Source organism: Saccostrea cucullata, unplaced genomic scaffold, assembly GCF_032062105.1.
Source record: "Saccostrea cucullata isolate Sc308-1 unplaced genomic scaffold, CSIRO_AGI_Scuc_v1 ctg634, whole genome shotgun sequence".
Taxonomy (NCBI): domain Eukaryota; kingdom Metazoa; phylum Mollusca; class Bivalvia; order Ostreida; family Ostreidae; genus Saccostrea; species Saccostrea cuccullata.
In genome coordinates this window covers 6,874-78,962 of record NW_026932503.1, presented here as the reverse complement: position 1 = coordinate 78,962, position 72,089 = coordinate 6,874, and the positions used below count along the sequence as shown (strand labels likewise).

The 72,089-nt window shown below is 33.7% G+C and overlaps 5 protein-coding genes and 1 pseudogene across 5 annotated transcripts in view; 5 read left to right on the top strand and 1 right to left on the bottom strand.

The window, feature by feature from the left end:
* The window catches only part of LOC134235296 (peptidyl-prolyl cis-trans isomerase B-like), an 8,025-nt gene extending 2,564 nt beyond the window's left edge, over positions 1–5,461 (top strand). The window contains exons 2-4 of the mRNA XM_062717417.1: positions 1,942–2,206; positions 2,437–2,559; positions 3,274–5,461. Of these exons, the coding sequence (XP_062573401.1) occupies positions 1,942–2,206; positions 2,437–2,559; positions 3,274–3,512 (627 nt within the window). The 3' untranslated portion in view covers positions 3,513–5,461. The remainder of the gene's footprint in view (positions 1–1,941; positions 2,207–2,436; positions 2,560–3,273) is intronic.
* Positions 5,462–12,221: 6,760 nt separating this feature from the next.
* LOC134235284 (multimerin-1-like) lies at positions 12,222–14,680 on the top strand (annotated as a pseudogene).
* Positions 14,681–15,443: 763 nt separating this feature from the next.
* Positions 15,444–16,683, top strand: LOC134235283 (complement C1q tumor necrosis factor-related protein 2-like). Its single transcript, XM_062717407.1, has 2 exons — positions 15,444–15,678; positions 16,224–16,683. Exons 1-2 carry the CDS (start codon positions 15,444–15,446, stop codon positions 16,658–16,660), a joined length of 672 nt encoding a protein of 223 aa, XP_062573391.1. The 3' UTR covers positions 16,661–16,683.
* A 6,495-nt stretch (positions 16,684–23,178) lies between these two features.
* LOC134235308 (multimerin-2-like) lies at positions 23,179–24,520 on the top strand. Its single transcript, XM_062717439.1, has 2 exons — positions 23,179–23,759; positions 24,051–24,520. Exons 1-2 carry the CDS (start codon positions 23,276–23,278, stop codon positions 24,485–24,487), a joined length of 921 nt encoding a protein of 306 aa, XP_062573423.1. The 5' UTR covers positions 23,179–23,275; the 3' UTR covers positions 24,488–24,520.
* Positions 24,521–26,379: 1,859 nt separating this feature from the next.
* LOC134235282 (uncharacterized) lies at positions 26,380–27,861 on the top strand. The gene is made up of 3 exons (XM_062717406.1): positions 26,380–26,705; positions 26,848–26,915; positions 27,434–27,861. Exons 1-3 carry the CDS (start codon positions 26,380–26,382, stop codon positions 27,859–27,861), a joined length of 822 nt encoding a protein of 273 aa, XP_062573390.1.
* A 38,736-nt stretch (positions 27,862–66,597) lies between these two features.
* Positions 66,598–67,295, bottom strand: LOC134235281 (protein naked cuticle homolog 2-like; the record flags this gene model as incomplete). Its single annotated transcript, XM_062717404.1, has 1 exon — positions 66,598–67,295. A coding segment is annotated over one exon (698 nt), but the record flags the coding sequence as incomplete, so codon positions are not given.
* Between the last annotated feature and the right edge of the window lie 4,794 nt (positions 67,296–72,089).

Genomic DNA, 72,089 nt, shown 5'->3' with positions numbered 1-72,089 from the left:
AATGGCACAATATTTCTTTATCCAGGCTATCAAATACTTTCTCAAAATCAATGAAGACTACAAGAGTTGCGACTCTAATTCTTCTAATTGTTCTAATATGATATGCAGTGTTGTGATATGGTCACCATATGATCTGTTTTTTCTAAACCCTGCTTGGTTGTCACTTAGCTAGGTTGACATCCACTGCTGCTCTTAGTCCATGTACTATGACTAAAGTTCCTAGAACAGATAGAAGCACAATCTATACCTCTTATATTTCATATTTTTGGCAGTTTTGCAAGGTAGCCTTTTTTCTCAGTCTGTTGGTACTTCCTCTTTCTTCCATATCTTTTCTGAGCGGTCATACATCATATGGATCACACTAATTTTGTCTCTTCTGCAAGAATGTTTAGTCCTGGAGCCTTTTATTTTTGAAAAATGATATTGCCTTCTTGATTTCTGATTGTGAAGGCCACTGAAGGATGTTCATAGTTAAGTATATCTAGAAAATTTTTTGCAGGTGGTATATACATGTATTTGATTTTTTGGTGGAAGAAATGGTTCCACCAACAGCTTGGCTGTTGATGCACAAGTTTGCAAACATTTCCCCATATCATTTGTATTACCATTAGGCTTTCATTAATTTCTTCATAAGCTGGTACGTGATATTGTCTCTTACTTTGGCATTGAAATCTCCCATCAGGGAAGTTTCTTCCATGGGTTGGGACTGCATTTTCTGAGTACTATCTAGCATTTCATATTCAAGTCCTTTTTTGTCTCTTTTGCTAAAATATAGGGACATATCACTAACGGATGTTAAGATGTATGCTTTAAATCAAGCAGTGATAATTCTGTCATCTCTTGGCTCCTATAGATATAATGATAGAAGTTACCTCTGGGTCATCTTTGACATCAGTATTGCCTACCCCTTCTAAATGTGGTGCAATGTTCCTATGTATAGTTGGAAATATATAATTAACTCTCCAGACCTCAGTCTTGTTTCTCTACCATCTTTTCATTTTTGCTTCTGTGATGCCAGGTTTGTCGATTTTGGAATTCTGCATTTCACTGGCAATGGTGTGTGCTATGATTTACGCTAATTCCATGTTCTGATGTTAGTTATTGATTAAGGTGTAAGAGGTTTCTGTCCTCTAGCTTCCTCTTTGGTTACTCTCCTTTGCCTGGAGGAAGCATCTTTGTATCCCAATTCTGAGATGGCTGTTGTATTGTCTAGTTTTTCTGTAATCCAAATGTATTATCTGAAAGGGGGAGTTAATCTTTATAGTTTATACCAAAGGTTCTAGGAACCTTTGTGAAAGCTCCTGGATTGCAGAAATTCTCCATTCAGGCCACTAAGCAGAAGAACTAATTATTGCTCTTCTATGCTTTTTGTAATTGTGGCTTGATTGCTATACTTTAGGTAAACTGGGACAAATTTCTGCTCAAAAATTGTTTCTGCATACATTGTTTAGATTAATATAATGCCAAAAAAGCACTTCTACTTGACAAAATAAAAGAAAAATCTTTATAAAATTTTTCCCCCCCCCTTTTTTTTGCAAATATATACACTTATATAGGTGTGAAAATTGGAGTTTACCTTTTTTTTGTTTAGAACAGGGCTTTCCCCCCCCCCGTCTATTAGCTACAGTAGGGAATAGTCCCCCCCCCTATTAAACAATTTGCTTCAAAATACTAAATCATATGCAAAACAATATAAATGACAATGTCTGAATTGAAGCAAATTTGAAAAAAAAAATGCTGAAGTAGTGAAGGACAACATCAGAGGGTAGATGAGCATTGTGGTCCATGGGCCTCTTGTTTTAAATAAAAAAATCCTTCATGTTTTGGGCCACATTGGCTTTCAGTACATGTTATAAGCATACATTTTCTTTGAAAAATATCTGGAGATTTATTATTTTTACTCTAAGAGTCAATCTCTCAACTGTTATACAATTATTTCAGGGAAAGATTCGATGTTTTGATACCATAACTCAGATGGTCTACTTTGACATTGCTATTGGTCCAATGAACAGTCAGCCCTGGAACCCCCAGCAGCCTCAGGTTAGGACTCCCCCTGTCCAGAACACGAGTCGGATTGTCATCGGTCTGTTTGGAGACACTGTTCCAGTCACGACCAAAAATTTTGCCGCATTAGCCACGGGAGAATATGGATTTGGTTATGAAGGCAGCAAATTCCATAGGGTCGTCAAAGACTTTATCATTCAAGGTAGAAACACTTTAAGGGCCTCTATGTACAAGTAATGTATGCTATTTTTCAAAATGTTAATTGCCAAATAAAGAATTAATACAGGAAAATTTTTACAAGGAAGTTAAAGTAGTTTTGCAAAAAAAGTGCCAGTTAGTAGCTAGTTGAAATGAAAAATGATTTGATGATTTGAAATATAATCCCCCAGCATTAATATAGATAAATAACGTATCATTTTATATAAATTGTAGGAGGAGATTTTGAAAATGGTGATGGAACAGGAGGAAAAAGTATTTACGTTGGAGACAGCTTTTTGGATGAGAACTTTGACATAAAACACTATGGTCCTGGCTTTGTTAGCATGGCTAATGCAGGTAAGACATGCATTCTAGCTAGCTCTCATGTTCTACATTATTTCTCCTCACTTGTCAAATGGATCATCATGACTAATATTTGTCTACCATTTGACAGCACAGGAAATAAGTGAATTGTAATTCAATATTGTACATTGGGAGGGAAATTTGTCATCTAGCTAAATCTCATTTGTCTTGATGGTAGCAGTGTCTGATGTGTTGTATGGCATAAGGAAAAAATAAACCAAATTGGATCTTAATTCTGTGAAATTTTTTGATTACAATTAATGTGCTTTAATTCTTTAGAGCCTCTTTGTATATTACTATAAACATTAATTAAATCAATGACAGAGGTCTTTTCATATTTTGAAGTTTTCTTAAGGTTGGTTGATACTCTCATAAGGGAGATAACTCTTAATGGGATAAATGTCATCAAATTTCTTGATAAATATTCCTTCATAAATTTGTCATATTAAACTGTCTTTTTGACTAATTTTGTTCTTCCATTTGCTGCACAGAAAGTATTTGAATTTTACTTTTTAAAATGCATTTCTTTTGGACAAGCATATTTGTGTTAAAGCAACATTTTATATGAGTGAACAAAATTGTTAAATGATCCATGCTTGACAAAGACACTGTCTTGATGCCACAAAAGAATTTTCTTTGTTTTAAAGAGCAATTGTGTAAAAGCACATGATATAATGATATTTAATACTCTCATATTTTTTCATACAGGTCCAAACACCAATAAATCCCAGTTCTTCATCCAGATGGCCAACCATGCAAATGCTACTCACTTAGATGGTCTACATGTCGTGTTCGGAAAAGTTCTTGATGGAATGGACACTGTGCGAAAAATCAATGAGCTACCAGTGGACCAGAATTCCAGACCATACCAAGATGTTACCATTGTCAAAAGTGGAATCTTGCATCAAGAATATGAGGTCTTTACAGAAATGATACCCAGTAGATAAACTATTTTTTACTGCGAGTCATTCAGGACATTTTGAAATATCTGTTGGTGAACTTGTTTAATATATGTACACTGTAGATAAATGTTTGCTCACATTGATCTGGGGGAGAGGCTCGGTAGTCTAAACACGAGATATTTGAGATATTCTGTTTTCTAAACTTGAGATATTTGAGATAATCATATTTACAGGTACTTTGTTTTCCAGGTGTGTGTCTCCAAATGTTTTTCTCATTTATTACTATAAAAGAGGAAATATAAATATATATCATTTATATTATAATAAGAAGAGTGACATTTTATTATTAAAAAAAAAATATTGGGATTTACTGTCCCCTGGAGGTATAAATTTCCTAATTAGAAGACAAATCATGTTAACTCAAATTGTTGTCACTTTTTGACTTAAATCATATTGTGTAGAATGTTTTGTGTGGTTCCTTTTGTACAGAATTATTTAAATAGTGTTGCTTAATTGAATATTGTTGGCTTGATAAATTAAGAACAGTGACTATATGAAAAGCAGTGCTGAAACATTTGCAAATATATACATGTACTTTGACCAGAAAATGTAGATGTACAAAGTATCTTTATTCTTTTTCTAGAATCTTCTTTTAAAGTTAAACAAAGGTAACATATTAATTTCAAGATGATTATGAGAGATAAGCATATTTCTAGATTATTTTGGGATGTAGCTAAATTGCCATTTTATTACAAAAGTGTTTTTGCTATCCAGGTGTAAAAGAGAGAGAGGTCTTGATATGCAAATTTTTGAAAATCGCCTTTATATGCAAATAAGAAAAACAAAAAAAAAAACATGCTAGACAAATCTGTTTTGTCAAAGTTGTATCTTCTCTCAATTAATTTACTGCCTTTTTGTGTCATCTCCATGCAAATAATGTCAAAAAATTTTGTATGACCTAGCCAAAGCAGTTTGGCAAGATGTGTTACACATGTGAAGATACTTTCTTCTTTAAAGAGTTGTACATTGAAATGCAATCTACGCAAAAAAAAAAAAAATAATAAGCCCTAGTTTAAATGGGTGCCTCAAAGGTTTTTTTTTTACTTCCTGCTGAAGATCAGGATTATGAAACAGCTAGTAGAGACACTTAATTTAATATTCATGTTGACTGCAACATATATTTTTCAATGTGGCATTTTACATGGAATGTATTTATAAGGTGTGTTGTTGTAAATCTTGTTATTATTTGGGAATTTTTTTATGTCTCAAAGTTTTAATCATCTACACTGTTATGCCAAATTGATTTTGGTTTCAGGTTAAATATCATTAAAATGAAATATTTTTTAATAATAATTTATTGATAACTTGTTTGTTTTCCTAATATTACTAATTAGATTTTACACTTAAACATTTTTTTTTACCCCAAAAGAAAATATCCTGCCTAAGTATTATTCAGTTATATATGCTACTACATAAAGAAAGAGCATATATCAAGAAATTATAATTTTATTACATGGACTTGCTTTTGATTTGTAAATATATGCAACATTTTTATATAGAGTGCTGTGATTATAAAATACAGCTTTCAACTGCAAAAATGTGCCAAACATAAGGACTTGCATTTTGAACCTTAAGGAAAATTACCTGAGCTTTTTTATATGGTCTTGTAAATACCAGTTGCTTCATGACTGAATATGGAAAGTTTTAAGATTTATGAGGATAAGTTGGATTAATTGACACTGAAAGCATTTTTCAATTCATTGCATTTAATTATCATTCTTTAAGAAAGCGTTTAAGTAAAACTTGAGATGATTTGCACTCAATTGACATACAGTTTACGTATATACTATGAGCAAAATCATGTTAAACCATTGTATTATCTACTTGCCCTCTGATTTAAATCACATTTATTTGTAGTTGATTTTTAATCATGTAAGTTCATTACTTCATTTTTATAATGAATTTCATCCCTATTAAAAGAAAAATCTTTAAAATTGGAATATTTGTCCTTTTTTTTCTCATACACGGGATAAAATGAGCGAATAATCAGTTTTATGAAGAATTGCATAATATTCTGATTTCTGTCATTTTTCACTATATATATATATAGATTGATTTTGATACCCTTTTTTTTCCTTACACGCAAACTAACAGTTTTGATACCTGTACGAATTAATGTACATGTAGTTCTTTGAATTTTTTCTGCAGGATTTAACATAATCTATGATATTTTTTAAACTCAAATTTAAAATAACCCCATCAAGAAATACAGCTAATCTTGCTTGCAAATAACGGGCGGAATAATGGGATAAAAATGACAATATATGCGACTGTGTATATTTATTATCAAGTGTGACCTTAGATGTCATCACTTTCAGAACAATAAAAAATAAAACAATTGAAAGTTCTCGATAATTTATTCAATGTACTACACTGTATTATCTAAATTAATTCTTCAAACATATGACAAGTCACAAAACGATTTAACATTAAACCACAAAGGTATAAAATATCAACTAAAATGTCTTTTTTTTCTGATTGATAGTTAAGGAAACGTTAATTATTTTTAAATATATACGGTGTCCGATGCAGGCATTTCAGTTTATCTGCCTATTTAAATAGTTTACGCTCACTAACTGGAAAATAATATTTCATTACATATACATCAAAATTTGTCACTTTTAATTTCTCAGAATGTAAGCAGGTAAGGATTTGATTTAGAGCTTTGATGTTGAAAATATCTGTTAAGTGTCACTCTATTGGAGCACGCCCCTTAATAACATAAATCGGTACATTACCTAAAAATAACCCTGTTCCGAACCTTAAAGAAACACCAACTGGTCACTTTGTCGCTCTACAGTAACATATTAACCTATTCTTTCAAAAACGTTGATGCAACTTCATGCTTCTGTGTTTGCAGTCACAAAATTTTACCTTTAACAGTCCAATAATAATCTTGTCCAATCATTCGGCACACATCGGTTGAGTCATACTTCATCTAACTTCCTTTGATGAAGGCAATGTAATCATCCGAGGATTGCCAAATCCTAGTCCAGTAATGAAGTTTGAGGATAACGAACAGTAGTCAAGTTCAACTTTCTGTAATTGCAACAATACACATGGGTGCAAAGCAACCACGAACATCTAAAAACATCAGGGATAGAATTAGATACCATGGAGGAGTAGCCATCCCCTGTAGACTGATGTGATCACACTCTCCTGCTGTCCCTTTTCTGCATGATTAGGCAAACATAAAAATCCGTAGAAAATTTTTAAGTGTCAAGTAATTGCTTAAAGCTTTATACATGTGTAAAAAATCAGTCAAAAGATTGTACTTGCTGACAAGGTCTTTGTATCGACAATAGAATTTGCAGAATGTTGACTTTATATTTTTGTATCATCAACTTATTTGTCAAAAGCTTACCCCGCACTATAAATTGTTCGAACATACATCGTGCTCTTACAGGAGACGAGCTCCACGTACAGGTGATAATGTATATACAAGTAGCACAAGAAAAGTATTTTTCAAATTTAAACATCGATTATAAAACATGTATAAAAATATGATATCTTATTTCGAGTTTTGAGAGATATATCGAATCAACGTAGGAATAAAAACTGTCAACAAATGAAAGGTCGTCAATATAGTTTTAATGTTTACATTAAAGGTCACATCAAGAGACCTCTTTTCGTATTGAAAAATTTAAATAAATTCTGCTTAAAAGATTGAGCGAGCTCATAAAATAATACCCCAGCCCTGGGCTTCAGTGTCCATTCAAATTTTCTGATCAAGAACCTGCCAAAAATAACTTGGTTAAATATAAAATAAATAAATGACATCCTCTGGTCATTGGTAATATTTATAATCTTTCAGTGAAATAGACAGGTAACGTTTCTTCATTAGAAAATTATAGATCTCTGTGAATTTTACTTTTTATACCAGTCACCTTTCTAGAATGACTGCTCCAAAAACCACATAGATACTGTCAATCAGAAACTCGAGCATCATTTTGCTGTCAACTTCAAAGTACTTTGACAAATGACATTTTTTTAAGTAAATGAGTTCCATTTTTATGGAAAAAGCAGCTGTCAATGATATCAAAAGCTTGGACTTAGATATATCGTGGGGAATGGCTGTGTATGAAGTTGAAAAAAAGTTATGGTAAAATCTTGTGATTTCAAATTTTCCAAAAGTTCCTTGGAAATTTTAAGTAATTTTGTATGATGGAGAAAACGCAATTATATATAATTTTACTAGATGCGCAGAAATAAAACTTGAAAAAGAGTTATATGTATAGAATATTTCATATTCCATACATTTATCTAAAACAATAATTTCTTTAATTGTTTTCGTGCGATAATTGTTTTAATTTCTGCACGCATATTTTGCTATAGTGACAAGCCATTTGATATGGTGATATGGTAATCCTTATCTCCGATGATAATATAATTAACATTATTATTAATGTCATATTATAAAACCACCATTTTCGATGGTAATAGTGTTAATTTTAGTGCTTTAATGGATCCATGGTATTAAAAAAAATTGTCATTCGTCTTCGAAACTGACGTAGTTTTGGTTGACAGGTTAATAACACGGATGATAACTATTATGGCTTTTTAAAAAGAGAATATAAAAAAAATTGACGTAAAATTCACAAAGTAAAAGAACAATTGCACAGATAAACATTACAATTAGATTTAGGCAGCTTTAAGTGTTTGTTTTTTTTTTTGTTTTTGTTTTTTTTTTTTTTTTTTTTTTTTTTTTTTGTTTTTTTTTTGTTTTTTTTTTTAGGTTTTCTTGCTCGCATATTGTTTGCAAAATCATGCAAAGAGAGTCTTGATTAACATAGAAAATATTTTGGAGATATCATTTTGAGAATTGAAGACAAGAACAATGCAAAGGACAAGATAAAGACAGAAGATTGAAACCTTTTAAAATAAAGCTAGAAAAGAAAGGCAAAACTTGCATTAATTAATTAATAGTGTTTAACGCCAAGTCGGCAATAATATTTCAGCCATATTTCGGCGACAAAGCTTGGAATGAAGAGTTTCACAATTTAAATAAATGCTATTATGTGCTCTTAAATACTGAAACTGATGAACAATTCGGTTCATGTGAAACTGAAGCAAAATTTGTAAACCACATTTTGGAGCCAAAATGTTATTCTGATAAGGATATGGCTAATAGCCGTTACTAGAGGACGCTTAAGTGTAAAACCCGGAAAAACCCTTCGGGACCCATGAATTCAAACAAATTGGTAATTAATAAAAATATGCAATTTATTACGTATTTAGATCACATAAATTCCTTTATATACATAAATACACTTACTCTGACATTCAAATGAGCGAAATGAAGGTTTGTCTCGGAAGTAGAGTCTACAAACTGCCATTTTAACACAAGAATATAACAGTGAATGAAATTAACCATGAAATATAAGAGAATAAAGAAAGATAAATTCTAAATGTTTGGCTAAAACATGAAGAAGTCTACAAGGAAAAGAGTCTTGTTGAAAGACGATTTGGTTCATGTTTCTTTGTCAAGTTCAACTGAAAAGAGCTTGATATTGGCGAAAGGACAAGAGAATTTTACTATACCATATAACGAAAAATTACTACATTTACCTTATAAAATAACATAAATACGAGGGAGTCATTAAAATATTCTTCTCGAGAACCTGTAGAATAGAAAAGATCAAACTTATGTGAAAACCTTCTGAGGTTTCTGATAAAAATATTCAAATCATGGCCTCTGGAGATTGGGAGGGGCCATAATATGGAATTTAAGTTTTACAGTGCAACATATAGGAAAAAACCTTATAATCTTCTTCTGGAGAAACACTGGTCCAAAAAATCTGAAACCTATGTAAAAGCTTTCTGAGGAACTCAGATTCTAAAATACCATGTATTCAAAAATGAGCCCGTGTGGTAGGATGGGGCTGCAATAAGGAATCAATGTAAAACAAGGGGTATCTGATATAGAACAGAAGGTCCAAGATGACACAGGTAAGCGTCGTGGGCCGAATGTCTCTTGTTTATATATAGCAGTTTTTGAAACCTGGATACATTTCCTAGTGGAGTTCAGAGTCAGCGATATTTAATTGGTATTTTGTTAAAATATATAGAACGAGAAAAAAAATTGATCTACTTGATTTCTGGAACTAAAAGACACCAAACGATTTCCTCTTTATCACATTTTTATAAATGAATCACAGCACTATCAGGAATACTACCATTATGTTACACAATGCTTATCATTTTCATCAGAAATAGAACGCTAACTTTTGATTACTGACTTAGATTCGGTATGGTTTTTAGAATATTATTTCTAGTGTTACTGGTTAAAACATCGTCGGCAAAATCATGCAAGGAAAGACTTTGTCACATGGAAAATCTTCTGGACAGCCTCGTATTCAATCTTGTGATTACAAATTGTCCAAAAGTTCCTTGGAATTTTTAAGTAATATCGTATGATGGGGAAAACGCAATTTTTTTTTTTTTTTTTTATACTTTTACTACATGCGCAGAAATAAAACTTCAAAATATTCCATATTCCTTACATTTATCTAAAGCAACAATTTCTTTAATTGTTTTCGCGCGATAATTGTTTTAATTTCTGCACACACACGTATATATTTCTAAAGTGACAAGACATTAGATATGGTGATATGGTAATCCTTATCGCCAATGATGATATAAATAATGTATCTGTCATATTATAAAACCACCAATTTCGATGGTAATAGTGTTAATTTCAGTTCTTTAATGGCTCCATGGTATTAAAAAAGAGTTATCATCGTTTTCGAGATTGACGTAGTTTTACTTGGCAGGTTATTAACACGGATGATAACAATAATGGCTTTTCATAAGAAAGAGAATAGAGCATTCAACTGATGTAAAATTCACAAAGTAAAAGTACTACACAGACATAAATTACCATCAGATTTAGACAGATTTGGATTGATTTTTAGAGTGTGTTTTTTTTTTCTTGTTCAAATATTGTTTGCAAAATCGTGAAGGAAAGACTTGATAACATAGAAAATATTTTAGATATATCATTTTGAGAACTGAAGACAAAATCGGAGCAAAGGAAAAAGTAAAAACAGTAGACAGAAACCTTTTGAAAAACAAATCGAAAAGAAAAGCAAAGCTTGGATTGACTGATTATTGTTTAACGCCGAGTCAGCAATTTGCAGCTATATTTCGGCGACAAAGTTTGGAATGAAGAGTTAAACAATCTAAATAATGCTGTTTTACTCTGACATTCAAACGGGCAAAATGAAGGTTTGAGTCTAGGAAGTACGGTCCACAAGCTGACATTTTAATGTAAGAATAACAGGGAATGAAAATAACCATGAAATATATGAAAAGAAAGAAAGACAAAATCTTATTGTTTGACCAAAACGTTAAGATGTCTACAAAGACAACAGTCTTGTTGAAAGACAATTTGGTTCAGGTTTCTTTGTCAAATTCAGCTGAAAAGAGCTAAATATTGGCGAAAGAACAAGAGAATTTTACTAATACCACATGACAAAAAAAACTTACTAAAGTGACCATATAAAAAAGATATAAATATGACAGTCATTAAAAATCTTCTTCTCACAGTCATTAAAAATCTTCTTCTCGAGAACCTCAAAGATTAGAAAAGGAAAAAACTTATGTGAAAGCTTTTTGGAGATAGTGAATTCGAAGATTCTAATAAAAATGTTCAAATCATGGCCCCAAGATAGGATGGAGCCACAATAGGAAATTAGAGGTTTACATTGAAACATATAGGGAAAACCATAACATCTTCTTCTGAAGAAAAAGTGGGTCAGGAAATCTGAAACTTAAGTGGAAGCTTTCTGAGGTAGAGTACTGAGTATATTCTTAGATATTTAAGAATTGACCCAGTGTGGTAAGTAGAGCCTGCAATAGGCAATCAACGTATAGCCAGGGATAATCTTACGTAGAACAGCAGGGCCAGGGTGACTCAGGTGAGCATCATGGATCATTTGGCATCTTCTTTATATGGCCGCAGTTTTTAATGCTCCCTAGTCAAAGTATGAAGATGTGTTCTTATTCTATCTGACTCAACAAAGATCGTAAGGAAATTCAGAGTTAAGATTTTAAATTGTATTTCGTAAAAATATATGTAACGAATTTTTAAAACGATTTCTGTCCCTTAAAGGAAGAGAACGGTTTCCTATTTATCTTACCTTTATACATGACGCACAACCACCAAATTTAGAATACTAGTATTTCTCTCACTTATAAACTTAGGAGAAATTAAATGGTTTTGAAAAAATACAGTATTGTCACTTTCATACATTTTTCGTAGAAAATCGTTCATCAGTACCATCCTTTTCCATTGAGTGGCATTAGGTAAAAGTAAATAAATTCTCTGCATAAAGTCATGACGTTAAAAAATAATCTTTTAATATTTGAGGAATGGTTGTAGGTTATTTATGTTCTTGAATGCTACTTTTTAAAACAAAGGATGAAAATTCATCAAGGATTTCGCACTCATACTGTATACTAGTAACAAGTGCATTGCATTATCAAGAATACTAAAGTTACTAGTATGTTACACAATACTTATCAGTTTTCAGAGGAAATAGAACGCTGTCTTCACTTTTGATAACTAATCAGAGATTCGGAATGATTTTTAGAATATTATTCCTTGTGTTTTTGGTTAAATCATCGTCGGCAAAATCATGCGAGGAAAGACTTGATCACATTGAAAATCTTCTGGACAGCCTCGTATTGAGAATGGAAGACAAGAACGAAGCAGAGGACCAAGCGGGAAGCAGACCTTTTAAAATGCAGATGGAAAAAGAAAACCAGGACTTAAAAAGAAGAATCTTACAGCTAGAAGAAAAGCTACATAACTCTAACATACAAATGGACAATGTTAAGGCAACGAACCGGGAACTAAATGCGAGAATATCAGCTTTGGAAAACAACCAGAAAAAATATGAGAAGAAGAAGAAAGGTATAAATACTATGTTTGGAGGGAGTATCAAGAAGTCTACGAGTCCAACAGTTTTATTGAAAGAGAATTCCGATGAATTCGCTTTGTCAAGTTCCATCACAAAAGGCCAAATATTCCCTGAAGCACAACAAAATTTTACCATGACTGAGACCAAAAATCAACCAACCATTCTCAATTCAAATCCATTCCAGAACAAGACATTTAAGGAGAAACGTCTTTTGACAGGTGAGCATTGCACAAAAAAGATCTTCTACGCATTACTTTGATACTAGCAGTAAGCATATACACTGAACGAAACTTCTAAGTGTTCACCTAACATTTTTGAAGTTTTAGAGAACAAATGCAAACAATAAATAATTTCTTTTATTCTTGATTAATGATGCATATTTAATTTGAATGTTGCATACATTTCATGTAAGTATCTCGACAGAATTTTTAGCAAATTGTCAAGGAAACGAAGTACCCTCAAAATGAAAATTCACACAAACAAGCTCTATGGAGTAAGACCACCACTCGCTCTAATTATTACAAGACTGTAATTACAGTTGAATAGCATGAACCCCTGAATAGGAGATTGACCCATCTGCTGCCACACCTACTGTCTAGATCCTTCCAAACCATTGAAATTGCGTGGAAAAAGGGGGGGGGTGACATTTCTTATAAAATCCCAATTGTGTTGAACGGGATTCATGTAGATCCGGGATTTGAGAGTGCAGCATCACACAGATGCCTTTTGGTCAATATCCTAGGGTGTTTAGCACGTAAGTGACCTCTTGAAGGATAATTCAGACTGCTTGAGCTGAAAATAGACTATCACTAGCATCGATTTCTTATGATTTTCGTACGATTGAAATTGTTATTTTTCATGTTTCTAAGATTGTTTCACAACAATTTATTACTCTTTTAACATGGTGTGACGCGAAAATTTGGCCTCGGACGAAAATCAAGGTCACTTCCGGTTTGGTTAAATTTTGTCAAAAACTTTCAAATTGTGATAAATTGGTGATGAAAAATGACGTGAAGCCTATAGAAAAATGTGTTGAAATGGGTTTTAATACTGGTTGTTAATTTTTAAAAGTAATATCAGGTACAATTAAGCACTAAAATAAAAGTGAGTAAAACGTGGTGCAAAGATTGTCCAGATATCAACATTCCAACAGCTCTACCTTACATCTCAAAGGTCTTTTTGCCAATGTTTTATGTTTTTTAGTAAAACCATTTTTCAAAATTTGATAATGATCACAAAAAGACACTAATTACATAAAACACGTGCCGCAAAGTACTCTTTTATTATTTTTAAGCTTAGTCACGGAACACTGGTTTTCATCGGGTATATTTGATTTTCTTTCAATAATTGTTGAGAACACTCATTTGCTGTAATAATTTGAAAATATCACATCATTCTATACAGTGGTTTTTAAATAAATTTATTTATTATAGTGAACACTTAGAAGTTTTGTTGAGTGTATATATATATATCCAATAAAATGAGTTATCCTACTTCTGGAAATTCCAAGTGTCTAATTTTTTTGTACTCTTTATAGATAAATGTTTGTGGGTTTCTGAAAACAATCACCGTTTTTTATCTTCAACAATTAATACACTTCTGACTTTATAATAATTTACAGACTCGTGTGTCTGCTTTAAAATGTTGAATTTGATCTACATTGAATGCATCATGACCCATACTTAAACATGTTAAAGACTCGAAGAAAGCTAAATTTTGGATTAATTTCAGGTGTACACACAACAAAGCCTCCATTTGCAGATGGTGTAGCATTTTCCTCCTTTGTGTCTACTTATGAGACAGAAATCTCAAAAGACCACACCATTAAATTCGACAGCATAGTGACAAACATAGGCAACCATTATAATCCACATTCCGGAACATTCACTGCTCCGCATCATGGTGTGTATGTGTTTACCTGGAATCTTTACTGTCATGCGGGGCGGCTATATTTATTCGCAGGTTGTAATCAACTCAAATGCTGTTGCAGCCATGTTTACATCCGACGAGGGAGCAACAAATATAAGAACCACAACAGGAGTGGTGGTGGTAGAGGTCAATCAGGGAGACGTGGTGTTTGTTCGAACTCATCCTACTGGCAACCATGTCGGAAATCTCTATAGTCATTCCGATTGGAGGTCGTCTTTTAATGGATGGAAGATATATTAAATTTAAGTTAAAACTAAAAAAAAAAACATGACAATTAAAAATAAATCACGAAATAACAGTTGTTATTAACTTGAATTTAGGAAATCATACAAGAATTAGAAATGTAGAAATCCCATTTCTTAATCACTAGGACTCATTTTTTTCATTTTTGAAAATTGTTTTCTGGAAGCTATTGAGGTAGTTCAACGCAAGTTTAACTTAAAAAACTTACAAAGAGTTGGTCTCTCAGTTATGGTTATCCATACTTTGCTTCTTCAAGTAAACCAGTCCCCAAGATTATGAAACAGACATCGAATTAAGTCTAATTTTCAATCGGCTGTGAGATGTTTATTTGAATCAATCTCTAAAGCATTTGAGAAGCAATGTTGCATTATCAGGAATATTTATGTCATACAATGCTTATCATTTTCAGAAGAAATAGAACACTGTCAAACTTTGATAACTCATTGCAACGGATTCGGAATGATTTTATGAATATTATTTCTAGTGTTTCTGGTTAAATATCGTCGGCAAAATCATGCCAGGAAAGACTTGATCACGTGGAAAATGTTCTGAACAGTCTCATATTGAGAATGGAAGACAAGAACGAAGCAGAAGACAAAGCAGGAAGAAGACTTTTTCAAACGCAGATTACGAAAAAAACCAATACTTAAAAAGAAGAGTTTTACAGCTAGAAGCAAATTTACACAACACTAACAAACAAATGGACATTATCAAGGCTACTGTCTCGAAATTACTATCAACAAACGGGCAACTTAATGAGAGAATAACAATTTTGGAAAATAACTATGAGATATCTGAAAAGAAGAAAGATATAAACACAATGTTCGGCAGAAGTATCAAGAAATCTACGAGCCCAATAGTTTTGTTGAAGGAAAATCCCAATGTAACCTCTTCGTCAAGTTTTGACACAAAGAGCCAAATATATTTGAAATCACAACAGAATTGTATGATGTATGAGACCAAACACAATCCAAACAATCTCCTGTCCTCTCACAAGTCAAATCCATTCCAGAACAAGACAAATAATTCATTAATGGAGAAACGTCTTTTGACAGGTGAGAAAATTGTACAACCAGATAATCCTAGCATTACTTTGGTAATTAGCAAACATATATCAAATAGAATGTGTTATCCATACCATTTACCTTCAGTATCTTAAAATTAACCTCTTTATCATGTGGTTATTTTAATTTACGCATGCTTTTGATGCTACATATATGACTTGACAATTTTCGACAGAGTGACCATAGGTGCCATTACACACATTAGATCCGTTCCATATTCTTCACAAAAGGTATGGAAACGAATTACTGCCGTTGCATAGGGCAGCTGTCGGGTATGATCGGTCGACAAGGGATGCTTACTTCTCCTAGACCAATATGATCGTACCTCTGGAATTTCCAGAATTTGCCCTTATTGCACAATAGTTTGTAGTTTTCTGGGAACACTCATTGTACGTTATCTTTATCAATTTTATTAATACACGTTTCCTCTATATCTGTGTTCATGCTATAAAATGAAAGATTTGATGTACATTCAGTGTGTCATGATTCTGACTTTAAGAGAAAAAAAAGATAGCTACATTTATGATAAATTCCAGGCGTACACACAACAAAGCCTCCATTTGCGGATGGTGTAGCATTTTCTGTGTATGTGTCTAAAGAGGATACAGATATAGCAAAGGACCAATCGATTAAATTCGACAGCATAGTGTCAAATATAGGCAACCATTATAATCCACTTTCCGGAATATTCATCGCCCCACAGCATGGAATATATGTATTTAAATGGAACCTTTACTGTCACACAAATGGCTTGATTTATTCCCAGATTGTCCATAATTCTAATGTTGTTGGAGCCACGCTGACAACAGGTCAGGGATCAACAAATGTAAGAACAACAACAGGAGTGGTGGTGGTAGAGGTCAATCAGGGAGACGTTGTGTTTGTCCGCACTCATCCTACTCAAGGTCATATTGGGAATCTCTGTAGCAGCCACGACTTGAGGTCATCGTTTACTGGGTGGAAGATATATTAAAGTTGAAACTTGATAAAAAAGAAACATGGAAACTAAAAATAAAATATAAAATTAACAGTTGTTATTAAAACTTGCGTCCAGGAAATCATAGATTTAAATTAATGTCCTATTTCTTAATAATCAGGATTCTTTTTTTATCTGTTAAATTGTTTTCCAGAAGGAAGTTCAACTAAAGTACATCTAAAGGAACACGAAGTCAGATGAAATATGTGGAGATATCGAACAATATTCGAGCTCAAAAGTCAATTAAACAATAGGAGTGGAGCAAAACCGGACCTGCGAAACATAAAATTGTGGGATCAGATGCCATGGATGAGTGAGCATCCCCTGCTGATCGGTCACACCCGCCGTGCACTCCTTATCATGATTGGGAAATAACAGCGATAAATTCGTGTACAACTCGATCAGTGTGTAAATAATGGCATATCAATCAGTATGAAAAAGTCTGTCCGCATTTGACTTGAAGTTAAACTGTATTTGGTAACAAAGTATTTGTATCGACCATAGAACGTACTCAATAACTTACCTCATTTTAGACATTGTTCAAACGTAGAACATGCTCTTCCGTATCGAATCAACTCAGAAATAAGGGAATTTGACAGTTGAAAAGTGTGATCATAAAGCTTTGTTGTTCAATAACCAACACCGTCTTTTTCAGATAAAAGATCCAAATATTAAATAAAAATTCACATTCTGTGATATTTTTTATATTTCAAGCTCACCAAGATATTGTGTCGACATAAGAATGGAAATAACTACCGGTATTGTTGATTGGATCCATGATCACAACAGGTCAGGGATCAACAAATGTAAGAACAACAACAGGAGTGGTGGTGGTAGAGGTCAATCAGGAAGACGTGGTATTTGTCCGTACTCATCCTACAGAATTTCACAGTGGAAATATCTATAGCGGCTCCAGTTGGAGGTCGTCATTCAATGGATGGAAGATATATTTAAATTAAAAATTCATTGAAAACGTTGAATTTAAAGAAAAAGTCATGATATGGATGATTTGTTTTAAACTTAAAATTCGAAATTCATGAAAATTTTTTAATTTGTTCTGTTTGAATTTGATGAATAACAGCAAATAATCCTATCAAAGCAATACGCGTGATAGAAGAAAGAATTTAAGATAAACACTGAAGGCAGATATTTTTAAAGTGACTTTTTCTTTTCACAGTAAGAATTCCAAAGATTTTATCAATATTAATGAATTGTAGAAACGGAACATTCACAGAACCCTGAAGCACTAAATAGGGTGGGGGTGGGGGGTGTCAGTTGCTTAGGAAGAGTGAGTATATCTTTCCGATGGGTCATACCCGCCCCTATCACAATGAGGCACCTTTTCTTATTTTAAAACACTGGTCATTGGTGTGTTTTATAATTCCAATTGAAAAGCATCAGCTATATATAGTGATGGTGGTGTCCGTCTGTCTTTCGATATACATGTATACGTTTTTGCGTTACGCTCTTACCCTACTGAATGAAATTCTGTTACACCAGAATTTCACCGAATCTTGTTACATAATGTCATTATGTATGAACTTCCTATCTTTCACTTTTTAATCTGAGACTTATTTCGGGTTTTCCATAGCAAACATGGACACTCTGAATCTTTCTATAATATTGAGCTGTACCCATCTTATCCGCAACTACTCCTATACCACTGAACAAAATTTATTCAATACTTTTACTGATTCTTTATTATATACTGACATTGTGACCTCCTATTTAACTCTTTCATCTGACACTTATTTCCTGTCTCCTATGGACTTTGTAATTAAAATCATTTGGGAGGCTAGGTAGTAAGGGTTATCATTTTGTGAGCTCAGTGCTCATAGTACCTCTAGTTTATTTTTATGCCCACGTAATCGAAGATTCGGGGGTATATAATTTTTGCCGTCCTTCTGTCTGTCTGTTTGTCTGATAATCTGTTTGTTCGTTTGTTAGCAAAAATCGAAGAAGACCTTACCCATAACTTTTGATTGATTAATGCTATGGCTTTCATATTTTGCATGTATATTCCTTGTGGCTAGACCTTATTTTGGTACCATGAAATTTTACCTTTTGATCTTGGAGTCTGAGTCACTTTAACAAAATTTTACCCAACTGTAACCTTGGACATTTTTTTGAACAGTTGGTGCCTGGGCTTTTACACTTAACATATGTAATCCTTGTGACAAGATTTTTTTTTCTAAGAGGCCCACATCTATAAAAATTCAAAATAAAGAAACTTTAGGACCTTATTATATTCAACTAAACTTGATATTTCAATAATTAAAAATATACACGTGGACTATAGTTACAATATAGACCATGATGTTATAAAAAGTCTTTGTTACATAAATAACAAGATGTAGTGTTGAATAATTTAAGAAAAAATCCACTCAGGGAGAAAATAATCTTCATGGCACCTGATCCCACCTCTGATGTTTCGGGGGTCCGTGTTTGCTCTGCTCCTATTTTGTATTATTTTCATGGACTTTGATTTTGAATACTGTTCGTTATATCCATATACTTCTCCAAAATATTCAATACCCTCTCGGTATTATTGATTTTGTATTTTTATTCTTGGATATGTTCCTTAAGTATGATGGAAACTCATCCAGAAATTGACACGGTATGGAATACAGAGGAGCAAAAACAAGGATATAATTTGTCATATGATGAGGAAAATCAATGCAATTGTATACAATTTTTCTACATGCCAGTAACAAAACCAGAAAAAGTCTTATGTCCAGAATATTTAATTTTCCATATATTTATCTAATGCAACAACCCCTTTAATTGTTTTCGTGGTGTTATTGTTTTAATTTCTACACGCAAATATATTGCAATAGTGACAAGACACTTTGTTTTAGAGGGAAGGTTATCAGATAAGTTATGGTCTTTTTTAAGAAAGAAAAGAAAACATGCAATTGATGTAAAATTCACAAGATAAAAGAACTCTACTACACATAAATACATTACAATTAGATTTAGACAGATTTGGAGGGATTTTTAAGATGTTAATTATTTTTAATTTTCTGGTTCAAACAATGTTTGCAAATACATTAAGGTAGAGACTTAATAAATTAGAATATCTTTTTGAGGATGAAGGACAAGAATCAGAACCATATGACAAATCTTTTGAAATACATGTAGCTTGAAAAAAAGCAAAGCTTGGATTGATTGATTATTAATGTTTAAGGTATTGCCAAAGGCCAAGGTATCTAAAAGTTAATTTTTACAATACATGTAGCTCCAAAACTATGTAAATTAAAAGTAAATACTTCTTTAATAAAAGTACCGTTTATAAATATTATTAATTAACAGACAGAAAGTATCAGTTGAATACAAATATATTTTTTAAAACCTTAATTAACGCCACTTCGGAAATATATCATTCATATGTCGGCGAGATACTTGGAAAGAAGAGTTTTGCAAGTTGAGGGAAGTATGTTTTACTCTGACATTCAAATGGGTAAAATGAAAGTTAGAATTTTGGAAGAAGAGTCCATAAAAGGTTCTTTTAATACAACAAGAGGCCCATGGGTCTTATAGGTCACCTGAGTATCATGTAACAACTTTCCAACAATTGAATTTGATTCGAGTTTTAAACCAGGGGGCATGAAATTTACAATTTTGAAAGAGACACCATTGCTTATCATAGCTATACACAAAGCATGCTTAATTTGGATACTTAATATCCAGAGGTAGATCAGAGTAACAAAGAGAAAATGTATTTCCACTTTATAACCACTTGTGCACCCCATCCCAAAGGAACCACTGACCCTGGGGCCACATATTTCATTTCATCATGAATTGTTATCATAAATTTTATTTCACCATAAATTGTTGATTAATACCAAAGTGCAGATTTCAAAGCATTAATTTATTTTCAGACTATGTAACACCCCCCTTCTCCAAGTAGCTCTGACCTAGGGGCCCGGAAATTAACCATTTTGGAAGAGGCAGCTTTCTTCATCATAAATATGTACCAGGGTCATTGGCATAATACCAGGAGTAAAGGAAAAGATTTTCAAAGAATTCATGCATTTTCACTATATAAACATTAGAGCCCCGCCCTAACACAAGTAGACCTGACCCAGGGGGCCTGAAATCCGCAAATTTCAAAGAGGCATCCTTCCTCATCATAACTATGTACATACATGTAGTTTATTGTTTAATACCCAGACACAGGCACTTTATTTAAAAATAGGGTTTTTCAAAGAATTTATGCATTTTTACTATATAATCAACAGAACCCCATCTTAACACCAGAACCCCTGACCCCGGGGTCATGAAATTCACAATTCTGGAAGAGGCACTCTTGGTCATTATAACTATGTTGTTGGTTTGTTTGTTTTATACCAATGAGCAGAGAAGATTTCCAAAGAAATAATTCATTTTCACTATATAATCTATATAGCCCCGCCCTAACAGTATAACCCCTGACCCTGGGGCCATGAAATTCACACTTTTTGACGAGGCAACCTTATTCAACATAACTATGCACTTGGTTAGTTTATTCAATGTCCAGGAGCAAAGGAGAAGAATATCAAAGAATTTATGCATTTTCACTATATACTGGTAATCAATTAGTGCCCCATCCTAACACCAGAAGCCTTGACCCTGGGGCCACGAAATTGACAATTTTGGAAGAAGTAGCCTTATTCAACTAAACTATGTGCTTGGGTAGTTTATTTAATGTCCAGGAGCTGAGAAGAAGATTTTCAAAGAAATAATTCATTTTCACCATATAATCTATATGTACCCCCGCCCTAGCACTAGAGCCCCTGACTCTGGGACCATGAAATTCACAATTTTGGAAGAGGCAGTCATATTCAACTTAATAATCACTTGGTCAGTTTATTTAATGCCCAGGAGCAGAATAGAATAATTTCAAAGAAATAATGCATTTTCACTATATATCATATATTTTGCCCCGACCTAGCACTAGAACTGATCCTGGGGCAATAAATTTCACAAGTTTGGTAGAAGACTCTATGCTGATTACAATCATACAAACAGTTTGACTGCATATTTAGGAGTAAAGAAGAAGATTTTTCAAAGATTGCACTATTTTTAGTGGTTCTGGCCCCACCCCTTAGACCCTAGGAGGACAAGGACCATGAAATTCACAATTTTTGTTTCCCATCACCCATATATATGCTTTGTGCCAAAATTGATTGAATTTAGTACAGCGGTTGCAGAGAAGAAGCTGAAAATGATCAAATGTTAACGCACGACGAACACCAACGGACAAAAACGGATAACAATAGGTCGACTGAGTTTACTCAGGCGACCTAAAAATAGCAGCCAATAAAATAACCATGAAATATATGAGAAGAAAGATAAAAACGCAATGTTTTGTAAAAACCTTAAAAAGTCTCAAAGACAACAATCTTATTGAAAGACAACTTGTTCACGTTCCTTTGTCAAGTTCACTTGAAGAGAGCTAAATATTGGCGCAAGAATAAGAGAGAATTTTACTTTACCATAACGAAAAAATTCCTAGTACATGTACTACCGGGGTATCTGAATAAAAAAACAAAAAACAAAAATAGGCGGGGTCATTCAAAATCTTCTTTTCAAGAACCCCTTGACTAGAAAATGTAAACCTTATGTAAAAGCTTTCTGAGGTAGTGAAGATTCTAATAAAAAATATTCAAATGATCGCCTCTAGGATTAGGGTGGGGCTACAAAAAGGAATTATTATTAGATTGAAACATATAAAAAAAAACCTTAAAATTATGCTTTGAAGAAATACTGGACCAGAAAAGCTGACACATGTGTGGAAACTTTCTGAGGTAGTAGAGATTCTAAAAGTTTCAAAAAATGACCCCGTGTGGTAGAACTGCTGAAATAAGGAATCAAAGTATTACAGCGGGGGCTCTTAAGACATAGAACAGCAGGGCCAAGATGACTCAGGTGAACGTCGTGGCCCATAGATCTCTAACAGTTTTTGTGCTGCCTTCTTAAGGGACTTCAGAGTCAGAGATATTTTACTGGTATTTCGTAAAAATATATGCAACGAGAAACGATTTTTTAAAACGTTGATCAACTTGATTTTTGTCACAAAAGACAAAGAACGATAAATTTTATCTAATCTTTATAAATAACACACATTTTTTCTACTCAAAATTACTCTCTCTTGGTCCGAACTCGAAGTTTCATTTTAATTTCAAATATACAGTAGTGTCAATTTGATAGATTTTACGTAGAAATATAATCCAGTCATACCATCCATTTGATTTATAGTCTATTCCTTTTATTATTTTTTCAACAATTCAGCAGAAGTAAATGGATGAAATGAATTAAAGATTTTTTACTATTCTTTCAATGCTTGAGAAATGGTTGTAGGTCATTTTCATGCTTGATTGTTACTTTTTAAAACAACAGATATATGAAACGTTTCGCACTTACACTGTATATCAAGTGCATTGCATTATCAGGAATACTACCTTTGTGTTACAGAAGAAATACAACACTATATAACTTTTGATAACTGATTTCTAAGACAGATTCGAAATGATTTTAAGAATATCATTCCTGGTGTTTCTGGTTAAAATATCGTCGGCAAAATCATGCAAGGAAAGACTTCATCAGGTGGAAAATCTTCTGGAAAGCCTCATGTTGAGAATGGAAGACAAGAACGGAGCTAAAGACAAAGCAGGAAGCAGAATAGAGAGACTTTTTGAAGCGCGATTTAAAAAAGAAAATCAAGACTTAAAAAGAAAAGTTCTACAACTAGAAGAAAATCTACATAACTCTAACGCACAAATGGACAATGTGAAGACTATAATATTGGAACTACTGTCTACGAACCGGGAACTAAATGCGAGAATAACAGCTTTGGAAAACAGTCATGACAGATATGAGAAGAAGAAGAATATAAATACTATGTTTGGCGGGAGTATAAAGAAATCTACGAGTGCAACAGCTTTATCGAAAGAGAATTCCGATGAATTCTCTTCGTCAAGTTCCATAACGAAGGGCCAAATATTCCTCGAAGCACAACAAAATTTTACCATGACTGAGACCAAAAATCAACCAACCATTCTCAAGTCAAATCCATTTCAGAACAAGACATTTAAGGAGAAACGTCTTTTGACGGGTAAGAATTGCACAAAAAAATCTTCTACGCATTACTTCGATACCAGTAGTAAGCAAGTATATCCAACAAAATAAGTTATCATACTTCTGGAAATTCCAAGGGTCTAAGTTTTTTGTACAAACTGTTTATAGCCACGTTTTGTTTGTGGGTTTCTAAAAAAATATCATTGTTTGTTATCTTCAACATTTTCATTAATACACTTCAGACTGGTGTGTTTGATTTTATATGTTGTATTTGATCTACATTAAATGCATCATGAACAAGTTAAGCTAAATTTTGGATTAATTTCAGGTGTACACACAACAAAGCCTCCATTTGCAGATGGTGTAGCATTTTCTGCCTTTGTTTCTGCATTGGAAACAGATATTTCAAAAGACCACACCATTAAATTCGATAGCATAGTGACAAACATCGGCAACCATTATAATCCACATTCCGGAATATTCACTGCTCCGCAGCATGGTGCATATGTATTTACTTGGAACATTTACTGCAACCATGATAACTATATTTATTCCCAGGTTGTTGTCAACTCTAATGCTGTTGCAGCCATATATACATCCGGCAAAGGAGCAACAAATGTGAGAACTACAACAGGAGTGGTGGTGGTAGAGGTCAATCAGGGAGACGTGGTGTTTGTCCGAACTCATCCTACTCAAGCGCATAGTGGAAATCTCTATAGTGGTTCCAGTTGGAGATCGTCTTTCAATGGATGGAAGATATACTAAATTAAAAATTTCTTGAAAACCTGGGATTTGAAATTAAAAAAGTCATTTAACATGTAAAATGAAGGATTTGTTTTAAAATTATAATTTGGAAATTTTTAAAAAAGGAACACAATTTGGTCAAATAAATAGTAGATACTACAACAATCAAATTAAAAAAGCGCATAGTGGAAATCTCTATAGTGGTTCCAGTTGGAGATCGTCTTTCAATGTTGAAAACCTGGGATTTGAAATTAAAAAAGTCATTTAACATGTAAAATGAAGGATTTGTTTTAAAATTATAATTTGGAAATTTTTAAAAAAGGAACACAATTTGGTCTGTTTTTATTTGATAAATAGTAGATAACATACCTATCACAGCAATACGAGTGATGAGAGAAAGAAGATAAACACAGAAAGCAGATAATTTTAATGTGAACATTCCTTTTCTCAGTTACAATTCCCAAAATTTTATCAACATTAATGAATCGTTGAAAAGGAACATTCACGGAACCCTGAAATACTAAATACGTAGGGGTCAATTGCATAAGAAGAGTGAGTGTACTATCTTTCCGATGAGTCATACTCGCCCCGATCACCCTGTATGATTGATCAGGTGAAAGAAATTATCTGTAGTACAAATGTAATGCAATTCTCTGTCTTGGCGCCGATTCGTTACCCTTGGACGTCCACTTCTAGGGCGATAGTTTACACTTCCCACTGTCAGCATCCGATGTCTAAGACGAAATATGGTTGACTGGGAAACGTTAATTCATTCAACGACAGAAATTTGATCTTCCCCTTGCAAGAGTAACCCTATTGCTTCACACCACCAGCGAGGTATTGTAGCAGGTTAACACAAATAAAGTGCGAAACTTTAACTTTTGCACATAAACGTCAAATATTCAAAAATGATCAACAATAATTACAAAGTGTACTTTTACTACTTTTAAAATGTTCATTGAAAAGCAGGTGCCCCCCACACTTTTGGCTAGAGTAAAGTGATATTATCGTAATGTAGTAATTGTATGAAGGAAATTTGATACTGAGAGGCCTGTGTTCAAAAAAGCCCCCCCCCCCCCTCCAAGAAATAGGATAGGAAATAGGATGTTCGAATTTGGGAAAATTTTCTTTTCTTTTTTTTTTTTTTTTTTTTTTTTTGCTTGTCAAGTTCTTTCAGGTAAGTAATTTTTCTCTGGCTGCCCCTTTCAAAAACGATGCTACGTTACTGAATAGAGTACCAAAAAGTATCATATGCGTTTCTTTATCCTTTCAGTATATTTCTTAGTGGAGTTCAGAGTCAGTAATATTTCTTTAAAATACATGTAACGAGAAACGAGTTTAAATTATTTTATCTACTTTACTTCTATCACTAAAAGTCAGAAAACGATTTTCTAGTTATTCTTATCTTTATACATATAAATGACTCAAAATCTTCCAACACAAAATAACTATCACTTTTACGCGAAAATTTCCTTTTAAACTAAAAAAAATGGTTTATCTAATACAAGTATACAGCTGTAGTGTCACTTTCAAAAATTTTCGTCGAATTATAACTATCGGTTAAATTTATTGTCTATACCAATGACTGTTTTTCTCAACGATTTCGAAAAAGGAAAAGAATTTAATGCGTAAAGAAAATTTTCATCATTCTTTTAATTTTTGAGAAATGTTTGTAAGTCATTTCTATACTTGAATGCTACATTTTCAAAAGAAGGATAAAAATATATTAAAGATTCTCGCACTTATACTGTATTATAAATACATTATCAGGAACAATACCTTCGTATTATACAATGCTTATCATTTTGAGAAGAAATAGAACACTTACTTTTGATAACTGGCTTTGACAGATTCGAAATGATTTTAAGAATATCATTCCTGGTGTTTCTGGTTAAAATATCGTCGGCAAAATCATGCGAGGAAGACTTGATCACCTGGAAAATCTTCTGGACAGCCTCGTACTGAGAATGGAAGAAAAGAACGAAGCAGAAGACAAAGCGGGAAGCAGACTTTTTCAAACGCTAATGGAAAAAGAAAACCAAGACTTAAAAAGAAGAGTGTTGCAACTAGAAGAAAAGCTACAAAACTCAAATGTGCAAATGGACAATGTCAAAATTACAGTCTCGAAATTACTCTCTACAAACCAGCAACTAATGGCGAGAATATCAGTTTTGGAAAATAACAATGAGATGTCTAAAAAGAAAGATATAAACATTACATTTGGCAGAAGTATCAAGAAGTCTACGAGCCCAATAGATTTAAGTAAGGAAAATTTCAACGAAATCTCTTCGTCAAGTTCTTTCACAGAGGGCCAAACAATCTTGAATGGACAACAAATTTTTTACGATATCTGAAACCAAAAACCAACCAACTACTTTCAGCTCCTATAAGTCAAATGAATTCGTGAACAAGACACATAAATCATCAAAGGAGAAACGTCTTTTGACAGGTGAGGACAGGTGTTGGATTGATCTCAAATAAGCATTTAAAATCAGCTAGGTGATGAACACATAAGCCTGAAATATCTTTAGTGCATTCTGTACGCTGACTTACAGCCATTAAAGCACTTAATTATTTACCTTCACAAAGTAGAATAATAGTACTCTCTCTCTCTCTCTCTCTCTCTCTCTCTCTCTCTCTCTGCAATAGCAATGTTGTGGAAAATACTTGAATTTATTTATCTATCTATCTATCTGTCTACTAGTATCTCTATACTTTTGACTTTTCGCTTCAATCAGTTGAACATAGATGTTTAATTTAAGTTCAACCGAATGAGTGATTGATTCAGAACTGGTTCAGTTTACATGAATTGAGACATCGTTCTCTGAGCGAAAAGATCCTTTTCAGATTCAGTACAAGAAGCATTCACAAAGAAGTTTGCATTGAATGCTGTATTAGACCCTTATTATTTGCATCACAACTCTAGATACACGTTTCCAGAAAACGTTTTTCTCTAACATCTTTCAGATGTCTCCACGCCAACGCCTCCATTCGCAGTCGGTATAGCATTCTCTGCTTATGTGTCTAGATTCGAGACCGATATAGCGAAAGATTACACGATCAAATTCGACAGCATAGTGACAAATGTTGGCAATCATTATAATCCATATTCTGGAATATTCATTGCTCCTCAACACGGTGTTTATGTGTTTACATGGAACCTTTACGGTGGCTATATATGTTCTGAGATGATTGTCAACTCAAACCCTGTTGCAGCCATGCTGTCAGAAGGCAAGGGTGCTTCAAATGTTAGAAGTACAACAGGAGTGGTGGTGGTGAAGATCAACCACGGTGACGTGGTGTTTGTCCGCACTCATCCTACTGAAAATCATATAGGGAATCTCTTTAGCTATTCTAGTTGGAGGTCATCGTTTAATGGATGGAAGATAAACTAATGTAAAACAGATTTGTTTAAAATTTTAAGTGACAAAATAAAACACTGATTTGTTTTTTTTATAACTTGTAACTTAAGATTCGAGATAGAATAGTAACAGTCCTTTATGGATTTTGATGAAAGTCCTTCAAAATATTACGAGAGAAAGGAGGAAGTTGATTAAATATAGAGGATACTCTTGCTCAACTGAGAGGCCTGGATGGTTATTTCAATGCATGCCATGACTCTCAAACACATGAAAAGTGGTTAAAAGTTACAAATATTTAAAAAAAATTTAAAAAGAAAATTGAACTATAACATGAGAAAACAAATTCAAGTAGTCTTTTTATGACAAATCTATCTGTAGCTCATTATAGAATTGGTGAATGGAACATCAGCAAATAGAGCCGGCATTTACTCGTAAAAGGACATTGTTTTTTTTTTTCATAATCGTCATAGTACGATCTTAAAGATGAACACTTCTCATAAATAGGCACCGTCAGACGGGTATATAAGTAAGGGATAAATAACGAGATGGTGTTGAATAGTTTAGAGAAAACATTCTCTCCGAGGGCCGAAGGCCCGAGGAGGGGATGTTTTCTCTAAACTATTCAACACTATCGAGTTATTTATTTTACTTAAAAAATTCCCTACTTTGGGCCCCAAAGAAACATTCACTCATTCAAATATCCAACTTGCTGTAATACAATAGGATGTATTCCATTCAAATATCCAACTTTGACACAAAACAATGGCCTGATCGAACACCCCTTTTATTCATGGACTAGTGAGCAAGAAACTACATGGTGCTGATTTCATTTTTAACTCTTTTCATTGTACTGAACAGTCATGAAATCAGACAAAGAATATTTCTAAATCCAGTGTAAATTAGAGAGGTTCAAATAGTGTTTTGGATACTTTTGACCTGAAAACTGAAGAAAACTACAGGATTTTTTATAAAAGAATAAGATTTTGTCATTACATATCATAAGATGATGGTTTGTTGAGGAAAAGCGTTGGATTCTTATGGAGTTCCATTCGGGCAATACTTGTAATAGTGCTTAAACAGATAAAGAGATTGGCGGTGTTATGCTGAACCTGCTGCAAAAATTCAATCTGCAATCATTTTGATTGCAGATCTTGATATTGAATTTTTCGAAAAATAGATAAGCTGTCAATTATTTAAGTTCTTATGGGAAGTACGCTGGAAAAGAATGTAACAGAAATGAATATCGGATAATCTGAAGGGATTTACTGATAACGGACCCTGAAATAATATTGAGGAATTGTTATTTCTGTGAGCATTGGAAGTGCATTTGAAACACAGTAAATGTGGAGTTATTACAGTAATTCCGTATGCACTGGAAATTAATTCTAACAGTGTGGCAAATTTGGAGTAATTATTTTATTTTTCATATGCATTGGAAATACATTTTAAAATTGTTTTTATCTCTTTTGTTCATTGTTTTATGTTTTCTGCACCTCAGTTGGGTATTGAAATATCCAACCGATAGACAGTTGGATATTTTGAATATCCAACTGCCTGTCGGTCGGATATTTTGAATATCCAACTGATGGCCAGTTGGATCTATAAATATCCAACTAGTGCTGGTTGAATCGGTAAAATACACGTAGACTAATAACAATGGGTGACGTCATAGAAGTTTTTTTAAACCGTTCGATTTCATTACACTCGATTGCACTCTCGAAACTCGTGGCCGACATGTAGTACTCATTTCATGGTCTTAGATTTTTTGCGTTTATTCCTTGTTTTTATGTGCATTCTTTGTTTGAAAATAATGTGTTGACCTGTATTTTTCATGATACGTTTGTCCTGTTAGATGTGTAAAGTTAGCTACTAGTAACTGGCTACTAGTAGCTGGCTACTACAAGTGGTAAAGTTAGCTACTAGTAGCTGGCTACGAGAAGCAAGAAAAGTTGGCTACTAGTAACTGGCTACTAGTAGCTGGCTACGACAAGTGGAAAAGTTATCTAATAGTAGCTGGCTACGACAAGCAAGTAAAGTTGGCCACTAGTAACTAGCTAGTAACTGACTTGAACATTCCAGTACCTTTTGTGTTAAATTATACTAATTGGGGAGAAATGATTTGGCACTAAAGTTACCAAGATATCGTTATTAATAAACTCAGCTACTAGTACCTTTTGTTTAAAATTATGCAATTTTGGGAGACAAATCTTGATATTCCGGAAGTAGCTGCATTTTTACACCGCTGATATCCACTGATATTGTTGATAAAAACAATCTATAAGCTTTTCCACATGATCTGGCAATAAAGTTACCAAGATATCGTAATTAATAAACTCAGCTACTAGTACCTTTTGTTTAAAATTATGCAATTTTGGGACACAAATCTTGATATCCCGGAAGTACCTGCATTTCTAACCTCTGATATCCACTGATATTGTTGATAAAAACAATTTTTGAGCTTTTCCACATGCTCTGGCACTAAAGTTACCAAGATATCGTTATTAATAAACTCAGCTACTAGTACCTTTTGTTTAGAAATATGCAATTTCGGGAGACAAATCTTTGATATTCCGAAAGTAGCTGCATTTCTACAACGCTGATACCCACTGATATTGTTGACAAAAACAATTTTTGAGCTTTTCCACATGCTCTGGCACTAAAGTTACCAAGATATCGTTAGTAATAAACTCAGCTACTAGTACCTTTTGTTTAAAATTATGCAATTTTGAGACACAAATCTTGATATTATAGAAGTAGCTGCATTTTTACACCGCTGATATCCACTGATATTGTTGATAAAAACAATCTATAAGCTTTTCCACATGATCTGGCACTAAAGTTACCAAGATATCGTAATTAATAAACTCAGCTACCAGTACCTTTTGTTTAAAATTATGCAATTTTGGGACACAAATCTTGATATCCCGGAAGTAGCTGCATTTCTAACCTCTGATATCCACTGATATTGTTAAAAAAAATTTTTTTTGAGCTTTTCCACATGATCTGGCACTAAAGTTACCAAGATATCGTTAGTAATAAACTCAGCTACTAGTACCTTTTGTTTAAAATTATGCAATTTTGAGACACAAATCTTGATATTATAGAAGTAGCTGCATTTTTACACCGCTGATATCCACTGATATTGTTGATAAAATTAATCTACATGTATAAGCTTTTCCACATGATCTGGCAATAAAGTTACCAAGATATCGTAATTAATAAACTCAGCTACCAGTACCTTTTGTTTAAAATTATGCAATTTTGGGACACAAATCTTGATATTCCGAAAGTAGCTGCATTTCTACAACGCTGATATCCACTGATATTGTTGACAAAAACAATTTTTGAGCTTTTCCACATGCTCTGGCACTAAAGTTACCAAGATATCGTTAGTAATAAACTCAGCTACTAAGTACCTTTTGTTTAAAATTATGCAATTTTGGAGACAAATCTTGATATTCCGGAAGTAGCTGGATATTAAAATCGCTGATATCCACTGATATTGTTGATAAAAACAATCTTTGAGCTTTTCCACATGATCTAACACTAAAGTTACCAAGATATCGTTATTGATAAACTGAGCTACTAGTACCGTTGTTAAAAATTATGCAATTTTGGGGACAAATCTTGATATTCCGGAAGTAGCTGGATATTAAAATCGCTGATAACCACTGATATTGTTGATAAAAACAATCTTTGAGCTTTTCCACATGATCTAACACTAAAGTTACCAAGATATCGTTATTAATAAACTCAGCTACTAGTACCGTTGTTAAAAATTATGCAATTTTGGGACACAAATCTTGATATTATAGAAGTAGCTGCATTTTTACACCGCTGATATCCACTGATATTGTTGATAAAAACAATTTTTGAGCTTTTCCACATGCTCTGGCACTAAAGTTACTAAGATATCGTGAGTAATAAACTCAGCTACTAGTACCTTTTGTTTAAAATTATGCAATTTTGGGACACAAATCTTGATATACCGGAAGTAGCTGGATATTTAAATCGCTGATATTTACTGATATTGTTGATAAAAACAATCTATAAGCTTTTTCACAGGATCTGGCACTAAAGGTACCAAGATATCGTTATTAATAAACTTGGCTACTAGTACCTTTTGTTTAAAATTTTGCAATTTTGGGACACAAATCTTGATATTCCGGAAGTAGCTGCATTTCTACAACGCTGATATCCACTGATATTGTTGATAAAAACAATTTTTGATCTTTTCCACATGATCTGGCACTAAAGTTACCAAGATATCATTATTAATAAACTCAGCTACTAGTACCTTTTGTTTAAAATTATGCAATTTTGGGACACAAATCTTGATATTATAGAAGTAGCTGCATTTTTACTCCGCTGATATCAACTGATATTGTTGATAAAAACAATCTTTGAGCTTTTCCACATGATCTGGCACTAAAGTTACCAAGATATCGTTATTAATAAACTCAGCTACTAGTACCTTTTTTTTAAAAAATTATGCAATTTTGGGACACAAATCTTGATATACCGGAAGTAGCTTGATATTTAAATCGCTGATATTCACTGATATTGTTGATAAAAACAATCTATAAGCTTTTTCACAGGATCTGGCACTAAAGTTACCAAGATATCGTTATTAATAAACTCAGCTACTAGTATCGTTGTTAGAAAATATGCAATTTTGGGAGACAAATCTTGATATTATAGAAGTAGCTGCATTTTTACACCGCTGATATCCACTGATATTGTTGATAAAAACAATCTTTGAGCTTTTCCACATGATCTGGCACTAAAGTTACCAAGATATCGTTATTAATAAACTTGGCTACTAGTACCTTTTGTTTAAAATTTTGCAATTTTGGGACACAAATCTTGATATTCCGGAAGTAGCTGCATTTCTACACCGCTGATATCCACTGATATTGTTGATAAAAACAATCTTTGAGCTTTTCCACATGATCTGGCACTAAAGTTACTAAGATATCGTTATTAATAAACTCAGCTACTAGTACCTTTTGTTTAAAAGTATGCAATTTTGGGAGACAAGTCTTGATATTCCGGAAGTAGATGCATTTTTACACCGCTGATATCCACTGATATTGTTGATAAAATCAATCTTTGAGCTTTTCCATATGATCTGACACTAGAGTTACCAAGATATCGTTATTAATAAACTCAGCTACTAGTACCTTTTGTTTAAAATTATGCAATTTGGGGACACACATTTTTATATACCGGAAGTAGCTGGATATTAAGATCGCTGATATTCACTGATATTGTTGATAAAAACAATTTTTGAGCTTTTCCACATGATCTGGCACTAAAGTTACCAAGATATCGTTATTAATAAACTCATCAACTGGTACCTATTGTGTAAAATTATGCAATTTTGGGAGACAAATCTTGATATTCCGGAAATAGTTGGATATTTAAAGCGCTGATATCTACTGATATTGTTGATAAAAACAATTTTTGAGCTTTTTCACATGATCTGGCACTAAAGTTACCATGATATCGTTATTAATAAACTGAGCTACTAGTACCGTTGTTAAAAATTATGTAATTTTTGGAGACAAATCTTGCTATTATAGAAGTAGCTGCATTTTTACACCGCTGACATCCACTGATATTGTTGATAAAAATAATCTCTGTGTATTTTAACATGATCTGGTGCTGATGATACCAATATATCATTAGCAATTAACTCAGCTTCTAGTACCTTTTGTTTAAAATTATGAAATTTTTGGATACAAATACAAGGAAAAAACATCATATTTGTAAAAAAATTGCCAGTTCCCGTGGTGGGGGTGGGGGCTTCACCCCGACTCCAGCAGGGGCCTTGCCCTAGACCCACTGGGGGCGTCGGTGTACCCCTGACCCCCTGCCTTCTACCCCCCTCCCCTTACAAAATTCCTGGATCTTCCACTGATATCAAACCTATACACAACTTATACTTTTACTGCCTTTCTTCGATTCATTAAATAAAGAAAAGAAAAATTACATCCCATGGATCACGGAATGCGTGGACATTTCAAAATTCTCAGAAGTCTCCAAAAAAGCCATTCACTACCATCAGCTCATACATTCTGAGACAGGAACGAGTGACAACTCTGCATTGGTCAATGGAGAAAGCATGATGTCGTGCTGCTATGTACCGTAAAGTATTATTTTCAACCCGAATTTCCTTCGTTCGTACAAATTGTCTATGGATCGAGCTCGCTAGGCGATCGAGTGGCGATTAGCGTCAGAGGCCTGGATTCACTCACTATAAGTATAGATATCAGCTATGTCAGAATCCAGTTACTTCAATAATAATTAGCTGACTCTGAAAGTGTTAGGGCGAGCACAGATACTTGGAACTATTGTTTTATTCAGATCTAGTTCGTCTAACCGCATATAGGATTTGGTGCTTCGAAACTAGAGACGGCACCTAATGCTGTTAAGTCGCGCACAGAATTGGAGCTGATTTTGTAACGTCAAAATATACTTTTCTGACGTTATTGCTGCTGCATATGTCGTTTAAGCGTAAATGTCAAAACTTCACGGCGTAACAAATCAGAACAGACATTCAATTTTTGCTGCTGTTATCTTTAAAATGCCTTTTTTATGTTTCTTTAAATACAAAATTTTATTTATTTGCATATTTTAAAATAATATTCTATCTGTTCAAAGTTTTCCCAGTACATAAAGAATACGGTTCATATTGGTGTTATACGCCCGGTTAAATTCCATAATACGCAAATCTGTGTCGTAGTTAAGAAAAACGACTAGACTTCAAAATCGCTCATTAATCACTTCTACTTCCCCCTACTAATGTTATTGTGATTTAAATTCAAGACACGTGGTTTATGTTGATCTATTCAAAGGTTATATCGTAGAACCGCTTTTATAAATAAAATTGGCAGTTAACATGATATTGATACAATGAAGCGCATTGAAGTGGTAAAATTTTCATGTGTCAGTCGAGCACGTGCTTACTCTGTGTTTATGTAGACCGTCAATTTCATTGGATGTTATATTTACGAAAAACCTGTTCTACAGGTACTAGATTGAATCATTTGACTGATTTTTCATTTCTTTAGAACATAACCTACTTATTCAGCCAATCAAATGCATCCATTTCTCGCGAAGAATCGATTCTTCATGGTGAAGAATTCTTCTATTTCTGAAATATTTAACGGGGTTTGATTGGTTCACTGACAGTAACATGGGTGTGTCTTCATTGGTTTTTTTTAGCCCACAAAACAGAAACTATTCAATGCCACGTGCTGTTTACAATGACATTTTAAACTTTCTAGGCCTTGCTACACTTTTTTTCCACTGTAATCTTTTGTAGCCTTCCTGAATATTTTTTTTTTCAAATTTCGGTACATACAGAAAATACAAATATCGTCATGTATATCAGAGATGAACCTTGTCTTTGAAGACAGATTTAAGTCACAATTTTCATCAAAATTTTATTTGACCCTAGATAGCGATACCCACTCCTGCTGACCAGGGCCTTGTCATTTTAACACACTTTTTTTTTCAAATATATAGATTCTTGTTACAAGGATATTCATTAGTTCAATACTTTAATATCTTCCCCATACCATTTCCCCAGTAAATCACACAGTACCACAGTAGCATCGTTTTTGAACGTTTTTCAATACCAATTTCTTGCAGTTCCATCCTCCCTACATTACCTTCATATTCATATACTGTAGTAAAAGGTGGGTGATCAGCCTTTCAATGAACATTTTCGATAGTAAAAGTTATGTCTGGCAAAAAGCCCCCCCCCCCCCCCCGTTGCTACATGCATGAATCAAACTATTTCATATAATCCCTGAATGGGTTGGAGTCCTTTCTGAAACCGCGTGTGTTCGATAGTGATTACGTGATCGATATGTACAACGAGCGGTCAAGTTGAGCCTTATATATGACACAACCGTGGGAGGAGTTTATTTTTAGTCTATCCATTTGATTGGCTGAGGTTCTGTTCTAAGTCAGTAAGATCATTTGAAGAGAAATCTTCGTCATGAAGAATGGGCTCCGCTTCGCTCCGCCCATTCTTCATGACGAAGATTTCTCTTCATATGATCTTACAATTACAAAGAAATGGGCGTGTCTAAAGATAGTTCAAAACGTTTCATCCAAACAGAAAATTTTACCACTTCAATGCGCTTCATTGTATGTACAAATTCGTTGCAATGCGTGTTTTACATAAGCGGGAACTCTATACATAGCTCTTTCTTATTCTGAAATTCCTCATTTCAGTACGTGTAACTCATGTTGCTTGTCGCGGAAAGTGTTGTGTACTAAAACATTACGACGAATATTTCTTTCTTGTTTCTAAAGAAATTGGCGTGTCGTTATGTTATAATTCACGTTCAAAACATGACTCAGAACGTTTCGTCCAAAAGGGAAATTTTCCAACTTCGATGTGCATCATTGTAACAATATATCTTATACTTTTCGGGGAAAATTAGAGCTCACTAGTTGCCAATTCGCTGGTTAATTATGTGTATTATCATCTACACTGACAAACCTTTGTTTGCATTATGTGGCTATTGTTATAAATGCGCACAGAGGATCTTACCATGATCAAATGACTAATTTTTGAATGAATAGCAACGTTTACACCAAATACATGTCTACATTTTTCTTCGAACACGTGCAATGAAGAGAATTGAAGTTGTAAAATTTTCCATTTGGACGAAACGTTCTGAGTCATGATTTAAACGTTATGTATAACATAACAACACGCCCATTTCTTTAGAAACGAGAAAGGAATATTCGTCGCAATGTTTTAGGACTCTACACTTTCCGCGACAAGCAACATGAGTTACACTTAAATGAAGATATTTGAATAAGAAAGAGCTATGTATAGAGTACCCGCTTATGTAAAACTTGCATTGCAACGCATTTGTACATTGATTGATTGTATATTGTTTAACGTCCCTCTTGAGATTTTTTCACTTATATGGAGACGTCACCGTATGCCGGTGAAGGGCTTCAAAGGTAGGGTTTCAATAAGGCTAATTTTTGGCCCATGATGAATTTCAAATTAATTCCTTTAGTTATGTCTAGAAATGTTTCCTCTCTCATATTTTATAATTTATTTGCAAAACCAACCTATACTAGTCACGTGACCAAGGGATATCTAAAGGGTCCCTCTAAAAGCGTCTTAGAGGGTTATGAAGATTTATTACTTGTAGAAGACTATTCATTGTGAAAAACTAAAGAAAGATTAACCATATATCATCAGGGAACATGGAACAGGGCTGAAGTAACACAAAAAGTTAACTAATTTAATATTTTTTGGAAAAAGAACTTCTGTAATTGTAGCCATAGGAATTCAATTGAAATTGTGTACGTTTTCTTATTAGACATCTTTGCTTCCTAAAATAACATAAAAAGGGTATGAAAAACAATCAGTTATAAATTAAAAAAAACTTTCAATATTAAGATATATCATATAATGAGACAAATCATTTAAAATATAACTGTGCTTGCGACCCATACATATTCTTACAAGCATAAAGTAGAAAAAAGACCTCTACGCATTATAAGTAAGTACATCGATTTAATAGTATTTCATATTTAGTATTACAAAGGAAGTGTAAAAAATCTCTTATCAATAAATTGTATTCAATACTAAAAAAATTTTGTTGCAATAAAAAAAGAACTGATTCTGTAAGTGTACACTGAACACAGTCATTAAAAATAATTTATATGTACTAATTTTATTTTATTTATAGATAATGGATGCAAAATCTGAGATGTGTCTTTTATCAAAATTCATTTTATATACATTCGTTTGAATTCTAAAGATATATACTTTGATTCCATGTCTGTACCCATTTTTGTGTGAAATGTATCTTAATTTTTTTTTCAAAATGTTTTTGTAATCGCATGTACATGTGCCCCTTTGAACTTGCACAAATCACTTTTGATCAAGGTGTAAAGTATTAATTCTTATGTTCATCCGTAAAAAAGATATGAACAGGACATGTTTGCACAGACAGATGGACGAGGTGATTCCTATACATACCCCCAAACTTTGTTTGTTGCGAGTATAATGATCACTTGTTATATGGGCAATAGATTTAGGACAGATCAAGCTGCATCATCAACATCTTGTAAAATTCAAGTTAATAATTAAGTTGAAAGGGGCTGGTTACTAAACGGAAAAAAATGTATATTTAATCTGTGAAACAGCAACATACCCAAATAAAGAAACTTTGACCTTGATTTGCATTAAATAATTAATATTGTTTACTGTGAAACAATAAGTCTGACCTTGGTCTTTATAAATTGAAACTACCGTCTCTAGTGTCAAAGTTTTTGGTTTTCCTCACAAATAGACACACAGACATGTTATAATATAATCAATTATTTTTCTTTCATGTTTGATTTCATCGTATGATTTTAATACAGGTATAAAAGGAGAAGCCAGTACTAAATAGTAAAACCCCACTCTGTTTGACTCTCATGAATCAATCTCACTATAACATGGCATACCTAAACGAAGAGTGTACTAAAATTCAAGAATCTGCAATGAGTATTCGCTGAGAAAACCGTGATAGAAATTGGTACATACAGACACACAGACAAACAGAAAGTTGACGTTGTATTCATACAAAAATAATTGTCACCTTTTGACCTGCAAAAAAGCCCCAATCATCTACTATGAGTAGTTACCGAAAATATGCGAAGAAAATTTGTTACAGACAGACACACAGACAGCTTGACAGAAACACAAGTGTGAAAAAGTATACCCCAGAGCTAGGGTCGAATTCCTAGTAATCTATTTGATTGACTGGACAGTGTTATAAATGTGTATGATTCACTTTAAGTGTTTGAATAAAATTAACCACAACTCAACAGATTGCAAAATTTGCAAAGTCATTAGTATTTAAGTGTGTGTTGCATTGCGAACCACAACCATATTTCAGTATAATCTTTCTGCACATATAAGTAATTAATTATCAAATTACGGTTTGGTTCAGAATGCAACACGTGGTGTACTAGAAGGTCAAACATCATAACCCTCCAACATTTTCCCATATACTCAATGTTAAAGCGGTTGAGGGTACCATACTTTGATCATTTGTTCCAATATTATCCTAACCTTTTTCTCCCAAAATAAATACATAGCACAAAATTAGACATGTTGAAAATAATGAAAGTAAGTTTAAAATTGTTGGCAATCTAATTTCATTTTTCACAAAAAATAAGGGCCAAAAAACAGCCTTGTTGAAACCTCTCCTTTAGACCTATACTCGGCACTCAGGGCCATTGAGCAGTGAGGGTTCTTTATCGTGCCAGCGTCTACCGTGACACGGGACCTATTTTTTAAGGTCATATCCGAAAGACCCGTGACTTTCACTTCTGATGCCGAGCGCTTGGCGAAGGAACAGTCGCTACCTATTTTTACGTCTTAGGTTTGACGCGGCGTCGGGAACGAAAATCGAACCCGGGCCTCCCGATCACGAAGCGAACGCTCTACCACTGTACATAATTATGATTTTATCATGTTTATTGGAGTTAGCATAGCATATGTATCAGTCAAACAGGTGCTTAGTCGGTGTTTATGTTGACCGTCAATTTCATACGCTATCATATTTATGAAATACCTGTTCTACTGGTATTCGATTGAACCCTTTGGCCGATTTTCCCTTTCTAAAGAAATGGGCGTGTCTAAAGATAGCTCAGAACGTTTCGCCCAAATGGAAAATTTTACCACTTCAATGCGCTTCATTGTAGTTCAGATCTATCAAGGATCATGTCAATGGACTGCAAAATAAAAGTGTTCTTACGAGCAAAATACAAAGATAAGAAAGTATAAAAGATGTTACGGGCGTTTTTGATTTATTGTTAAGTGAAAAAAATGTTTAATGAAATGTAGTTTGTGTCTAGTCCAGAACACCAGCGCCTCAAGGGTAAGGAAATCGAGCAGCATCTCTTATACATTTAAATGGACCAAACTTTGTTTACGTTCGTGGTCACGTGTTCGGCCATGGAGTCCATCTGGCAAATGTAATTAACGATAGTACAACAAAGGAATTAATACAGACGCAAATCGCTTTTGCAACTTGTGACTTTCAGAAACCTAGATTTTCACCGTTTATTTAACAAATGAACGGTTGTCATTATTAGCATGAAAATAATATTTTTAAAAATGCTTTTTATTTACCCTAAAATTACCGTAGTAATCGTAGTAACCCAAAATGCAATACATGTACTCGTGTAGCTAATTGGTCAGTTAAAATCATGCTGGTGCCTTATTTGCTAATCTGACGCCCAAAAATATAGTCCCGGTTCCCATGCAAAATTATTTGTCCAAAAAGAAATTTTAATTCATGACCGCAGATTATAGAGAATACTTATTTAACTTTGAATGAATGTAAGAGAGATCAATTGATTGTAGTACATTTCTACAGACATTATCAGCTGATTCTAGGGTGGTAAAAACTGAAACGTAACATAACTTTTCTGTTTACCATGCATCCAAGTGCTAGTCACTTCCTTGCCACATTTCCGTGAATAATTTACCCTATCTCGATGAAGTCTCCCCAACTCTCGCATGAGCCACTGCCAGAGCTACTCTGAACTCATCGAGTTTTATAATATACAAAACACCGAAATATAAAAGGTTACGAACACATGAGTAGGGGATGCTACTGCTTGCTTATATTTTTTTAAGGAAACATTTGACTACTTCTTGATTTGCACATTTCATTTATCAACTTAGTTTTACAAAACGAACCAGTCATATAGTAAAATACATCTATCGAACAATCTATCTTTTCTCGTAGCTTGTCAAGATTACGGCATTTTACGGAACACTTCCTATTTTACGAACAATCGGAACAGTCCGTAAATTAAAATTTTTTGATGAATATTGTTTTTTAAGCAATATCAGCTGATAGCAGCGATGTAAAAATCCAGCTACTTCAAGAATATCAAGAATTGTCTCTCAAAATAGCATAATTTTTACACAAAATGTACCAGTAGCTGAGTTCATTACCAATGATATCTTGGTAACTTTACTACCAGATCATGTAGAATATCTTAGAAATTATTTTTATCAGCAATATCAGTTGATATCACCCAGGTCAAAACCAGTTACTTCAAAAATATCAACATTTGTCTCCAAAAAAGCATAATTTTAAACAAAAGGTACCAGTAGCTGAGTTGATTACTAACGATATCTTGGAAACTTCACTGCCACATCATGTGGAATATCCTTTAGATTATTTTCATCAGCAATATCAGTTGATATTAACCAGGTCAAAAACCAGCTACTTCAAAATTATCAACATTTGTCTCCAAAATTAAAATAGCATAATTTTAAAAAAAAGGTACTAGTAGCTGAGTTTATTAATAACGATATCTTGGTACCTTTAGTGCCAGATCAAGTGGAAAAGCTCAAAGATGGTTTTTATCAACAATATCAGTGGATATCAGCGGTGTAAAAATGCAGCTACTTCTATAATATCAAGATTTGTGTCCCAAAATTGCATAATTTTAAACAAAAGGTACTAGTAGCTGAGTTTATTAATAACGATATCTTGGTAACTTTAGTGCCAGATCATGTGGAAAAGCTCAGGGATTGTTTTTATCAACAATAGCAGTGGATGTCAGCGCTTTAAATATCCAGCTACTTCTATAATATCAAGATTTGTGTCCTAAAATTGCATAATTTTAAACAAAAGGTACTAGTAGCTGAGTTTATTAATCACGATATCTTGGTAACTTTAGTCCCATATCATATGAAAAAGCTCAAAGATGGTTTTTATCAACAATATCAGTGGATATCAGCGGTGTAAAAATGCAGCTACTTCAAAAATATCAAGATTTGTGTCCCAAAATTGCATAATTTTAAACAAAAGGTACTAGTAGCTGAGTTTATTAATAACGATATCTTGGTAACTTTAGTGCCAGATCATGTCGAAAACTCAAAAATTGTTTTTATCAACAATATCAGTGGATTTCAGCGCTTTAAATATCTAGCTACTTCTATAATATCAAGATTTGTGTCCCAAAATTGCATAATTTTAAACAAAAGGTACTAGTAGCTGAGTTTATTAATAATGATATCTTGGTAACTTTAGTGCCAGATCATGTGGAACAGCTCAGAGATTGTTTTTATCAGCAATATCAGTTGATATCAGCGTTGTAAAAATCCAGCTACTTCTATAATATCAAGATTTGTGTCCCAAAATTGCATAATTTTAAACAAAAGGTACTAGTAGCTGAGTTTATTAATAACGATATTTTGGTAACTTTAGTGCCAGATCATGTGGAAAAGCTCAGAGATTGTTTTTATCAACAATATCAGTGGATATCAGCGATGTAAAAATCCAGATATTTCAATAATATCAACATTTGTCCCAAAATTGCATAATTTTAAACAAAAGGTACTAGTAGCTGAGTTTATTAATAACGATATCTTGGTACACTGTAACTTTAGTGCCAGATCATGTGGAAAAGCTCAGAGATTATTTTTATCAACAATATCAGTGGATATCAGCGCTTTAAATATCCAACTACTTCCGGAATATCAAGTTTTGTCTCCCAAAATTGCATAATTTTAAACAAAAGGTACTAGTAGGTGAGTTTATTACTAACGATATCTTGGTAACTTTAGTGCCAGATCATTTCTCCCCAATTAGTATAATTTAACACAAAAGGTACTAGAATGTTCAAGTCAGTTACTAGCCAGTTACTAGTGGCCAACTTTACTTGCTTGGCGTAGCCAGCTACTAGTAGATAACTTTTCCACTTGTCGTAGCCAGCTACTAATAGCCAGTTATTAGTAGCCAACTTTATTTGCTTCTTGTAGCCAGCTACTAGTAGCTAACTTTACCACTTGTCGTAGCCAGCTACTAGTAGCTAGTTACTAGTAGCCAACTTAAATTACTTCTTGTAGCCAGCTACTAGTAGCTAACTTTACCACTTGTCGTAGCCAGCTACTAGTAGCCAGTTACTAGTAGCTAACTTTACATATCTTGTCCTGTTCAGGAAAAAATACGTAAAATTTGATAATTTCATTGCAACCAAGTAGCACGGCAGTGCAAGTTGTACGTCTACACTCGTCGGATCTCTACAGTGAAGTACACTGAACTGATAAGCAATCTGCTCCTTATATAGGGGTTATAGGGAGAGTGTTGAGAAACGGGAAAATTGGCGGACCATGCCTACGAGTAGAGTTCAGTTTTAACTTTATCTAACCTAAATGAATTACAACTCTTTAATTTAATTTTCTTTATTTAATACAAAAGAACATACCGCCTCTTTTATAAAATTTCCGTCCATTCATTAATTAAGTCTTAATGTGCTGTTTGCACATTAGGTCATCAAATGGAGCTTCTACTGTTGCCTGAACAACATCGGATTTGTTCTAATTTTTATCCTCCCCCCTCTTTTTCAATACTTTTTTTTTATTTTTCGTCTCCATGTTTCGCTAAATTTTGTTCACTTTCTTTTTTCTGACTGAGCCCACTTCATTGCAGCCATTGGAATAGAATAAGTATGCAAACATGAAACATGACTTTCTATCTCTTCACTTCTTTATCTCTATGGAGACGTGGGTTTGTACTTTTTTGTTCTTGGCTTGAAGATATGGGATATCCTTGAAAGACATATGTATGGTAGATGTCTATGCTTTAATGATTCTGCCTCTAAAACGATTCAAAGAAAACCATAAACTTGACTAAATTTTAACGATTTCCACGTCTTTCTCAATGACGGAAGAGCTCTCCTGACTTTTGATATGCGGACAAAGTGGTTCTATGACTTAACCATCTTGTGATATCGATTGCCAGGTAGATGAACTTTTGCAATATCTCTGTATCTATATTGTTCAATGTTTCAGAATCTGTTGCACTAGTATGGAACTTCTTGTTGTTATATTCTTTCTCGTGTTGTTGTTTAGTCGAATTTGAATCCCTTTTCAATGCATTTATTTCCTTTCATATGTCTTGAGGAAGATGGGGCATTAGAACCTGGCCGCCTTTAAGGTCCAGATCTCCAGTATTTCTGTCGGGGTCTACTGTTGATATCTTTTTCCCCTGCATGTTTAGGATTATTATCTTTTTGGATCAGTCTTTAAATTTTGCAAAGAGGATGAAAGTTTTCAAAAATAATTTAGATTGAAGATTGCACTTTTTAATCAGAGTTGTTAAGGACCGGAGATGCCGAAATTGTCTGTCAGTATGTCTATAGCAATAGCCAAGTCAATTAATGTACTTCTTTTTATGCTTGATTTAATGCATTTTGGATGCTTTATGAACGTTGACTGATGCGCATATCCAGTATATTTGGGGGGAGTGGGGGAGGGGTAGTTAGAATTTTTGAAAGTTGGTCTAAGTCTCTATCCACCTTTCCGTCATACATGTAAAAACAATTCTCTGACAAAAACCAGAAATCAGTATTTTCTAAGGGTTGTGTCACTAAACCACATAAACTACATCCCCGACCCGACTCTGCATGTACATTGAGTGTTGTTTTGAAGCAAACTCCAGACAATTGTTTGCTTACATTATAAAACAAAGTCGGTTTGAGACTCCATTCAAGTCTTCGAAACCAATAAGACCCTTTTTGCTTAGGTTTTGGCAAACCTTATGACTCTAGAAAAAAGACTTTAAAAATTGGAGTTCAGTGAAGACACCGAAAGCGGGGGACCACAATTCTTTGAATTTGCTTGTTCTTTTTATCATGTTAACAAATAAGTTGAAATTTTCTGGAAAAAGAATTTTCCAAATAATTTTACCCTGAGTCTGGAGAAGCATTATTTGTTTATTAAATTGTTAATTTGCATTTAAAAAGCATTATTTTAAGATGTGTATTCAGTATTGCAATAGTGCTCATTATGTAAGGTTTATTTTAATGTACATGTAATTGTTTGTAAACATATTTCTTAAACATTATGAATTATCTATTATGCCATAGATAAATAGCGCTAGTTTGTTTGATTATTGTTTAACATCCCTCTCGAGAATTTTTCACTGTTGTGGAGACGTCATTATGCACTTGCAAGTGCATGGAGAGCTGTAAATTATGTCCTTAAGTCGGACCTCGGTTTATATCTCATCCAAAGGACCCAGATCAGTTGATTGTATATTGTTTTACGCCCTGCTTAAGAACTTTTTACTTAAATAAAAACTTCACCTATACCAAAGGGCTTCAAATTTAGACTTTTACCGTAATCGGCGCTTAGGGCCATTGAGCAGTGAGGTTCTTTGTCATGCCAGCGCCTACATGTAACATGAAACGGTCTCATTTGGAAGACCTGCAACGTTTACTTCAAAGTGCCAAGAGCTTAATTAATAATGTGATATCCCCCCACCACACACACAATTACAAAATAAATCAAAAAGAATATAAAAACTAGCAATGGACAATATATCTAATACAGCGAGAAGCAATTCGAATACTATTATGACATTGAGGAACATTTATGAGAGGAACCAATTCCAGTTTCAGGATAAAGCATTTTTAGGGATTCCATATATGGCATCTTCGGTGGATTTTCGGTTTTTTTTTCTTTTATATATTTAACGTTTCAAATAAAAGCAATGGGGAATCTGACTTTTAAGACTTCGTTCAGGTTTTACTTAACTATAGATATAACGTATTTCCAATCTTTTTAAGAACAACATACCTAGAAAGCTGCAAGATATAGGTGCATCACAACATTAAAAAAAGTGCTAATTTGGAAGCATCTCTGATTTTACAACAAAAGTTCTTGGATTAGTAGACTGTTTTACCCATATTAAATTTGATCAATATCACAAGAAAATTGGGAATATCTTGTTTTGGGATTTTGGCCTTGGTTTAAAAACATTTGTCACATACATTTAAGCATCACATGATACAAACAGTAAGAACCGAGGGAGTGAAACGCAATTTTGAAGTCTACACTACTAATGACAATGAAAGTGTGAATAGTGCTCTACAGAGAGTGTGAAGAAAAAACCAACCACTTCCTAGCTTTATCAGAGAACTTAAGCAGTATGTGAGTACAAAGGAAAATCAAATTTTAATTGCTATTGTGTAGCAAGGAAATTTAAAGATTCTTACAAAAAGTTTGAAGTGCCCTTGTCAGTGTGGTCCACTTGGGGCCAACCGAACGGAAAAAAAACATATAGCAAAAGTTTTGAATTCTAATATTGTAGAAAATTCAAATAAGAGTATCTCAGAGCAAGAAAATTTGAATAAGAGTACTTGAACATGTAGTTCTATGCAAAAAAAATTCCCAACCAAATTTGCATGTTTGAGAACAAGGACAGATTCTTCAGAATAGTAGTTGTTCACTGAATGACTCTGGTATTACTGATGTTCAGGAAACTATCTTGGAGGATATCTGGGAAAAATCAAAAACCTTGCAGCAGAAAGAACATACAATAATGTACATCCCAGAGTATCCATCCGCACGTAAAGTTTCAAGTCTCTCAAACCCTAGAAAGTGTTATTCTGTAGAATCTAATTCAAAGACAGGCATATATTTTATGTAAATGTCATATATATGAGCTTCACAAAATATGTCACCATACAGATGCTATTGGTGAAATAATTGGAAAGTTAAAAAATTTTGTGCAATTCAGAGGTAAAAAGTCAACAAACAGTAGTAGCAATCTGACTTCATCCATAAATTCACAATTACCTAAGTCAGCTGGAAAAAAAAACAAATGAAATAGCAAGATGGAAAAGGAAAAACCGGATTTGAGATTATCAGACGATATTACTGTGTGTGATCCATTTCCAATTGATACAGAAAACAAGTACATTTTTAGGATTCTAAAAATACAAAAATAATGGTGTGTTATGGTTGTGGAAATTTTTTTTTCGAATTTCTACAACGGATACCCCTTGTCCACAAAATGAAATTGTATTGTCCTAAAAGGAATTCAGAAATTATGTCAAATAGTATGGTCAATTAAAAATGTCTTTAAAGAGGAAATTTGTACATAATCATGTGAACCCAACGTGTATTTTAAAAAGAGATGAAACATTTAATTAATGCAGAAACAGTTATCGTGACACAAAATATTAAATCATTATTACAAACTGATCATAAAACACTATTAAAAGAAAAACTGGGACTGAACTTTTTAACATCTCATACTTTGAAAAGAAAAGGATTAAAAAGAGTCATTGATATTTTGTTCTTTGATATCCCACCATATTACATTTGTTATTTAGTAATTCTTATAATATTGTAGGTGAAATTTATTGTTAATGTTATAAGATATAGCTTTCCTGATTACATTTTTAACATAATTGCCTGACGTCACGGCGTCAGGCTGTATAAGGATTGATAATTGCTTGACCCGAAACTAATAGATCATACCCAGAGAGCTAGATTTTGTGCAAGCTGATTTACATTGGAAATCTTTTACCTGCATTTTAAAAGAAAATTTTTTCAGGGAAACAATGATTTTACTGATGCAAAATAATGCAGTATTTAATTTTCTGTGTTTGCATGAAACAGATTATTCCATGTGATTTACCGTTTCAACTTGTCCGTGTATCTTTTTTTTCTGCATTTCTATACTACTGGATCAGTCCATTTATATTCTACAAAAGGGGTGAATCGCTCTTTTCGCGCCAAATGTCACGAGTAAGCGATATTCGCGCCTTTTCTTCGATTGTTCTATTGTATGAATGGGGGTGCTAACTTCCATGGAATTAAGTAAAGTTTGTTATTGTAACCTCCATCCTCTTATGATTCAGAAATTCTATCTACAAATTTTATCTTATTACCTAAAACAACATATGAATCGTATGTATCAGAATATGGACATGCAAAACAAAAGAAATGGTTTCTTTAATTTGTTTCCCCTCTGTTGGTTTATTCCATATCTTAATGGACTAGTCCAATCACCACAAACGATTTCGATCGACGCAGTTCAACCAGATTCCAGACGATTTGACGAAAGAAATTACCTTTGTGAAATCTTGGAATTTTTTTCCACGAAGGCGTAAATGTTGGTTTTACCTATTTCGTTCTCAAAAAATTATAGTACCCACTTTACAGAAAAAAAGATCAATGATCACAACTACTACTGTATACTTCATTGAAGAAAATGCTTTCCTACAACATATATGTATTTAGTTATATCCATTCTCTAAAATGTTCACAATGAATGAATTGGCAACAGATTTCAGAATAGGTGTAGCTTTAAATTTAGATCCAGGGGTAGATCAATCTACTTGCAGGAAAGTCAATCGCATCATCGCGGGTCTTTTCGTCAGAGGTCGAAAAACAAAATCGAATGTATCGACATCATCGGATGTTAAAAATTTATACATTTCCTGTTCATAGTAAAAACGGAGTTAGAAGTCCCTTCTATAGTATATTTTAGATAATATCATTACATTGAATAAAGTTAACTACATATTCCACAGAAAATAGGCCTATATACATCATCCATGCTTTTATTTCTCAGTTTTTGAAAAAAAGGGGGGGTGTCAAGGCGTATAAATTAACAATACATTTGTGGTCGTCTTCCCTAGATAAGGCCCGAGGAGTTGCGATTGGCAGAAAACCCACATACATTAACCATTCTGTTAACAACTCTTCTGAATGCAGCAAAGGCATCGTTCTTTTACAAGTTAAATAATTAAATATTTTTACAAGGTTATCAAATAAAAAGACATATTTCAAACACAAAAAGTATTGCTCAAAAGGTTTTTCACTTCTCTTACAGATATTGATTGATTAAGTCAGGCAAGCTTTTTTGAAAAGCTGTTACTTGTAATATATATACTAGTGCATCATGTTCATCATTTTCATATAAATGTTTTTTTAACATTTATACATATATCATATGTATGAATATATTATTTATAAATACTGTGAAATTGTTTAATGTTTTGTTTATTCAGATCAGATAATAATTTGAGGTGAGCTATTAAATCATGTTCTTTCAGCTGATATCTAATTAAATCTGCCATGGCTTTATGGGTTTAGCAGTGCAACATCGCTGATGTTTCACACGGCATCTGTTTTCTAAGAAAATGAAAGCACAGCAAAAGCTGTCCCCTTGGTTGACATTTTTAGGTTATTCTTTTTTTTTTTAAATTCTGTTGTTTCTCTTTTCTGATTTCTCGTTTCTTGTTTCTCGTTTCATGTTTTACACATACCCGTCTACAAGACTACACTTAAAATAACTATGAGGATGGTTGTATAAATTAATATTGAAAAAAATGAACGTTTGCAGTCATTCCTTTTGAAAAAAAATTATATTTCAAATTTTCTAAAATTTCTCTTTATTTTATAAGTATCTACATCTGATTAACACCAATTCTCTCTCTCAAAAAAAAAAATAATTTGTTCGTCAAGAAAGGAATCCATAGAAATCGAAGATGAGATTTTTTATGAAGAATAACGGACAAAGGCTTTCCAAAATATGTGTGCAGTTAATCCTTTTGATTCCTTTTTCGTTTACCCTGTTCATACCTGGACATGTATGATCTGATTAAGTCCATGGAAAGCTTATAATACTCCTTATCTATCAGCGTCTTGGTCTGCTTTAGTTGTTTTATTGCATCTTCCATTTCTGCATCTGTCAGCATCGTGGTCTGCTTTCGTGGTTTCATTACATCTTCCATTTCTGCATCTGTCGACATCATGGTCTGCTTTAGTTGTTTCCATAAATCTTCTATCTTTTCATCTGTCGGCATACGGAAATGATCTTTTATTTGCTGTTCCTCTGCATGTTTTGTTACAGATATTGTGCCATGTCCACATGCTTTTTCCAAACGTTTTTTCATATTTTGTACATTAAGTGCAATATTTTGGTATGTTGGAAGTATTACATCCTTGAATTCCTTTTTCTTTTTGATGTTCTTTTCCTTTCTTTCATCCAAAACTTCCAAAAGTTTCGAAAATTGATATCCAGATGCAATGCAAGTGCTGCAAGCAGGCATATCACATTGGTTACAGCAAATCTCACAATGTTTTTTGTCATGGGAGGTACACTGATGACAAAGTAGAGTTGATTTTCGATATATATATCGAACAATTTTATGAATATTCATAAATTCTTCAGATGCAATGTGTTCACCAATACAGGCATTGCATAGTTTTACATGGCATGTATTGCAGTAAACCTGTACCACTTTAGACTTACACAGGTCGCATGGTATCAACTCCTGGGCCCGAATATGTGGGTCTGCATTGCCACAGATGTTAGGGTCCTGTCTTGCATTAATATGTTGGCCCTCCTGGCTATAGATGTTGGGGTCTGACTGGGCATGAATATGTTGGCCCTCCTGTCTATGGATGTTGGGGTCAGATTGGTCATGAATATGTTGGCCCTCCTGTCTATGGATGTTGGGGTCTGGCTGGGCATGAATATGTTGGCCTTCCTGGCTCTCGATGTTGGGGTCTGACTGGGCATGAATATGTTGGCCCTCCTGTCTATGGATGTTGGGGTCAGATTGGTCATGAATATGTTGGTCCTCCTCTCTTTGGATGTTCGGGTCTGGCTGGACATAGATATGTCTGTCCATAACTGGAATTAGGGATCTTAAAAATAGAATTTTACTATAAATAAAGGTTGGCATCATCTCGCAAAAAGCATATACATGTATATAATTATATGAATCAAAGCAGCATGTGACGTTGAGCTTGATGAAAATTCCATCCATTAAAACAACAGAAATGTCCGGAAAATGTTTAAATCAACATCAGTAGATTTGCTTTTGATTTGTTGAAACTTGAATCTACACTACCTGACAATGCTTCCACATCAGTTTCTTATTTTCTGGTCCAGTGGTTCTTGAGTAGAAGATTTTTAAGACTTTTCCAATGTATTCTTATGTTAAACTTTGATCCCCCATTGTGGCCCCGACCAACCCCCTGGGGTCTTGCTTTGAATAAACTTGAATCTACACTACATGAAAATACTTCCACATGAGTTTTATCATTCCTGGTCCAGTGGTTCTTGAGAAAAAGATTTTTAAAGATTTTACATTATGTATTCTTATGTTTAACTTTGATCCCCATTATTGCCCCACCCTACCCCCATGGTCATGGCTTGAAGAAACTTGAATTTACACTACCTAAGGATGCTTTCACATGAGTTTTATCTTTGAATTAAACAATTTTTATTCAGTATAAACTGAATAGATTGGGCAACAGGTTTAAAGCCTATGAATACCTTCTCCTTCATCTTTACTGGCCCAGTGGTTCTTGAGAAGAAGATTTTTAAAGATGCCGATAATTTTTCACGAATTCATAATTATCTCCCCTTGGAAGAGGGCTTGGCCATTGATATGAACAAACTTGAATTACCTTTACCCTACCCAAGGATACTTTGATGGTTACATCAATGTTTTCATGTTTGTTTTGTTTTGCTTTTGGTTAAATCAGATTAAAAGATTGACAATGATCTAAAAAAGATGATGATTACACAAAGCACACCCCACAAAATAGAGATTTATTAAACAATAAAATGCTTTCATTGTTTGTTATTATTGGAATTAACGGAAGCAGCTGTTGCAGAAAAAATACATAACCCGCGTTCAATTGCATTCAATTCCATTGAATCTGAGGCTAATATGGATCGGATACCTTAAACAGGTCGGAGAGAATACTCGAAATCGGGTATTATCCGTGAAATCGCGTATAATACTCGATATTAGGGTATCGTTGAATCCGCGAAATCGGGTATAGTAGGTGTAAACACCTAATAAAACTTAAAGAATGGGATGGCGCATGTTGCCGAGTTAACTTTCATCTAGATACACATGTTTTCTAAAGATATCACTAGCCAAGTAAGAATTTGGATTTCAAGATTAATGCGCTCGGGACAATAAATACCCGTGGAGCTCAGTACATTTCATGATCTGCACACAAAAAGGCGTTCGATTTGCTTTATATTTTACCTTATGTTGAAAGTATATGCATCTTCCTAATGTTCATTCCCAACACAACAGAATTGTAAAGTATCAGAATTCGGGAATTTATAATAATTCCACATCAACACGACAAACATGAACAATTTGTAAATAAATCAAATTATACGGAAACACATTTCACACACCAGATATGATGCCATGTATAAACAAGAGATTGTCTATTCTATCTAATTATGCGTAATTAATTACTTTCACATTCATCTTGTGCATAAAATCAAATTTATTTTTGAATGTATATATAATGTAATGATAAAAATGTCTAAAATTTCGGCTAAAAGAACCCTCTTTCTCTTTTTTTGAAAATCTTTTCTTTTTTATTTATCATTCAAACATATTTGCAGAATATGTCTTCAAAATTTTAGCAGAGACAGTGATAGCTTCAGGAATACAATTTATGAGAGAACATAACCATGATAACTGTTGATCGTTTAATTTCGCTAAGTCATCAATATTTTACCATTTCCTGACGACTTCAAAAGGGAGGGGGGGGGGGCTAAATGCTTCTTGACCATCTCTGACAAAACAACCTCGACTGGGTTATACATGTGTCTAAAAGACCTCTCTTTGAATGTCACGGTCGGTTAAACTCGGTCATATATTTTTAATCGTAAGGAAGAGTGGGGGGGGGGGGGGGTAGGTTCGAACTTTAGTACCTAAATTTTTATCCAAAACACCAAAAATTTACCCATTTTTAGCCTATACTGCGAGGTGTCTGTGGAAAGTGGGGGGGGGGGGGGGGGGCTTTACCTATGTAACAAGGTTCAATGTATATACTAAGTATATATTTGGAAAAAAGTGGGGGGGGGCTAAGCCCCCCTAGCCCCCCCCCCCCCCCCGGTTCCGACGCCTATGATAAAGAAAGGAAATGGCTACGATTTTTATGAAATTTTAATGTCCGATGAGGAATTATATTCCCAAAAAGTAAGACAAGAGTTTCCAAGGCAATTGAACACTCCATTATTTCAGATTGTTCATTAACATTTTCATAAATGTAAAAACTATAAGAAATGTGAAAACTTGACCATGTTATTCATATATCAATATGACTGTACCTCGATCTATATTGAGAAATTCAATGTATTTTAACTTCATGAAAAGATGTACACATTTGACTTTTATTTATAACCCCCCCTCTCTTCAAAAAACACGAAAATCCTGTTCATATGACTTCTCGCTCTCAATTTTCACAAAATGCATAAAATAAAGGTAAAATAGTATATTTTTATCGATTAAAATGCAACCAAAAAATTTACGGTGTCTTTGAATTAAACATGTCATGCTAAATTGACATAAAAAAGATACTCCGCTTCAATTAGCTATTTTCAAACTGTTTTCCTGTGCGTATTTATTTCATATCATTTTATTTTCTTCTTTATAATAACGTTCATATTCTATAATGGCGGAGATATACAATTATGACTCGATTATACTGTACTCTCTAACTGTTAGGAGTAATTTATATTTCACGAGAAAGGGACGCCATACATTTTTCAGTAAAAATACATAACACGGCGTTAGTCGTTTAATTTCTTTAAAATTTCACGTTTTAGGAATAGTGCACAAATTAGAAAATTAAGTATATGGAATACTTTAATGGGAAATAAAGACAAACGAAGTGTAGTTATTTGTTTTTAGAAATTAAATTGAAAAATGATAACGCCACTGTGTCCTCTTTGTTACCCCAGCAGTGTTTGTTGTGTGATTTTAAAGTTATTTGAGAACCTTATGAATTAGGTTTAATAAAAATAAATCCACAAGATATTGATGTACAAGTAACAGTTACTGGCATAATGCGCCGTTGCTTTATTCTTTAGTTTTTATAGAAAGTTGCACGGAATACCCGATTTCGCGGATTCAACGATACCCTAATATCGAGTATTATACGCGATTTCACGGATAATACCCGATTTCGAGTATTCTCTCCGACCTGTTAAATAATCATTTAAAGTAGGATCAAAAAGATTAATTATTGTATTAATGATGCGAACGTCTTTATACGTTTCATTGATGGAATAGCCACTGATCAAGAAATCTGTACAGGCGACATGCCGACTGTAGTTCATGCAGCGGTTAACGCAATGGGTTTTCTTAAGAAATAAAGGAGAAAATATTCAGCGGATGTAAATAGGCGTATTTGTTTTTAAAAACATTGCTGTGACGTCACGCGTTTGTTCTTGTAGTCTAAAAATTTACCTGTAGCCGTCCGATAATAATAATTACCAGTCTGATAATACATATATTATCGGACGGCAATGATAACAAAATCGGACGGTATTCAAATAAAAAAGAAGAGTGGAATAAACTAAATATGTCCACCCCCCCCCCCCAAAAAAAGGAAAAAATTGGGGAATGCAATCGCAAGGAAATTTAATAGCTACAAAATAGCAAATCCATGAAAAAATCGAGTTTTAACCATCCTCAAAATTAATACTTCTCATCTTATAAGTGTTTTTAATACAGCACTTTAAATCAGCAAATTTAAATCCATTTTTGAGAAATTATCGGCAAATCTATTTTATAAGGATTGTTTCCAAATGGCTGCATGCACTTGTAAAACCTGAGAATTTCCATTATATAAACTAAAACTCCAGAATGAAAGTCTGCATTTTTACTTTCCATGGTGACGGTAATAATTTCACCATAAAAAATTGTATCAGGTCAATTTATGCACAAAATAAATAAAAATGTTCCAAAATAAAAAAGGAAATCCTTCCCCACCGGACCCCTGTCCTGCTTATCTAAACGACTGCCATTGAATGAATGAAATGAAACAAGAGTTCACTCACTGTTTTTACTATCTCTTTTCCTTTGTCTACTTATTAGACGGGTAAAAAACAATTGATGCTTAAACTCCCATTGTGTTATTATCGGACTCCTCCAGGTAGCTTTTGGACATTTAAATGGCAATGTTTTAAGTAAGATATATGCCTCATACTATTCTATATGTAAAATTATCAGTCTGATAATTTTACATATAGAACACTATTCGGCATATATCCATTATTTAAAACATTTCACCACTGTCGAACACCTCCATTGTTAACTTATTGGACAGCCACAGGTAAGGTTTCGTTCTGCTTGGATGACTATACCTGGCACTGTTCATCAAGTTAGGCCAAAGAAAACCAGATTTGGTTTAAAATTCCTTCTGTCTTTATTAATAGTAGGAATCATCGAGAGGTCTTTAATATCGATAAATATGAACATTAACTTTGTTTAGTCTTATTTATCCGCATTGCGACATTTTTTATATATACTACGCATGCGTAAAAGTCAGTTCTTCTAAATTCTCTACAATTTATTCATTTTACAACGTAACGACCACGGATGACGACGTACATTTTAATTTTGAAAAAAAAAATCAAAAAAGGTGTTTTGATGATGCCTTTTTTTTTATTACACCAAGATGTTCAAGTTTTTACTGTGAAATCCGGATATTTGTTCCTATGTTTCGGAATTTGCAAGAAACAGTTTCCGTTAACCTGTTAACAGGTAATTTTTGTAAAGCAATAGGATTTGAAGGATTTTACTCCAACAACTGTTCAAGCATTTTCTTTGAAATTGGAAGATTATTTCTGATATATTTTTTAAACACTTTCTCTTTTATGTGCAGGTTTCGAACTCGGAAGGATTTTACGCTAGTCACTCCTTAAAACAACGACAGATACTCGCTCAAACGTTACAGGACTAGGTGGACAAATGGTCATAAATCACCGGACGAAATTACAGATTCCGTTGGAATTTCGTGAGCTAAATTTTGTGCTAAATGCGGAAATATAGATTTTTCAATAAACAAAAAAAACCCCAAGGTTGTGTGTAAGAAAACACATGCTTCTCATTCACTTTTTGTGTCCATTGGATTCTATACATGTACCGTGGATCAATCATCGTGAAATGAATCTATTATTTAGAAATGAACGGTGAATATAGGAAATTTATGATCGGAACCAAGGATGCGTCTTCAATAATGAATCTGATATATTCAATTCACTGGATTATTTGTGCTATTTTTAATAGGATTTTTTGTGAAATTTTAACATTTAAGCCTACTAATTTCCTACATTGTTCATATTAAATTGTTTGATTTGTCATTGCCTTTTAAGTGCTGTTTACTTATTTGCGCCCCCCTCCTTTGTTCTCATTTTAACGTTCCTTGTACCTGTCCAATAAGTTGAATCTTATTGGACACCTACAGGTAACTTATTGGACGGGGTGCAGGACAATAACAAATTTAGTTAACCAGGTTAAAAAAAAAGCGCATTGAAGTGGTAAAATTTTCTGCTTGGATGGAACGTTTTGATCTATCTTTAGACACGCCCATTTCTTTAAAAAAGAAAAATCGGCCAAATGAAGCAATCGAATACCTGTAGAACAGGTATTTCATAAATATAATAGCCAATCAAATTGACGGTCTACATAAACACCGAGTAAGGACGTGTTCGACTGATACATATGCTATGCTAACTCCAATAAACATGATAAAATTATAATCATGTACAAAATTGTTGCAATGCGTGTTTAACATAAGCGAAACTCTTTACATAGCTCTTTCTTATTCAAAAATCTTCATTTCAGTGTAACTCACGTTGCTTGTCGCGGAAAGTATCCTAAAACATTACGACGAATATTCCTTAATCGTTTCTAAAGAAATGGGCGTGTCGTTATGTTATTATCATTTTACAAACAGTGTGACAGTTTGCTTGTTGGGGCGTGCTAAAACTTTGTTATCATTCACTCATCGATTGGATCTATGAAATCAATACAAATTTGCATATGAAACTCGAAATACAACAATACCCCGTTAATGCTGGCCAATCACATTAAATGTTTGCATTTGTAGTCAGGAGCAACACGTGGTCAGTCAAAGCCCGTTTTCTGTCCCCCCAAAAGCATGTATTATATTTGTTGTGATTTGACCGGATGGGTTTTTGAATACGTATAAGAAGGTTTAAAGAATGGAATTATTAAGGCTACTCTGCTACTGTTGTACTATAGGTACAATGAAGCGCATTGAAGTGGTAAAATTTTCCATTTGGCTGAAACGTTCTGAGTCATGTTTTGACCGTCAATTATAACATAACGACACGCCCATTTCTTTAAAAACGAGAAAGAAGTATTCGTCGTAATCTTTCAGGACACCCCACTTTCCGCGACAAGCAACATAAGTTACACTAAATTCAAGATTTTTAAATAAGAAAAAAATATGTATAGAGTCCCCGCTTTTGTAAAACACGCATTGCAACGAATTTGTAGGTAATTATGATTTTATCATGTTTATTGGAGTTAGCATAACACATGTATCAGTCGAATACGTGCTCACTCGCTGTTTATGTGGACTGTCAATTTGATTGGCTATTATATTTTTGGAATACCTGTTCTACAGGTATTCGATTGAATCATTTGACCGATTTTTCCTTTCTAAAGAAATGGGCGTGTCTTAAGATAGATCAGAACGTTCCATCCAAACGGAAAATTTTACCACTTCAATGCGCTTCATTGTAGCTATCAATATCATCATGAGAGGAAGTAAAACTTGCTTTTTACGTTCACAAGTAATTGTTGTTTATTCCATACAATTGGTCAGTTTTGTCAGTGGTATTGCTGGGTTCTGTGTTTCATATGCAAATATTATTGATTCCATTGAAATCAAACATCCAATCGATGAGTAAAATGATAATCTGCATATGAAATTTTAGCACGCCCTATCAAGCAAACTGTCACGCTGTTAGTAAAACGATAATATAAATGACGTTCAAAACATGACTCAGAACGTTTCGTCCGAATGGAATAAAATACCACTTCAATGCGCTTCATCGAATTGAATTGAATATGAGCATATCATAAAATTCTATCATTTAGTTTTTAAATAAATACATTTATTAAAATGAACATTTGTTAAATGTATATTGAAACATTATTCTAGAAAGATCAAATTTTGAAGGTTTCTGAAAGTTTAGTATATGTATTTACCTGACCCTAGCTAGAATCCAGTGGCGACTGTATTATTTACCAACCGCAACTGAAGTCAAGTAACAGCTTTTTAAAAAGCTTGCCTGACTAAATCAATCAATATCTGTAAGATGAGGGCATCATTAAAAAATTGTTTGTTTGGATTTGCCGCCTGAAGGGTTTCAGACATAGGAGGGAGGGAGGGAAATTATTTTTTTTTTTAATTGAAGATAAATTTTAAATATTTGATAAATATCTCAGTACACAGTAAATACATTTTTTGACTTTAAAAAAAAGTTTCTACCATCAACAACAACAAAAAAAAAAAAAACTAATTTTACATAGATCTGACACTATATTTCAGTATTTTGTATGATGCATGTGATACAAGTTTTGGCCAAAAAATTGATTAAATAAAGAACAAATCTTTCTACTTTTGGTCAATAAATTTTTTTCAGGAGGGGGCATTTCAATGAGGCGGGAGGCAATTCCAAACAAACTATAATTTTATTTTGGTCTGAGTGATAAACCTTTTGAGCAATACTTTTGCATGTGGGCTTAAGGTTCATAAACCCTCTGCTCACTCATATAAAATGTTGCTTGAACCTTAATGATTTTCCAAAAGAAATGTATTTTATGAGTTAAATACAAACAACTATAGTATAGCTTGCGGGGCAAAATTGGACAAAAAAGACACTTCAACTTTGCAAACCTATACAGAAATAATAGACATTTATGTCATTAAGAGTTATCTCTCTTAGCAGAGTATCGATGAACCTTAAAATATATCCTTACTATTATATATTTTGAGAACCTTGTGTAAATGATCCTTGATTTTATTTAACTTGTAGAAGAATCATCTCTACACTGCATACTAAAGAGTTGAACATTATTCGGGGGGGGGGGGGTTCTGTTGTAGGGATGGTCTGCCCTTGGATCTAAATTGATTTCAAGCTACATTGTAACGCGTTTTATAAAATCTGTTGTCAAATTATGCATTATGCACAACACAATAGTAACATTTTAAAAGATGGGTGTAATTGAATGTACACATTTTGTTGGAGTGTATTTTCTCCCCTGAAGTAAATAGTGGTGTGTACATTAATGTTTTTTTTCCTAAAATGGGGGGGGGGAGTTCCACTATCATATTTTGAGAATGAAATAAAGTCAAGGTTTAGGCCTTCGTGGAAAAAAATCTGCACTGCTTTCATACAAATTGTGTGGATCTGAACAGAGACATATAATAGATCATGCATCTGGAGAACATGACGTTGAATTGCGTTATTCATTAGTATTGGACTAGTTCATTTATGGATTAAACCAACAGCGGGATCGGGAAACAAATTAGAAAATCATTTCTTTAGTGTTGCATGTCTATATACCGTATAAGTAGAAATTTTAGCGAGGATTTAATTTTGGCATTATTAGCGAGGGTCCCGAGATCGCTAAAATTAAATATCGCTAAAAATTAATTGCATTTTATTTGTAATAGCTTCTTTAGTAAGCATTTTAAAATCGCTAAAATTACCTCTCGCTAAAAATAAATTACCATTTTTTAAGGAGAAATCGCTAAATTTGCATCTCGCTAAAATTTCCACTTATACGGTATATATACTGATATATACGATCTGTTGTTTAAAGGAATGAGATAAAAGTTGTAAATAGAATTTTGAAGCATTCGAAGAAGGTTAAAGGTTAATTTAATTTCATGGAAGTTAGCACACCCATTCGTACAATAGAACACTCCAAAGAAATGGCGCGAAGATAGATTACTGCATTTGGCGCGAAAAGAGCGACTCACCCCTTTCGTAGAAATAAATGGACTGATCCAGTAGTATAGAAATGCAGAAAAAGTATAATCACTCATTATTTGACAGACTACACCTCAAATAATACAACACTTAAGCTGTAAGCCAGGCTAGCTTAGTGGGAGCAGCTGGCATTTATTTAATAACAATTCATAACAAACAGGCATACATTATTGTGTATGTGATCAATGAAGTACTGCAATGTTTTGGTTAACTATATCTTACATGCTATGCATTATACCCCTATCAAAGACATTAAAAACCGCCCAGGAAAAAACCATAGACGAGTAACTATGGAAAACCTGTGTCCGTCGCTATGTAAATAATGCCTCAAGGGAGAATGCCGGACGTGCATTCGGAGCAGTACTTGGTATGCATAAACACTGTTTATGTACATGTACAATAAAGCAAAATCAAAATATATGACAATATTACATATATATAATATATTACATATATCAACGTATTAATTTGAATATAGATATAAACAAAAACACGTGTGTGTTCTGCGGAGCACTGGCTTAGAATGATCCAACACCTCACAAAATACCACCTTCTCATTGGCCTTCCTTTGGCCACGCCTACCATAAACAGGCATTTCCAATAAAATACGTTTCTATCATACAATGTTTTCTCGCTATTCTACGAAACGCGGGAAAACTTTAGTATACACGACATGTTGAAACGGGGAATCACATGGAATCTCCATGCAAAAAGAGTAACGCAAGTAAACACTGCAGTTTTTAGCATCATTAATATCATTCTTTTTCTGAAAACTGTTTTTTTTTTAATGCAGGTAAAGAATTCCAATGTAAATCAGCTCACACAAAATCTAGCTCTCTAGGCAAAACAAAGACACATGAATTTTAAAACCCCTTGCAAAGGTATTCAATGTACATTTGAAAATCTAAGCTAAACAAGATGTACATTGAATACCTTTGCAAGGGGTTTTAAAGTTCATGCGTCTTTGTTTTGCATGATTACAGTAAAAAAGACACTTTTTTTCTTTATGTAAAGTGAATGGACATGCAATAAATTGATTATTGAGACACACATATTTTAAATACCCTACTAAACAAGGAAGAAGTAAAAATAAAAAATGACTACTGTTTACAGGCATATTTGCCTGACGTCACGGTGTCAGGTTGTATAAGGATTGATATTTCCAAGATCCGAAACTAATAGATCATACCTAGAGAGCTAGATTTTGTGTGAGCTGATTTACATTGGAATTCTTTACCTGCATTAAAAAAACAGTTTTCAGAAAAAGAATGATATTAATGATGCTAAAAACTGCAGTGTTTACTTGCGTTACTCTTTTTGCATGGAGATTCCATGTGATTCCCCGTTTCAACATGTCGTGTATACTAAAGTTTTCCCGCGTTTCGTAGAATAGCGAGAAAACATTGTATGATAGAAACGTATTTTATTGGAAATGCCTGTTTATGGTAGGCGTGGCCAAAGGAAGGCCAATGAGAAGGTGGTATTTTGTGAGGTGTTGGATCATTCTAAGCCAGTGCTCCGCAGAACACACACGTGTTTTTGTTTATATCTATATTCAAATTAATACGTTGATATATGTAATATATTATATATATGTAATATTGTCATATATTTTGATTTTGCTTTATTGTACATGTACATAAACAGTGTTTATGCATACCAAGTACTGCTCCGAATGCACGTCCGGCATTCTCCCTTGAGGCATTATTTACATAGCGACGGACACAGGTTTTCCATAGTTACTCGTCTATGGTTTTTTCCTGGGCGGTTTTTAATGTCTTTGATAGGGGTATAATGCATAGCATGTAAGATATAGTTAACCAAAACATTGCAGTACTTCATTGATCACATACACAATAATGTATGCCTGTTTGTTATGAATTATTATTAAATAAATGCCAACTGCTCCCACTAAGCTAGCCTGGCTTATAGCTTAAGTGTTGTATTATTTGAGGTGTAGTCTGTCAAATAATGAGTGAAGATTATACTTTTTCTGCATTTCTATACTACTGGATCAGTCCATTTATTTCTACGAAAGGGGTGAGTCGCTCTTTTCGCGCCAAATGCAGTAATCTATCTTCGCGCCATTTCTTTGGAGTGTTCTATTGTACGAATGGGTGTGCTAACTTCCATGAAATTAACCTTTAACCTTCCTTGAATGCTTCAAAATTCTATTTACAAATTTTATCTCATTCCTTTAAACAACAGATCGTATATATCAGTATATATATATAGACATGCAACACTAAAGAAATGATTTTCTAATTTGTTTCCCGATCCCGCTGTTGGTTTAATCCATAAATGAACTAGTCCAATACTAATGAATAACGCAATTCAACGTCATGTTCTCCAGATGCATGATCTATTATATGTCTCTGTTCAGATCCACACAATTTGTTTGAAAGCAGTGCAGATTTTTTTCCACGAAGGCCTAAACCTTGACTTTATTTCATTCTCAAAATGTGATAATGGAACCCCCCCCCTTTTAAGGAAAAAAAAACATTAATGTACACACCACTATTTACTTCAGGGGAGAAAATGTGTACATTCAATTACACCCATCTTTTAAAATGTTACTATTGTGTTGTGCATAATGCATAATTTGACAACAGATTTTATAAAACGCGTTACAATGTAGCTTGAAATCAATTTAGATCCAAGGGCAGACCCCACCCCTACAACAGACCCCCCCCCCCCGAATAATGTTCAACTCTCTAGTATGCAGTGTAGAGATGATTCTTCTACAAGTTAAATAAAATCAAGGATCATTTACATAAGGCTCTCAAAATATATAATAGTAAGGACATATGCATATTTTAAGGTTCATCGATACTCTGCTAAGAGAGATAACTCTTAATGACATAAATGTCTATTATTTCTGTATAGGTTTGCAAAGTTGAAGTGTCTTTTTTGTCCAATTTTGCCCCGCAAGCTATACTATAGTTGTTTGTATTTAACTCATAAAATACATTTCTTTTGGAAAATCATTATGGTTTAAGCAACATTTTATATGAGTGAGCAGAGGGTTTATGAACCTTAAGCCCACATGCAAAAGTATTGCTCAAAAGGTTTATCACTCAGACCAAAATAAAATTATAGTTTGTTTGGAATTGCCTCCCGCCTCATTGAAATGCCTCCTTCTGAAAAAAATTTATTGACCAAAAGTAGAAAGATTTGTTCTTTATTTAATCAATTTTTTGGCCAAAACTTGTATCACATGCATCATACAAAATACTGAAATATAGTGTCAGATCTATGTAAAATTAGTTTTTTTTTTGTTGTTGATGGTAAATACTTTTTTTTAAGTCAAAAAATGTATTTACTGTGTACTGAGATATTTATCAAATATTTAAAATTTATCTTCAATTAAAAAAAAAAAAAACAAAAATAATTTCCCTCCCTCCTATGTCTGAAACCCTTCAGGCGGCAAATCCAAACAAACAATTTTTTAATGATGCCCTCATCTTACAGATATTGATTGATTTAGCCAGGCAAGCTTTTTAAAAAGCTGTTACTTGACTTCAGTTGCGGTTGGTAAATAATACAGTCGCCACTGGATTCTAGCTAGGGTCAGGTAAATACATATACTAAACTTTCAGAAACCTTCAAAATTTGATCTTTCTAAAATAATGTTTCAATATACATTTAACAAAACTTCTAAGTGTTCAATTTAATAAATGTATTTATTTAAAAACTAAATGATAGAATTTTATGATATTTTCATATTCAATTCAATTACAATGAAGCGCATTTCAATTTCACATTTCCCCCTTTAGTTTATCATTAGTTTCCATAAAAATTTACTTTAGCAAACTCCACCCATCAATAAATCTCTGTTAGAGCATTTGAACCCTAGTGAGGCATTAAATTTCTACGGACAATTTTCCTTTTGTATCCTCTCTCTCTCTCTCTCTCTCTCTCTCTCTCATTTTCAGTATACATGTACTTTGTTTCGATGGTTTATAGTCTGATAAGTTTAGGTATGAAGCATCGCGGAGATGTATATGTTAATATAACAGAGATTTATTGATGGGTGGAGTTTGCTAAAGTAAATTTTTATGGAAACTAACGATAAACTAAAGGGGAAATGTGAAATTGAAATAGGGGCAAACTTTAATAATTATCATTGATCATCAATAAGTATCGGTCAACAAGAATGAAAATGTCTAGAACATACATGTACATAACTTACAATAACTTTAAAATGAAAATGAAAAACTTACAATAACTTTAAAATGAAAAATGAAGTCCAAGTTTTAAAAAAAAAGTCACAGCTAAATTGCTTTTCCATTATATTATTTTTTTTTATATGAAGATTAAAAAAAATCCTCAAATGTAATGTTAAAGGTCAAGGGAAGGTCAAAGTCATTAAATGTCATTTCTTCTCACAAAGCTTTGCTGATGTATGAGGTCTCATCAAAATATATGAACAGTAATTTTTTTCTTTTTAAACCGTGAATAAAAATAAATAAATAATAATAATCAGGTATAACAAAACATTTATTGACTATGTTCTCAGGAAATGCGCGTTTTGTCGACCCTCGAACCAAACTGTCTGCCTAATGTCTAGCAGACAGTTTGATTCTTGGGTCCGACAAAACGCATGTTGCCCTTGTACTTAGTCAATAAATGTATATTAGTACATAAATCAAAGGAATTGTGTATCTTGTTGTAGTTTACTTGTGCATCAAGTTTCATTAATTTCAGATTAAACATTTTAAAAATAATTGTTACAGCAAACAGTTAGCTGAGCTCTTCTTGTCTACACCTTGTATATAGTTAATGAAAGGCAAAATGGACCTTAAAAGGTTACAAGATTGATTTTCGATTTTGATAGTTATGACCCCCTTAGTGACACTTACATGTAGGACCCAGAAACAAGGAAATGATTATAATTGTAAAGAAAATTTTTAATTTATGCTGTATTTTCAATGCTTGATAAACTTCGACCCATATATACATGTATTTGACAATTGTGTTGAGGCTTGTAGCATAACTTTACAAATACATTTTGTTTGATACATGATATCAGAAACAAGAATATTAGAAATATTGTCTAGATTGCAACAATATTTCTCTGATTCATTACCTTCTAAGAAATAGAAAAAAAGGTTAAATAATGTTGTGAACTTTTATTTCATATTTTTACTTCAACATTTCCACAAAATGGGACATACTAGTATATAACAATACCATTGGTGTCTTAACAAAAAATCATATCTTTCATAAAAGAATATGCTTCTTCACACAGAAAAGGGAATATTTTCTAAAAAATAATTTGAATTTAAATCCTTTTTAATTCAGTTACTTTGATAAATCTATTCATATTATTGCTTTGAAACAAAATCGAACCTGTAATAAAAGGGGTTGAAAAAACATATCGAGATTCAAAAGTTGAACAAAATAAAACATGCAGGGTTTCTTAATCAACACATTTGAAGCACATTACGATTCAATAACTGAGGTAGAATTTGGACAATTCAATCTCATTGTCTGGTCTATTAAAAGCAGTCATTCTCTCTTACATATTCCAAACAAACACAATTCAAACCAGTTAACCATGTAAAATTGACATTTTTTTGTAATTTCATGATTTTTTCAAATTAAAATCAATGCCAAAGGTTTTTATCTAAAGGATTTAACCCCCACCTCCCCCCAAAAATGTGTATTTCAGGGACATTTCTTCCATCAAAATCATTTATTTCAGGGGAAAAAGAGTACAATTTGGCTATCCAGGAAGTATATATTGTAAACCTCATTTTCCATGAAAAATCAGAAGAAAAAAAAATTAAACGTAAAACCTTTAAAACAGTGAATCTTTTATCTAAAACCAGACATAGAACGTAGATAAGAATATTAATTTTAGCAACTTTATGGGAGAATGAATATATCTATCAGAAATCAGGTTTTTTTCCTCATTCATATCCAGACATTCAATACATTTTACAGATACACACATTGCTGTCTATCTCAAACAGATCTGATTGTTTCCAAAAAAAAAATTAAATAATAGGTTTCAAATAGTACAAACCCTTCAGCCATTTTTGTTTTAATTAAATACTTGCTGAACTCAAAACATGTATAATATATACATGCATTCAAATAATTTAAATGAAATAAAAGTGATTTGCAAATGCCTTTTTTGAAACTATAATATGAAAGTTTGATGATTAATGATTATTAAACCTGAAAAAATGAGCATACAATACAATGAAGCAGAGATGAATTCCCCCATCTTCGCTAGCCAAGGGTTTCTGATACGCTACTCTCCTCATAAACCCTTGGCATACGGCGAAGGCAAAAGACGGGATTGTTTTCCGTCACGTGATCTCGAATCTATCAGGTACGCACAGATTGCGTCATCACCAGAAATAAAGACACATGTTAAAAAAAATTAAATAAAATTTTTTTTCAAGAATAATTAAGAAGCAGTAATTGAGTTATGTTTATTCATTATTTATAGAACAAATCTGAAGCTTCAATATAGATTCTTAATCACATATTTAGAAGATATTGGATGACACCATGGCTATTCATAGAATTGAATGTTATCTTACGGATCGTTGTTTACTTGCGTTTTTCATTTCCGAGATTAAAGAGTGAAGATGTATCCCGAACGCAAATATCGTCATTTACAAAAAACAATTGCTGATTGGTCGACCTGGGTGTACTGAAATCTAATCAGATCTCTGGAAAAAAATCCCAATTTCTATGAACACCGTAGGCCAAGGGTTTATGAGGAGAGTAGCGTATCAGAAACCCTTGGCTAGCGAAGATGGAATTCCCCATGACAAGGAAAATGTATACAGTTAACTAACATACATGACAGACTGAGTATTTTTTACACATTTATTTACACTGAAAAATAGACAAGGAAAAAATTGTGTATCACAAAAAAATAAATAAACAGTTACAATTCAATTGGCCAGTTATACCCCCCCCCCCGACCCTGAGCATTATCAAAGGGCTATACAATCAACAGATAAATGTGTTTCCTTAAAATGAAAGAAAAAAAAGATATCAACAAATCTGACAATTCTTAAATTAAACTCTAGAAAAGATTCAACAAAAATAATGGATTTCAATGACCTTTGATCTTTCATGCTTCATAGTAATGATGATAGTGATGATGATAGTGATGTTCGTAAATGTAATGTTGTTCATGCTTCTGAACCACTATTTTGTCCCCATCCACATCACACGCGTGTTCTCGTTCAATCCATTCCGCCACTTGCTGCATGGCCAGGTCATGATCCTTGTCTCTATGGCGATGTCGCCTGTGATAGTGGGACATTGAATCGGGAACATGCATGGGCAAGCTCACTTGCCGAAATCGTCCGTGTTTGTGCGGTGACCCTTTGTGATGCCCTTTGGGTGACCTTGTCTCTGTTTCCTGGGGATCAAATGACCTTGACCTCGAATGTTCTGTCTTAGCACTGTCTAAATGCTGTTGTTTGATTCTCTGTGTTTCTCGCTGGATGTTATCACATTTCTTGGTATCCTGACTTTTAGATCGCGGGGAAATTACACTGTCTTCGATCCTAGCTGATTGTCCCGTGCTGTTGTTAATGTTTTGCGTGGACTGGGTGTGGGCATTGTGCTCAATCCCGGCTAAGTCGAGGTAGTAGTTTCGCCTGTCTTGACTTTTCTTTGCTCGCTCCTCCTGTATGTTATTGGTGGTGGTGGTGGTGGTGTTGCTAGTTTGATTGTTACAGCTCGTCTGATTGAAGCAGTGTCCCCGGTGGCGCCGCTTGTGGTGAGAGTGGTCGTGATTCTCGACAATCAATATGGTGTCTTCTACAAAAAAAATATTCATTTTTCAAAAATAATCATATATGTTTACAAATCCAATAAAATGAATTCAAGGAAATGGCTCTATTCTTCCTGGATATCAGTCAAACATTTAAATTTTATAACAGCAATGTTGAACTACCCTGCTAAAGTATTTTATTCTCTACACAATAAAATAACCTTTGAAAGTAGTCTCTTTTTTATGAAGTTAAATTAACTACTCTGTCTAGAAGTTGGAAATTAAAGTCTGTTTGTCAAAGTGAAATGATATAAAAGAAGGAAATAATCAGTCATTTCAAAAACATACAATTAATCTGACTTATGATTACAATTAATCCACACTCTGGAACATTCACCACTCCACAGCATGGTGTGTATGTGTTTACATGGAACCTTTACTGTAATTTGGGCGGTGTTATTTTTTTGCAAGTTGTTGTCAACTCCAATGCTGTTGGGGCCATGGTCGCGACGGCCAAGGGTGCAACAAACGTAAGAACTACAACAGGGGTGGTGGTGGTCAATCAGGGAGACGTGGTGTTTGTCCGATCTCATCCTACTGAAAGACATGTCGGAAATCACTTTAGTGGTCCCAGTTGGAGGTCGTCCTTTAACCTTTAATGGACTGAAGATATATTAAAGTTAAAACTTAAAAAACATGAAAATTAAAAACAAATCATGAAATAACAGTTTTTATTAACCTGAGCTCATAACAGAAGTAGAAGTGTAGAAGTCCTGATTATTAATCACAAGGAATAATATTTTTTATGCGTCCGGATCGATAGATCCCGGGCGTATATTGTTTTTGTCCTGTCTGTTTATCTGTTTGTCTGTCTGTTGTCAAATTTAACCTTCGCCATAACTTTTGAACCATAAGAGATAGAGACTTCATATTTGGTATGCATACTTCACTAATAAAGTTCTTTCAAATGACATCAAGGTCAATGACCTTGTGATCTTGACTGTGACCTAAATGCTAAAAATAGCTTTTTCCACAGTTTGTCATAACTTTTGAACCATAGGAGATAGGGACTTCATATTTGGTTTACTTACTCCACTAATAAAGTCCTTTCAAACGACGGCAAGGTCAATGATCTTGTGACCTTGACTGTGACCTATATGCTAAAAATAGCTTTTTACATTTTTTGCCATAACTTTTGAACCCTTGAAGATAGGGACTTCATTTTTGGTATGCATACTCCACCGATTAAGTTCTTTCAAATGACACCAAGGTCAATGACCTTGTGACCTTGACTGTGACCAGCATGCTAAAAATAGATTTTTTGAACTTTGTTTCCGCCGGGCGCATAGTGTTTCACAAACACATCTTGTTTATTCTTGAAAATAGTTTCCTTTGAGGTAGTTCAACATAAGTTTACCTTAAAAAAATCATACAAAGATTTGGTATCTCAGTTATGGTTATTCATACTTTGCTTCTTCAAGTAAACCAGTCCCCAAGATCATGAAACAGACTTAGACTTAAGTCTAGACTTAGACTTAGACTTTAGTCTAATTTTCAATCAGCTGTAAGATGGATATTTGGATCAATCTCTAAACCAGTTAAGACCAAATTTGTAAAGCAATATTGAAAAATACATCAATTTTGGTCTGTTCGATGAAAACAAACATTAACATTTTAATACAACATCAAATATTTTGACTTAAATTTAGAGTGTCTCATGATTCCCTTACATTAGCTAAGTCGGTAGAAAGCCCGCTCCTTGATTGGAATGTCATGAGTTCGCATCTCGGCCCCGACTGATCTAAGTCGATAAAAAGGTAGCAACTTGGTAGTTTCTTCGCTAGGCGCACCTTGAAGTGAAAGTTGTGGGTCCATTGGGTGAGACCTTAAAACCGAGGCACCTATTACAGCAGGCGTTGGCATGATTAAGGACCCTCACTACTCACTGGCCGTAAAGGTCAACATTTGAGACTTATCACCGATATTTGGTGATGTCTCTATATGAGTGAAATATCGGTATCTCGAATGAAACGTAAAACAACATACAATCAATCAATGAACTCGGGAAATATTAAAATGGTTTTGCAAATGTGTTTCAAACGTTTTACAAAGAAAGGTTACCTTACATATAATTTTGTATACGTACAAAAGTACGTATTACATTTAGCTGTGTATAAACTCGTTTAAACACCTTTGGCGGGAAAAAAATTCCGTTTAATCAGGTACAATGCAAAAATCCTAAATTGCACATAAATATATCAATAAGAGCATAAAGAAATGCTCTTAATCAAATCTATGCTAATTTGTGGTCATTTTTACTAAAAATATTACTTCTTAAACATTAGGTAAAATACTAGTATATGACAAAATTTGCATGTATACACTGTAAAAGTATTGCATTATCAGGAATACTACCTTTATGTCACACAATGCTTATCATTTTTCAGAAGAAATAGAACACTGTCAAACTTTGATAACTCAGTTGCAACGGATTCGGAATGATTTAAAGAATATTATTTCTAGTGTTTCTTGTTAAAATATCGTCGGCAAAATTATGCGAGGAAAGACTTGATCACATGGAAAATCTTCTGGACAACCTCGTGCTGAGAATGGAAGACAAAAACAAACCATATTCAACACCAAAAGAGTCCATAATTGTAAAATATCATATACAGACGCCTTTTCACTTTGCACTGAAAAGGCATTTAAGTTTTTCTTTGTTCATTTTTACTACTTTTTAAAAACAGCCCTGTATAATGAAGGGTTTTTTAAGGGGAAAAACACTAGTACGTGGTTTTAAAGCAGAACCAATAAGCTATATATGCGCTACCAATTTTACTTTAAGGGCTAGAAATCATACAAAAAACTTTCAAACTAAAAACTTTTTGATTTATTTATTTTCTTAAAATATTTTGGGGAATCTCCTTCAACCCACTAAATACGAAAACTTTGCCTAAGAAGCCCTTGAAAGGCATTGCGGCGACCTTTTATGTCTATTAAAAAAGCATTAATTTCTTCTATAGAGTCGCCCGCATGGCGCAAAAGTTAGAGCATCTGCTCCAGAGTAGCGAAGTAAGGAGTTGATCCTTGCGTCACGGGTTCAAATCCCACTATGGGACGTGGAAACGGTACTTCGGATGAGACCGTAAAAACCGAGGTCCTGTGTAGGTGCTGGCACGAAAAAAGAACCATCCATGCTCAATGGCCCTAAGTGCCTAGTATAGGACAAAAGTTGTAGCCCTTCACCGGTAAGTGGTGGCGTCTCCATATGAGTGAAAAATTCTCGAGAGGATAGATGTTAAACAACATACAATGATTGACAACCAATCATTTTCTTGCACAGTTGATCCTAATGTTTTAACGCATTCTGAATTCGCATTATATGAATTGCAATATGAATTGAAGATGCATAAAAACACCTTTTTGATTGATTCTCTGTTGTTTCACGTCCAATTCGAGAATATTTAACTCAACAGTTTATTAGGAGGCGTAATAACGCCACTTACTTTGCGTTGTAACGCCGTTTTGACAGACTCTGTGTCATTTTAAAGGTGTAACCTGTTGAGGGGTCGTACCTGGTTGATTCCAGGATCTCGGTAAAGATGATATTTACAATAAATAATTTTCCTCTTAAAAATGATTAGATAAAATAATTGGCCTGCAAATATATACAAATAGGGTCCTTTCCTTACTTAGGGGAAAATCAAACTTGATTGTCGGCCTTATATTTACAAAATCACTGGTTCGCCCAATAGCACCGGACTGACACCAATATTGCCTTATTCAGGCTCGTAGTGTCAGTCACGGCGCTAAGTCCAATCCCCTAGTGGTCAGCCTCTGACAACAGAAGATACTGAATTGTCCTTATTCAGGACGCACAGTCATCCACTGCGATCTGAGACCTACACTATCCTAAAAAGCCTCAGAGGGTTGACTTGCCTCTATGGTCGGCCTCTAAATGGTTAGTCACAAACCAATACTACAAATCTATTGTGGCAAGCCTTAACCAATAGGCAATTCACCTAGTATTGTCAAATAATTGTGGCAAGCCTCAATCTTAGGCAATCCACCCAACTAATCTTATTTCGGTCTTCTTCTCTCCGTTGCTTGGACTCAAAAGAACCCTGCAGCTTAGCTGCGCTTGCTTATATACCTTTGTTTAAGTCACATGATCAGCTGAGGTCACATGATCAGCTTCAGCCAATCAGAGATCCCAAGGCCCGACTTGCATAATTGGAATACACAAACCCATTAATTGTTACAAAGGCGTATGAACGCTCCTGTGAAAGCGCAATATAGCCTTTGAAATGAGAAATAATGACATTCACTTTGCTTAATACTGTATACAGGGAAATTTTCGCCCCCGTTTTATTTTCGCCCCTTTCGCCCTACTCTCATTAGGGCGAATTTAAAACGGGGTCAATTCAAAGAATACAGTAAATTTCTTAAACAAAACTATGACTGGGCGAATTTAAAATGGGGCAAAATTGTTTGCAAGTGTGAACGAGCGAAAATAAGACGGGGCGAAAATAACCCTGTATACAGTAACGGATTTTGAAATATCTATTCTGAAGGATGATCTTACGCCTTTTTGAAAGCATAATAATGTTTTTTACTCCATGTTATTATGCTTTTAATAGCGACCCCTTGCAACTAAGTTACCAAGGATATTTCAATATTTCCATTCATTTATCTCTGTTCATAGAGAATAGGTTATAATTTTTGTATCACACGTAACAGAAATCGCAAAAGACCACAAATTTGACAGCATTGTGATAAACATTGGCAATCATTATAATACCCATTCCGGAACATTCACTGCTCCTCAACATGGTGTGTAT

Bases quoted from the DNA above. Each gene is read 5' to 3' on its own strand.
- LOC134235283 (XM_062717407.1), top strand. From the start codon at position 15,444: ATGTTCGGCAGAAGTATCAAGAAATCTACGAGCCCAATAGTTTTGTTG. The intron at 15,679-16,223 runs GTGAGAAAATTG...GATAAATTCCAG, and splicing joins GGAGAAACGTCTTTTGACAG to GCGTACACACAACAAAGCCT.
- LOC134235308 (XM_062717439.1), top strand. From the start codon at position 23,276: ATGTTGAGAATGGAAGACAAGAACGGAGCTAAAGACAAAGCAGGAAGC. The intron at 23,760-24,050 runs GTAAGAATTGCA...GATTAATTTCAG, and splicing joins GGAGAAACGTCTTTTGACGG to GTGTACACACAACAAAGCCT.
- LOC134235282 (XM_062717406.1), top strand. From the start codon at position 26,380: ATGCGAGGAAGACTTGATCACCTGGAAAATCTTCTGGACAGCCTCGTA. The intron at 26,706-26,847 runs GTCTACGAGCCC...AACTACTTTCAG, and splicing joins TTTGGCAGAAGTATCAAGAA to CTCCTATAAGTCAAATGAAT. The intron at 26,916-27,433 runs GTGAGGACAGGT...AACATCTTTCAG, and splicing joins GGAGAAACGTCTTTTGACAG to ATGTCTCCACGCCAACGCCT.